General features: G+C 42.4%; 1 protein-coding gene across 3 annotated transcripts; it reads left to right on the forward strand.

The window, feature by feature from the left end:
- The first annotated feature begins 12,566 nt into the window (after positions 1–12,566).
- Stx7 (syntaxin 7) lies at positions 12,567–55,148 on the forward strand. Of its 3 annotated transcripts, none has more exons than XM_021173922.3 (10): positions 12,567–12,662; positions 19,079–19,232; positions 41,499–41,568; positions 43,469–43,562; positions 44,278–44,415; positions 45,186–45,238; positions 45,839–45,935; positions 47,097–47,169; positions 49,307–49,389; positions 53,834–55,148. In XM_021173922.3, the coding sequence occupies exons 2-10, from the start codon at positions 19,148–19,150 to the stop codon at positions 53,924–53,926; spliced, it is 786 nt and encodes a 261-aa protein (XP_021029581.1). In that variant the 5' UTR covers positions 12,567–12,662; positions 19,079–19,147; the 3' UTR covers positions 53,927–55,148. The 3 variants fall into 3 exon arrangements, with proteins under 3 accessions (XP_021029581.1, XP_021029582.1, XP_029338442.1); XM_021173923.3 differs by having other exon boundaries at positions 12,570–12,656; XM_029482582.2 differs by lacking the exon at positions 12,567–12,662 and adding an exon at positions 12,867–12,980.
- Positions 55,149–56,006: the final 858 nt, after the last annotated feature.

The following is a 56,006-nucleotide window of genomic DNA, read 5'->3' on the forward strand; positions in this document are numbered from 1 at the left end:
TTCACTCTATCAAGCAGATTCAAAACACCCGAGGGAGATCGTGATAGATCAAGAAGGGAAGCAAAGAGATTCACTTATGGCCAGAAACTTCAATACTCTTCCCTTGGTAACTGAGGAATCAAGTGTTCAGAAACTCAGTTAAATCCCCGAATAATACTAACCAAGGCCAAAGTAGGGTGGGTAGTGGGAGAAGATATGGACTCCGAATGTGGCAGCTATACTTGGAGGGACAACTCTCCAGAGAAGCCAGTTGTCATTTGTTCCTAGTGGCTGGCTGCTTTTACTCTTTTATACCTGTTTATTTTATTGGATGCAAGGGTTTTGCCTGCATTCACGTCTGTGTATGGTGTGAATGTCTCGTGGGCTCAGAGGTTGGAAGGAGGCATCAGATCCCTTGGAAGTGAAGTTACAGCTGATTCTGAGCTGCTATATGGGTGCTGAGATCTGAGCCTGGGTGTTCTTCTGTCTTACAGCTTTTGATGTAAGCATCAAAAGCTCTCAACCACTGAGCCACCTCTCCAGCCCCTTATGTTTTGTGTTTTGTTTTGTTTTTTTGATTGCTTAGTTAATTAAAAGACAGATCACAACAAATTCTGCTTTCAAGAAACCTTTGAGAAAAACTTAATTATGCAGAGAGGCAATTTTAGGCCAAACTCATTTCAATTTAATACTTCCTAGTCATTAAGGATCAGTTACCATGGTGATTAAAGGGAGTCTGGTTGTTCTAGCATTAGCAACAATTGCATGAAATGTCTTTTAGTGTCTGAGAGAGGACACAAAGTGACTGGGTCAGACTTGCAAATGTTCTCTTTCGCTTTAATGAACAAATGGTTCTGGAACCTCTGATTCATGTCCGTCTGCACATCCGTGAGGCTTCCACTGTGTCATGCCTGCACATCTGTGAAGTTTCTTCTCTTTTTGTCTTTCTCACCTGAAGGAGATGACACAATGTGCATGAAGAAAACTGAACTAGACTATAAACTTGATCTTACACAAAGAACCGAAGAAAGTAAGAAGCAGACAGTATAAAGACTGTAAAAACACTGTATAAATGTAGTATATAAAACAAGCACATTTCTCTTTAAATGACCCAAAAAGATTAATGATTTTAAAAAATTAAAAGGCATTAACTACTGAATAACTGTGACTGCTGTCGAGTGCTTCAGTATCAATTAAGTCAACTCCTGTCATCAGTTAGGGAGGTTTTTAGTTACAGTGTAATGAAAATTTCAGTTTCCATTATTTTATAATAGTTCATCTAAGACTGGCAGACTCCTTTTTTTTTTTTTTTTTTTTTTTAGGAAATTCATTTAGGATAACTTGTTGTAATATTTGTTGTCAGTCAATTCTATTAAAGGCTAATCAACAAATTACTGAAATTAGAGGCAAGTACAAATGTGAAGGAACAAATGTGTCTGTGCCACACTGAATCAATCTTAGATCTGTGTACTTAGTGGCTTTTCCTCAAGAAATTTTGATTACTTTAATGCACTTTGTTAAAGCACATTTCCCTGAATTACTTTCCTTATAGTGATTTTTAATTGATGAAACTTAGAATTTGAATATTAAAATATTTTATCTCTATTTAATAAAAATGTAAAATTAATGAAAAAATGAAAAGACATGTTGGGTTTTTGAAAGTGCAATATGTGAAAATAGCAAAGAACTAAGACTGGAGAAAGGGAGGCCATAGGGCTCTTAAGGCTCTTCATTCAAAAGAAATAAAGATAAGCTTTTTGAAATTATAAATTTTTATAAGCACATATAGTAATTTAATAGTTGAAATGAAAACAGTGTTTTGTTCTTTTTATTCTTTTACCCTTTGTGTGTGTGTGTGTGTGTGTGTTTTCTGAGACAGGGTTTCTCTGTGTAACCCTGGCTGCTTTGGAACTCACTGTGTAGACAAGTGGACTTTGAACTCAGAGATCTGCCTGTGTGTCTTCACATGCTGGAATTAAAGGCATAAACCACATGCCTGGCTTTTCACAAATTCTTAATAAAATTCAAGAAGAAAGAAAATAAGGAAAAACAAATGAAGAATAAGTGGAGCAAACAGATAAGAACCAGGAAGACGTTATAATTCAAACCCATGGGTGAATTTACCAGAGGACGGTCTGTATCTGCTAATTAAAAGATAAGGGTTAAAGACAGAAGTCAAGAAAAGACTTTATACTCTCTACAGACTGCTCACTTTAAACGGGAGAAAGGCTAATATAAAACCAACCCTCAGCTGAATGAAAGCTAAACAAGCTAAGTAAAATGAAGGGAACCTTAGGTGCACACACACACACACACACGTGCGCACGCGCGCACACGTACACGCGCACACACATACACACATGCACACGCGCACGCGCGCACACACACACACATACACACACATACACACACACACATACACACACACGCACACGCGCGCGCGCACACACACACACACACACACACACATCTCCATAGCATAATGGTAAAACAGCAATTCAACAGAAGACAGAGCTACCTGGGCATACATATATTTTCTGTTCTTAGAAACCCGTGAAGTATATTCTGACTGACACAGAAGGAAAAGTAGAGAAAATCCACAATTAGTTGGAGACTTTGACCCTTGTTTCTTAGTAATTGATGCGAGGAGTAGGTAGGAAATTCAGTGAATTCCTCAAATACTTGACCTACCTTGAGCTCACTCATGTTTGTAAACCACTCCTTTTGATGGCAATTGGTTTTTTACTTTAAAAGTTTTTTTTATGTGTGTGTGTACCATTCAATCCCTCAATCCCATTTCTAGATAATTAATCAAATTAAAAAAAAAAAAAAACCTTCTGTTGTTAAAAAAAAAAAAAAACCTGAATTCTGGTATTTATAGACATTTTATTGATAACAAGTGCAAACTACAAGTAGCCATCTGGCAATAATAATAAGCTATGTCATACCCAGACAGTCAGCCAGAAAAGAGCACAGTATTGATTCCTACAACAATGTGGAAACATCTTAAGTGCATTGTGCTAAGTAAAACACTCTAACGGTGAGATCGTGTACTCCAGCTCTGTACTGGTGCCAATGGTGAGGGGTCAGATCCACCCTCGCACCCTGGGCAGCCTCAGGAGTAGCTTTAATATCTTAGGGAACTTGACTCCGGTCAAACTTAGATTTGTGGCTTCGATACAGAAAAGCGTTTCTGGCTAGCTAGTTTTTAACTGAGCTGAGGAATTTAGGAAGAATATGAAGAAAGAAGCTTAGGGGAGGAGAAAAGTCTCGCCTGAGAGCATGCGCAGAGGTTTCTGTCAGCAATCACAGGGTAAGACATAGCCTAGTACGGGTACTCGGTCCTGTAGGAGCTTTGAGATTCACTGTCTTAGTATATCACCATTTAGGGGGTCGGGGAGCTGGTTCTCAAGCTATGTCTGAAAAGGTGCTAAGAACAAAGCCCCACCCCCTTTAACTTGTGAGATCCGTGGATCCAGAGATTCCTGGTGGAATTATAATCTGATAAACTAAACCCAGAAACCACTAGTGTTGCACAAGGTGTTAGTACCACCATCTTTCTGTACATCGTGTTTTTGGGGAGATTCCTAGAAAACAGCGCATTTACTGCTAGGAAGGGAGAGAGGCTTTGTGCAGTTGTTGATTGTGCTGGATGCTTGCTTCATTGATGCTAAATTCAACCTGGTTCCTGGGTAATGAGTGCCTTATTTTTCTCAAGTGCCCATAAAGTGCCTTGTCTTTCTATCTGCCTATCAGGAACAGAAGATATCATACCTGTCCAGGTTAGAGGAGAGAGCATATTGGTTTAAAAGGAGCAGAAGGAAATATTTAGGACAATGGAATGTTCTGAACCGTACTGAAAGATTCACTGTGTGCTTGTCAGCAATCTTTTAAATTATATATTAATATATACTCTCTCTCTCTCTCTCCATTCAAATAACAAAAAGAAAAAATCAGCCTCTTTGAAAATAAATCAATACCTCAGGAAGGAATACAAACCTACAACAAACAAACACTGCAGCAGGTAGGGGCAAAGAGCTAACCTTGATAAAATTTGGGAAGGTTGTTTTGACTTAAATTCTCTATGACCCAAAAGAATTGTCTATGGGCACAATATTACAGATTTTTACTTTTGTCACATGTGTATGAGCCAGCAACCCTGAAGCAACCTTTACATTACACAAACAAACTGTAGCTCAAGCCAGATAGGTTCCTCCTTGTTAGAGAAAGAAGCCTGCAAAATCCCAGGACAGCTCAGGTGAAGCATGGGCTGCCACCTTTCAGTAAAATAGACTGGCACAAACTCCTGTGCACAGATACAGAGAAAGGAGATGGAATTATAAATATGTGTATATAGAGAAGTTTACAGAACATATTTGTTTCCTAGCTTGATCTCCAAGAGAATCCATTACAATAACAATAGGCTCTCTGGTCTTGGTTTCTAAGTATTTTTTAATAATAAAAAAAAAGAACAGATATTTATATTAAAATGAACAGGTATAGAGTTGACCTAAAAATAAAAGTTAAACAACTGTGAAGTGAAATTAGAAGACCTGGCAAATGGACAAAGTAGCCAATAGGAGAGAGCTCGCAGTGGGCCGGGGTGATCGCAAGCTCAGGCAGTAGAGTGCTTGCCACACAAGTGGGAGGGACTGAGTTTGACTCTTCGTTACTAGCACCTGTGAAGAAAGGCAGGTGTCACAGCAGTCCATGCTTGTCCTCAGTGCTGACGAGGATTCCTGGAGCATGCTGGTCACCATCCTAGCTGGACCAAGGTGCTGTAGGCTCAATAAGAGACATTGTCTCAACGCATTAGGTGTAGAACAATCAAGAAAGATACCCAAGAATGACTTCTCTCTGCACATAAATACACATATATGGGCATGCACAAGTAGCCCCCATGAACATGTATATACAGACAAATCCAAAATGATGCAACAATGAAGAGATAACTGAATTAAAAGGACAAAGAATAAAATAAAGGTCCATAAAGCCATGCTTATATAATAGATGATTAAAAAATAAATCTGGGAGTAGTGACAAAGTCCTCCTTATGTATGCATAGACAGAAATAGAAAGCCAGCTCTAGGAAAATAATCACAAGAGTCTTGCTGGATGCTGCTCAAAATTCACTGATAAATTTTTAATGGATTTACAAAACATTAAGGAAATATAAAATACGTGTACTATCTCAAAATGTTTCTCCCCAAAAATTGGTTACTTAGTGTTATGTTTTCAGTTTAGTCCCATACACTTTTGTTACTCTTGTTCACAATGGGGTTTGAGACATTGCTTCACTATGTACTCCAGGCTGGCCTCAAACTCACCGCAATTCTCCTGCCTCACCCTCCCGGGTACTGAGATTTTATGTATATGCCCAGGCCATAAACTTAATGTTCTAAATACGGAGTTCAAATCTACTCCTCTTGTTTTTGAGAAGGCCTGGGATGCTTCTGTACTTTTACATGGAAATGAAAACAGTCTTTTGCCCTTGGGGCAGACACAACACCATAACTCAGAGACTGAAGCTGCCATCTCTAACAACAGGTCATGCCCATGTCCCCTCCATCTGAGGTGACATAACATGAAGAGAAGGCCATTTTCTCTGTGGCTTGCTTTCCAAACACCTCTGATCCTGTCCATTTGCATAACCCATCAGAGAAAGGTAAGCTGAGATATAGTATGCAGAACTCTTGACTTAAAAAGTATCAAGGTCATGACAAAGAAAAACAGAAATAGTCACAGATAGGAGGAGACAAAGGAATCACTGTAAAAACACAGTGAGGACTCCTAGGTTGGTTCCCAGAACAAGCAGACCAGACGTTAGTATAACTGTTGAACTGAAGTCAGGAGTTTAATTGATGCTACAGCACAGAGGTTCACTGCTTATTCTCAACAAATGTCATACTAGTTGGTACCTTTAAACATCTGAATGAGCTTCATATATGAAATCTGCAGAATCTTCAGGCAGCCTTCTAAATGTCTTTCTACATCATTTACTTATTGTGTGTGCATTGGGCATACATGAGTTTAGAAGGCACGGGAGTCACTTCTCTTCTTGTACCAGGTGGGGATTGAACTCACATTGCCAGGCTTGATGGCACATGCCATTACTTATAAAACCTTCTCCTTGCCTCTGGCCAATCTGTCTGTCTGTCTATCAATTGATTGCAAGTCCTCACTCTATAGCTCATTCTATAGCCTCTCTCTAGCTTTCTATGTAGGTCAATTGGGTCTCAAATTCACAGCAATCTTGCCCCAACCTCCAGAGTTCTGGGCTTTCAGGCATGGGATATCATGCTCAACTTGCCACTTTCCTATGTCTAAAATTATTCTAAAATTAAAAATAAACACAGAAATATTAAAATGAGGAAGTAGGAACAGGAGATGATAGTTAAAGATAACTCTGTGAGCCAAGGGCAGAAATAAGAAAACTGCCAGTGTGTGGCCATGCTGTTGCCAGGAGGGAGGTATGAGCAGAGACTGAAGCTCCTTAAAGCAATGCGTTATAGTACACGGAGAGCCAGGATCCAAAGCATGTGATCCTTAGGTGTAATGTGACTCAACAATGTAGTGTCTGAACTGAGGTACCTTTAAGAGTGAATGGGTTGTTCAGCAGACAGGATACTGGGATCAAAACTTAAAGTGGGACTGTCTGAAGCAAAGTAGACATGATCAACCCTGTTCTGTAAGCAAAAGAAGTTTAGAGATAATTTTGGAAGTTTACCATGATAAAAAGTTTAGATTTGAGAGCAGTGTTTTCTATAATGCACATTGAAAGGTCTTTTAAGAGTTTCTATTGTTGTGAAGATAAAACAATATTACCAAAAGCAGGTTGGCCAGATTTGGAAAGGATCTTTACCAATCCTAAATCCGATAGGGGGCTAATATCCAATATATATAAAGAACTCAAGAAGTTGGACTCCAGAAAAACCAAATAACCCTATTTGGGGTACAGAGCTAAACAAAGAATTCTCAACTGAGGAATACCGAATGGCAGAGAAGCACCTAAAAAATGTTCAACATCCTTAATCATCAGGGAAATGAAAATCAAAACAACCCTGAAATTCCACCTCACACCAGTCAGAATGGCTAAGATCAAAAATTCAGGTGACAGCAGATACTGGTGAGGATGTGGAGAAAGAGGAACACTCCTCCATTGCTGGTGGGATTGCAAGCTGGTACAGCCACTCTGGAAATCAGTTTGGCAGTTCTTCAGAAAATTGGACCTAGTTCTACCAGAAGATCCAGCAATACCACTCCTAGGCATAATATGCCCAGAAGATGCTTCAACTTGTAATAAGGACACATGTTCCACTATGTTCATAGTAGTCTTATTTATAATAGTAAGAAGCTGGAAAGAACCCAGATGTCCCTCAGCAGAGGAATGGATACAGAAAATGTGGTACATTTACACAATAGAGTACTACACAGCTATTAAAAACAATGAATTTGTGGTGCATGCCTTTAATCTTAGCACTTGGGAGGCAGAGGCAGGCGGATTTCTGAGTTCGAGGCCAGCCTGGTTTACAAAGTGAGTTCCAGGACAGCCAGGGCTATACAGAGAAACCCTGTCTCAAAAAACAAAAAAAAAAAAACAAAAAAACAAAAAAAACAAACAAACAAACAAAAAAAACCAAAAAAAAAACCAAACAAAACAAACAAACAAAAAACCCAATGAATTTATGAAATTCTTAGGCAAATGGATGGATCTGGAGGATATCATCCTAAGTGAGGTAACTCAATCACAAAAGAACACACATGATATGCACTCACTGATAAGTGGATATTAGCCCAGATGCTCAGAATACCCAAGATCCAATTTGCAAAATGTATGAAACTCAAGAAGAAGAAGACCAAAGTGTGGACACTTCAATCCTTCTTAGAAGGGGGAACAAAATACCCATGGAAGGAGTTACAGAGACAAAGTTCAGAGTAGAGACTGAAGGCATGACCATCTAGAAATTTCCCCACTTGTGAATCCATCCCATAATCAGCCACCAAACCCAGACACTATTGCAGATGCCAACAACATCTTGCTAACAGGAGCCTGATATAGCTGTCTCCTGAGAGACTCTGCCAGTGCTTGGCAAATACAGAAGTGGATGCTCACAATCATCCATAGGACAGAGCACAAGGTCTCCAATGAAGGAGCTATAGAAAATATCCAAGGAGCAGAAGGGGTTTGCAGCCCCATAGGAAGAACAACAGTATGTACTAACCAGTAACCCCAGAGCTCCCTGGGACTAAACCACCAATCAAAGAAAACACAAGGAAGGACTTGTGGCTCTAGCTGCATATGTAGCAGAGGATGGCCTAGTTGGTCATCAATGAGAGGAGAGGCCCTAGTTCCTGTGAAGGCACTATGCCCCAGTATAGGGGAATGCCAGGTCTGGGAAGCAGGAGTGGGTGGGTTGGTGAGCTGGGGGAGTGGGTAGGGGATAGGAGATTTTTGGAGAGAAAATTAGGAAAGGGGATAACATTTGAGATGTAAATAAAGAAAATACAATAATAGTAATAATAATAATAAGTAGCAGGTTGGCAGGGGAAGGGTTTACTTCATCTCATAATTTTTACTCCATTATCCAGGGAAGTAAGGGTAGGGACTCAAGGCAGGAACTTGGAGGCAGAAACTGAAGCAGAGGCCATGGAGCAATGATGTGTCCTGCCTTGCTCCTCATGGCTCACTCATCCTGCGCCCTAATACAATCCAGTATCACCAGCCCAGATGTGACACCATCCACAGTGAGCTCTGCCGTCCCCACATCAGTCACTAATCAAAGACATGCCCCACAGGCTGGCCCTCAATCCAGTCTGATGGGGGCGTTTTCTCAATTGATGTTTCCTTTCCCCAAACAACTCCAGCTTTTCTAAAGGTGACATAAAGCTAGCCAGCGTAAATGTATTCTCCAATGTTAAATGTAAAATTATTGATAATGGAATATTTTCAGAAATCTTGGATCAAATAAAGCCACACCTGTTTCTTTACTGCGCTACTCTTTGTGGTCTCTGATATATGCATGTACAATGTGCTCTTTCATCCTCAAAATATCATCTGTTGCTCAAACATTTCTCTGTAGACCAAATCCCAGCTTCTTTCATCTACTCTAGATGCTCCACCCTCTCCCTGCTGGGCATTTCCATCCTGAAGTGGCTCACTTTGGGGTTTATGGCAATCAGCGTCATGGAGTGTTGGTTTTGGGGTCAGGCTTCCAGTGCGTGAGTAGCTGCTATGGTGGTAAGAAAATGGAGCAGAACTGAATTGATCACTTTCATTGCTACTGAAGCAGACAGGGAATAGACAATGAGACAAAAAGAAGAGGCCCGTGGAAACTGTTTAAAAAGTAATGACAAAAAAACCAAAAAACAAAAAAACAGGTAGCTATGTTTGCTGTGTCTCCTAAGGTTTATGTGTTAAAGATGGAATTCCCAGTTCATACAAGCCATGGCTAATCTCAACTATCGATTTAGTGAAATTTAGAGTCACCTTGTAATAGGCCTTTGGGCATGCCTGTGGGAAACTGTCTTGATTTGATTAAGGGAGGTGGGAAGACCTGTCCACTGAGGGTGAAACCATTCCCCAAGCTGAAATCCTGGACTAGAGAGGTGAAAAAGAGGAGGGCACAGACACTACTGCCACTAGACATAATGTGGCCAGCTGCTTCATGTTCCTGTTGCTGCTGCTGCTACTTCTTTGTCATGATAGATTGTAACTCAAAAATGTGAGTCAAAATAAAATCCCTCTTTTAATTTGCTTTTGCCACAGTATTCATAGAGTCACAGGAAAAATAACTAAGATAATATGCTAATGTTACTTAAAGGAGACCTAGGGAGTTACCTGGGATTAGGAACAATCATGATGACATTAGCAGCTTTGAAGATTGCTGTCTTGTTATATGCTTCTTTAAACCTCAAAATGTCGTATGTTTCATATTAAGTATAAAAACAGTCATAATGAAATATATTCAGAAATGTTGGATCAAATTAAGTCATGCTCATTTCTTTACTGAGCCATTAAATAGCCACTAAATAATAAAATGTAGTACTTCAGTTGTCAGGCATTTCTTTGGGATCCATTTACTCTCTGAGCCTCTACGTTTAGCCGAGTATTATACTTAATTTTTCTCTTTGAATTAAAATGACTAGGAAGGAATCCAATTATTATACTTTTTTTAAAAAAATGACAACTTGGAGCAATCTCAGAATTTGATTTGGAATGCCCAGCTTTGGTCCCAGTATAGCCAGTGACTAGTAGGACAACCTAGAGGTCTCTGAGTTCCAGGGCCCTCTCTACCCAGTCCAAGATTCCAGCAAAAGTGGTAGGGAAGGGTGTATGGAAAGCATGCTAGATATCAGGTCCATGCCACAAATCTTCTCTTTAGCTCTCCATACCCAGTTGTTGTACAAGTCTTCTTAAATATTTGTCACATTAACCTCACCCCTTCTCCATCTTATTTGCCTTAGAGTGCCCTTCAACCTCTCCAGCCCTGATGAAGTTCTTTATGGAGGCCTGCTATTGTTACATTATGGGCATGATATTGTTACATCATTGCCTTTCTTCTCGGTAGTATTTCCCTTTAATTTTCTTCTTCCAGACTTTCCTATGTGGCAGGGAGTAAGAGCACTTAGTACCTTTCCTTAAAATCTTGTAGTAGCTCAACTCTCATCAGTCATTTAACGTGGGACAGAGGCTATTTGCTTTAAGAATCTCATTTGCATTTCTAGGGTCTTGACTTTTGAGTTCATGCAACATGCTTTATCCAAGTAAAGTAAAAATTTACACATTATAAATTATATTATACACATTAAAATAAACATGCACACTCCTTCTTTGGCCGAGATGTTCCTTTCCATGTTGTCTTCCAGCGAAACTTTTATATAACTTTCAAAAATTTCGTTTCTGTTTTCACTTCAAAAACCACTACAGTGAGGCGCTCATCTTTTGGGTTACCGCTAGGCTCTGTATAAATCTCCATCCCAGCATGTGGTGTCATGTGGAGGGTGCCACTGCCAGATAGGAAAACACCATATTCTACTCAATTTGAAATCTGTAGTACAAGTCTTGATAGTTGCTTCAGAACAGACTCTCAGCAGATATTAGTGTCTGGATCCGGTGGCAGGAAGGATTCCAGAGTCTGGACAGGACACTTAAGGCTTTGCTGTTCCTAATTACCTGTGTGACTCAGAAGTGTTTGGTGTTTCAGGTTCCTTAATCTGTGTTATGAGGAAACAGAACCAGATTTTCTAAAAGGGACTCTGTAGCTTGAACAGCAAACATGACTTTCTATTAGAGGTTATTGCCTTGTCAAAGAATGATTTTTAAAAATAAAACAATTTTGAGAAAGGGAGAGATTTCAAAGAAAAACTTGAATTTCCTCTGTATCTTGGGAAACAGACAATGTCACTATGATGGCCTAATACTTCTAAAAGTTCACAGTGGAGATGATGGGTAGAACTCAAGGGTAGATCAACTACCTGAAATGTGAGGCCTTGGGTTTGATCCCTCATTCCTCAAAACAAAACCACAAACAACCCGGGACAATGATACAGGTCTGTACTCTGAACGTTGAGGCAGGTTGCAAGTTCAAGGTCTACCTGGGTTACAGAGTGAGTTCAAGGTTAATATCTGGGTTTCAAAAACAAAAAAACACTGGAGATAGAGGACAGGGTGAAGGCTTCTCATGTCCAAGGACCTTGGTTCAATTTCCAGTGCTGGACAAAACAGCAAACCCCAACAGTTCACCATGGCCCTAGCTGAATCACATGACTTTAAATGAGTACATGTTCTTTGATCCACTGGGTGGATCCTACTGAGAAGACGCTGTGTTTGAGTCTGACCTAAGTCATCTACGTATGCTTGCAGGTGTAAAACCAACCAACATACAGTTTGCTCTGTGGTTCTGATTCACAATAGTCTGGATTCCCCCCCTCCCCCACTTGAAGTCTATCACATTTTTGGTATCATGTGTTTTCATGCTCTTTCCAGAAATAACACCATCTTAATTATAGGCAAAACCAAGGCAATCTATTTTAATTAATTTGGCAAAGTATTTCTTTCACATGAACAACTGATGTTTCTCACCCGAGAGGTCACATGTTCGAAGAGTTATTGTTGGAACAGTGTGTGCTCTTAAAGCCTGGGAAAACCACATCCTGTATTTCAAGGATGCGATACCAACTATGAGCCAGGAAAACATCTTTATCAAGTGGGCATTGGGAGATGATCTTTCATTTATCCTTCCGGGGCTTTAGCTAGGATTGCCTTGACATTTTTGCAGTGACATTTTAAAAATGGAGTTGTCAAGTCTACCACAGAGCTGAGGGTTAGGAAACAGAACCTTTAAAAGCTGATAGTGCTCCCTCAGTCCAGGGAGTCTGGCGCCTCCGAATAAAGAACCCAGCTCTTCTCTATTGTATTGTTTCCTCTTCTGTTGCCCATAGACATCACTTTGTCACCCATCAGAGCTTGGCTCCCCAGCAATTTTGCCAGTCCCTCCAAGCTTCAGCGGTCACTGACCAATGGGAGAGACGCAAGCCCCGCCTCCTCCTTCCTGGGGCTGTGCCCCGAGCATGCGCAGTGGGCGTGCTTGTGCCGCCGCCCATCAGCTGAGACCGGCTGCGCCTGGCAGTGGGCCCCCGGGTGACAGCGGCTGGAGGTGGCGGAGGAAGCCGGCGAGGTCAGGGTAAGAGGAGACTGCAGAGGCGGGGGAGAGGGGGGCGGGAGGGACACCCCAGAACTGCAGCTCGCTAGTGGTTGGTTTGGGGTGCGCAGAGCGGGGCTCCCCAGGGCGCAGGGCCGGCGCCTCCCTCTCGGGCTCCCACGCCCCGCTACGGACTCGGGGACGCGACGTGCGAGCACCGGGGCGCGCGGCAATGGAGCCTCAGGGACCGGATCCTACCGCCAGATCCTGGCAGGCGACGACTGTGTTCCCATTCTCTGTCAACTTCCCCTCCGAAGGACAGAAAGGGAAACGCGATGGGCCCTGGTCATCTGGCCACAGGTTCGTTCCGCGGCCCAGGGCGTTTGCTTGGCTGTTGGCCTTACACAAGCTAACTTTCTTTGACCTACCTTGTGCACGTTTCAATTGATTTATGCAAGACACATAACAAGGTAACAAGGTATTTCGAGAATTTGCATATGTGTTTTCTAGGTTAAATTCAGACAAAAAAAAAAAAGCTTGGACGAGGGTGGGGAGAGGAAGCTTTACAGTCAAATGCTAATTTTTCTTTATAGCTTTTAAAAATATGCTTGCATTTTATATGCATATATCAATTTTTGATTGCTTCAGATCTTGTATCTTGTCACGAATTATTATTTACAAGTTTTCCACAATCAGGAAAATAAAAGGAGTTAACTGTGAAACACCGGTTTGGTCCTGTTGGAGGTAGGCATTTCTTTTAGGTGTACTCTGAGCCACAGTGAGCAGAGATTGATAACACTGTTAAATTGTGCCTTGTGGTGCTGATGGGCCTTCGGCTTTGCAAGCTGCTTTCGAAGTTGGCCCCCAGGCTTGTGACTAGTTACGAATGAGGCTGTAGTTTCCCAGTGTCTGGGGAAGTTAATAGAACACAGTATTAACTCACTGACCTCTGGGTTCTTTTCCTTCAGCTAGATCACTTCTTATGCTGCTCCCGATTCTAATTCTGATTTTTATCCCAAGTTCATACATATGCTGCTGGTGGAAAATTATGAATAATTATGTTGAGCTGTATGCCACTAAATGGTGTGTGCACAAGGCCCTGGTTCAGTCCCCAGTACTGCAGTGAAATATTACCTCTATGTCTACTAGTACTGCTAGATAAAACTCCCACAGTTAAGTCTGTGTGGATTTTTCTCTGGTTTAGTGTAACTTGAAATATTAATGTGTGAAACTGTGGAGAAAAAAAAATCTTGGTTAATTAAGCTGAAACCAAACAGTGTAGCATTTGGATTGATGAAGGAGCTGGGCAAAGATGCACTTGTGGACCGAATACTCATATGGAAGATTGAGCACCCTCATGCCCATTGATTGTCTCCTATGGCTCCTTTCCTGTTTGTTTTAGGAACTGAAAACAAAGAGTGTGAATATTCCCATCTTCTAAGTATGATGCATCTCTTGAAGTAGAAGTTACATTGATAGAGACTTCTCATTTCAGACCTGGCATCTCTAGTGTGTGATAACACCTTACTGAGACAAAGAGCTAGTCCTCAAAGGGGGTGGGCGTGTATCATGGAAAGGGCCATCTACAGATAGAAAGGGACACTGAGAAAAGCCCAGGTAGCAATAAGCCTGAAACAGTGTTTCAGAAATGTTAATATTTACTCTTAGGCTGGGCATGTGTTCATAGGAAATCGGTACACTTGTTCATTCAGACTTACAACATTTATTCAGGACCTACTTTGTAGCCAAGTACTTAGAGAATCGACTAAGTCCAAGATTTACACTCCCCCACACACCACACATACACACACACACAAACACACACATACACACAGCACACACACACACCATACACACCCCACACACACACACCCACACCACACACACATACATTGTACACACATACCATACACAGTCACACACCACACACACACACACACCACACACACATACACACACACAATACACACACACCACACATACACACCACACCACCCACACATATACACCACACACACAATACACTGCACACACATACACACACCACACACACATACACACACATAATACACACACACCACACCCCCCACACATATACACCACACACACAATACACTGCACACACATACCACACACACATACACACAGCACACACACACACACACCATACACACACCCCACACACACCACACACACATACACTGCACACACATACCACACACACATACACACAGCACACACACACACACACACAAACACACACATACACACACCACACACACATACACACACCACACACACATATACACACATAATACACACACCACACCCCCCACACATATACACCACACACACAATACACTACACACACATACCACACACACATACACACAGCACACACACACACACACACCATACACACACACCACACATACACACCACCACCCCCACACATATACACCACACACCCAATACACTGCACACACATACCACACACACTCACACACCACACACCATACACACACACCATACACACCACACACACACACACACACACACACACACACACAAATTAAAACCCTGGGGAACAAAGGAGGAGGAAGCTCATATTTTATGCTGGGCTTCATGATTAAGAAAGTGAAACTGATTGTTTGATTTGAGCAGGCTAAATTTTAAGCCAGTGTCTGCTCAGAGGAAGTCTTGAAGATTCTACAGTATGTCCATTAGTAACTACAGGGTAGTGTTTTACATCCAAGACTCTGTATCAAAATCCCCTTTGTTCATTTTTAAATTGTCCTTCCACACAGTCTTGAGACAGCGCTCACTGTGGGTGTTACTGTTGGACTCTCCCATCTCCTCTTTCACCTTAGTGTTTATATATCTTCATAAAAAGATAATTACTGAGCTGTTGAGTTGAACCCTGCCCAATAGAACTTTCCGTGGGGGATAGAAGTGAATATGCGAGCTGTCCCAGCTGCTGGCCACTGGCCACATACAGTTTCTGAGCACTTGAAAGGTGGCCGAGGTGGCCTTCATCTACCTTAGTTCATTTTGATAGTTGTGTGTCAGTTCATTTTGATAGTTGTTTGCAGGCAGTGCAGGTGCACGTGAGGAGCGATGTAATTATTTTGAGCAAAGACACTAGAACACAAATGCTTTGTGTATTGCAGCTCAAGCTAGACACTGCAGATGGTTATAGAGCACAAACATTTTATAAGCATAAAGTTAATTAGCTCACGTGTAAAAACAGACTTCAGAGCCATTTGTCAATAGCTGTCTATGAACATGTGTGTTTATTTCTTTCCAGCAAAGGTAGCCACTGTCCTGGTTGTTCCTTGTTTTATCTGAAGAGCCAACTCTTATCTTTTAAACGTCATCATAGTCGAACAGGACAGAAAGGGAGAGTGCCACTCAGTAGTGTTACCTTCATCCAGGCTTGTTTCCTTGATGTGAAGAAATTACCCCTGGGCCTGCAGCAAGGTGGCAAGTTTGGTTGTGTAGTTGTCCAGGTCCACCTGTGCTAAGTTCTTCTACAGAAGCAATAGGGTTTAGTCTAGTGTTTGTGACAATGTGAGCTCCCAGATTTACTTTCAGAGTTTAAATCCTCTGTTCATCTCAGCAATGCCTCCATTTATCTGTGAAAAACTACAGTAGCAGTCATGCCTCCTGCAGAGCCTTTCGACATTGAGGGACACAGCCATAAAAGTCACCACATGCAGGAAATATTCAGCCCTTTCTCAGATTCCTGTTCACACACCACTCGAGACAGAACTGGGGTGGTCATCTCCATACCCCTTCTCTGGTAAACTACACAGAGATGAAAAGGGGAAGCTCTTAGAATGGGTGAAGACCACGTGTCTCACCAACAGCCGCATCCTCTAGTTTGCTTGGGTACAGGGATGAGAACAGCTGGCTGTGCATGTGACTGTCTGACTTAAATTATGGGAAGAAAAAAAATCCTTTAAAGGAAAACACTGAAAAGCTTTGGACTATATGTGTATGAATTTTGAGAAGAAAAAGCTGGAATCCTTTGCAAGAATTAACAGTATTCTGACATTAGTCTCTGTGTGAGGGGTGTAGGTTCAGGGCAGTTTATGGCTGCATGCCTCTGATGAGCGTCCACAGGTGCAGGGGCACATCAGACCTGTCCTCTATGTACAGTAGCAAAGCACTTGGTCCTATTATCTTATTTTGATCTTGGCAGGAGGCCCAGATGCTAAGGATCTTGCCCAAGGTAGATATTTCTGGTTGCCAGTTATCCTGGCAACTGAACAGTCAAGTGATGAGTTCTAGTAACTTCAAAGATATAGGAGAGAGGGAGGGAGGAAGGGAGGGAGAGGGGGAGGGGGAGGGGGAGAGAGAGAGAGAGAGAGAGACAGAGACAGAGAGAGAGAGAGAGAGAACATTAAAGGTGTCTTTTGTAGGTAGAGATGTGAAACTTATTCGTGCCCATGGTTACAGGAGAAGTTATTCACAGGGTGTTGGTGTAAACTGAGAGCACTTTTAGAAGCCTGATGATGCCACTGATCCCAGAGAAAATTGTCTTTATCCATTTAGTATATTTTTTGCCAATAAAAGGCATTGAGGTACTCACAGATCCTACAAGGATCTTGAAAATACATAGAAGACAAACAAGTCAGTTACAGAGAAAACACACACACACACACACACACACACACACACGTATATATAAAACATTCCACTCATGTGAAACATCTAGAATAGAAAAACATACCAAGTAGATTAATGGTTCTAATGGCTGAAAGGTTGGGCGCAAACAGGAGATAAAAAATGATGGGAAAGAACTTTCTTCTCAGAGTAATATGCACTATAAAAGTCACACATTGATTATCCCAGACCTTTGTTATCACAGTAAAAACCATTGGATTATATGATTCGAATGGTTGCAGTTGTATATGAATTATATCTTAATAAAGATCTGTTTTAAAAGGATGGGGCTAGCAAAATGGCTCAGCAGGTAAGGGCACTTGTTCCTCAGCCCGATGACCTGCGGTTAGTCTCCAGGGCACACATGGTGGGAGGGGAGAGACAGTTCTGGAAAGTTGTTCTTTGGATGTGATAGGGTGTTTCCTGGAGGGAGGGAAACTGGGATAACATTTGAAATGTAAATAAAGAAAATAGCCAAAAAAAAAAAAAAAAAGAAAAGAAATTGTTCTTTGGTCTTGATGCACTCACAGTAGCATGTGTTTGTCTCTCTCTCTCTCACACACACACATACACTGAATGTTCAAAAATTTAAAGGTATAATTGGTTTGTAGACTGCAGAAAATGTCGTCAGGGAAGTTGAATCTCCAGGCTGAAGCTGATCTTGAACTCTAGGTCCTTATGCAAAGGCGACTCCTGTGCTGGGATTGCAGGCATAGAATGTGATGTGATGTCTAGCTTTTCAGAACTGCCCTACTCAGTCTGGCCCAGCTCTTTCCATGGCTGCAGTCCTAACTCAGTGCTTCCCGGAAGGCAGCTTATTCCTGCTACATTGCCAATGGGGGCCAGCTGTTAGTTACATTTTTGACTTTGCTTTTAAGTTGGTTGAGTCTATATCCTCGACCTGGTTTGTGTAGAGCAAGGACAGAGGGTGGAGAAGACACCAGAGCTCCTGAGACTGTCTGATGTCCAGGGATATCCCACAATACTCACAGCCTGCTGTATCAGCTCAACTGCTCCGTTTCCTCCCAGCACTGTCCCCCTGTGCCTTCCCTTTACTTGGGTTCTTTGTAGATTCAACCCAGCATTGCATCAAAAATGTCATTTAATTGTATCATGGTAGAACATTCATACATGTTTCTCTTTTTAGCATATTCCCTACACAGTGCATTGTAACAACTATGTACATAGCCTGAGACTTGAGCATAGTCAGAGGTTAGTGACCCTGTACCCTTATCTGTTGGAAATCTCAGTGGTTTGGTTTTTTTTTTTTTATTGGATTATGGTCAGGCTAGACCTGGAAACCTAGACATGTGCTGGAGGTGTTTATTCCCAGTGTTAGGCAGCATGGGTAACTTGGGCATCTGAACCCTGGGCTGAGACCTCACTTGCATCAATGCATGGTTTTCTTCCTGGGGATCAGGTACTTCATCATTGTAAGCCACAGTCCGCTCAAAAGAACAGAAGAGGGGGACTTTAAAGAGGAGGTTGTGATGTTACGTTAGACAGCCAGTGTGAAGTATTTCCATTTCACTTCCGCTTCCTTTGATAAATAATATTTACCTTCTCCACATGGTCTAGATCTGTCGGATTTGTCTTCCCATCTAAGCCTTTGTTCTCCATCTTAATCATACCTAAATATACAATGTATATGTTTGTTTTATAAATGCTTTTTAGAAAATAGCAGTAATAATTTTCCTTTTTCAACCCTATAATATCCCAGGTGTATACTTTGGGAAATGTACACGAATAACTTTTAAGAATGTAATTGTACAACATTTATGTTCTTTTAGGTGACTGACTCCTAGAAATCCAGATAGCCTACCTGCATCTGATGAAATCAGCCAGCCAGCCAACAAGCCATGTCTTACACTCCGGGGATTGGTGGGGACTCTGCCCAGCTGGCACAACGCATCTCCTCTAACATCCAAAAGATCACACAATGCTGTGAGTTCAGTTTCAAATTGACTTCATTGCTGTTCTCAATTCTTACTCTGAAGTTGGTGGTATTTGCTAAACCACGAGCAATTAAGGGAAGAGGGAGGGGGGAACATTATAAGAACACAATTGAAGTAGCTAGAAGGCATCAGAGTAAATATGGAGGGAGTTTAATAGAGGGGCAGAGTGCTACCAGGGCCTGTGTTGCACTGTTTTTTAGTGAGATAAAGATTACAGGTCGATGTTTACATTTCCTTTAAGGCCATCTGGATATTGACGGTGAGGTCTGCTGGCTCATTCTCATAGCTTAAGATGCACTGAGCACTGCTCAGAGCTCAAAAGATTAATATTTGTTAGGAATAAAATCGGAATAGATTGTGCTCAGATTAATTTTGTACTTATGAATATACAGTATGAAATTAAAAGAGGCAAGAAAGATAGAAGCAGGTGTTTAAGGTTTTGGTTGTTACTGTTGTTGCTGTAACAAAATACACACAGATGGATGGGCTATAAAGGAATATGTTATTTAGCCACAGTTTTGGAGACAGGAGCACAGCTCAGCATCTTGGCTTCCGGTGATGACGTCTGGACACGAAATATCACCTCCTGGGAAGGGAAGCTGGTGAGGAGAGGTAGCAACACTCACCATAATGACTGTCACCTTCATGAAGACCAGTCTAGTTCCAAGACCTAGAAATGTACTGATGACCTCTCAGTGGCATCCTAACACCCTGACCCTGACCCTGACCCTGACCAACTCTAACCCTAACGCACTTGGGAATCAAGCCTCAGCATAACATTCAAACTGTGGCAGGATGAGACACTTTAATCTGTCGAGAGACATATTCTAGAAGATGGTGTAGCTTCCCCAAGAGATGGTGTAGATTCCCCAAGAGTTTCCCTTATTACAGAGACAACAAACCAACAGAGCCAATGTGACATTTACCCCTCAGCACATACACATGTACATGTATATTCGTATGCATACAGATTTAGGTTTTTAATTCCTGAATTACAGATAAACACACACTCTAGAATACTGTAGCCATCTTTCTGTTGGTACTTTGACTTTAAAACATTGCCAGATTCTATTTTTTTTTTTTCTTTTGGAGACAGGGTCTCACTAAGTATAACTGGCCCAGAACTATGCAGACCGGGCTGACCTCGAACTCACAGAGATCCACCTGTATCTGCCTCTGGAGTGCTAGGAATAAAGGCACCACTGTATGTGCCACCAGAACTTCTTGACGGCATGTTAATTCTCTTTATTCACCATCAGCCTTACCAAAATGCAGAATGTTTTCAAATGATCTTACCATATTTTTTTTAATATTTTTATTAGGTATTTTCCTCATTTACATTTCCAATGCTATCCCAAAAGTCCCCCATACCCTCCCCCCCCACTCCCCTACCCACCCACTCCTACTTTTTGGCACTGGCATTCCCCTGTACTGGGGCATATAAAGTTTGCAAGTCCAATGGGCCTCTCTTTCAAGTGATGGCTGACTAGGCCATCTTTTGATACATATGCAGCTAGAGTCACGAGCTCTGGGGTACTGGTTAGTTCATAATGTTGTTCCACCTATAGGGTTGCAGATCCCTTTAGCTCCTTGGGTACTTTCTCTAGCTCCTCCATTGGGGGCCCTGTGATCCATCCAATAGCTGACTGTGAGCATCCACTTCTGTGTTTGCTAGGCCCCGGCATAGTCTCACAAGAGACAGCTATATCTGGGTCCTTTCAGCAAAATCTTGCTTGTGTATGCAATGGTGTCAGTGTTTGGAAGCTGATTATGGGATGGATCCCCGGATATGGCAGTCTCTAGATGGCCCATCCTTTCGTCACAGCTCCAAACTTTGTCTCTGTAACTCCTTCCATGGGTGTTTTGTTCCCAATTCTAAGAAGGGGCAAAGTGTCCACACTTTGGTCTTCGTTCTTCTTGAGTTTCATGCATTTAGCAAATTGTATCTTATATGTTGGGTATCCTAAGTTTCTGGGCTAATATCCACTTATCAGTGAGTACATATTGTGTGAGTTCCTTTGTGATTGGGTTACCTCACTCAGGATGATGCCCTCCAGGTCCATTCATTTGCCTAGGAATTTCATAAATTCATTCTTTTTAGTTGCTGAGTAGTACTCCATTGTGTAAATGTACCACATTTTCTGTATCCATTCCTCTGTTGAGGGGCATCTGGGTTCTTTCCAGCTTCTGGCTATTATAAATAAGGCTGCTATGAACATAGTGGAGCATGTGTCCTTCTTAACAGTTGGAACATCTTCTGGATATATGCCCAGGAGAGGTATTGTGGGATCCTCCAGTATTACTATGTCCAATTTTCTGAGGAACCGCCAGACTGATTTCCAGAGTGGCTGTACAAGCTTGCAATCCCACAAACAATGAAGGAGTGTTCCTCTTTCTCCACATCCTCGCCAGCATCTGCTGTCACCTGAATTTTTGATCTTAGCCATTCTGACTGGTGTGAGGATCTTACCATATTTTAAATTTAATCATTGGCCTCAATGATAGTCTACCCAAGTGATTTAAATGAGATGCCACTGTACATACGTTGAAGGTAAAGGAAATAAAACTACAATATAAATGGTTCTAGAAGGTGCTGGTGTCTACTCTGATTTGGAGTAGTATTTTCTCTGGCTTCCGTCTGGAGAGCCCGGAAAGGGTAGCATTGAGCTTCATGCTGTTCATGGCCAACAGCTGAGAGAGCTACATGAAGACAGTGATTCCGGCATCTTGTCCTCCTGGATGCAGATTGCTCTCCTCTCTCCGTGGCTCCCTTGCTGCTGGTTGTCTGTGTGTTGCTGATTGGCCTCGGCTGAGCGTGATCACTTGTGTGGAATTTAAGGGAACTGACTGTTCAGTTTACACATGTGGAAATCCAGTTGTTTTGCAAGAAAGGATGCCAAAGTGGACCACGTCTCTTGGTTTCTATTTTTAAACAGTGCCAGGAGTTCAGGAGGCTGAGGAGTGACTGTACCACTGTGAGATTAGAGATGTGGTAAGCAGCAGACACAATAGACGAGACAGTGGCAGCGTGGAGTGGAAGGGCCAGTTTAAATCAAGCCGTGCTTACTAAGAGAGAGATCGGTTGATCCAGCCAGAAAAGACGTGATAATCTGAGCCAGGCTTCAATACTACAGTGTGGATGACAGCTAAATAAACAACCTAATAATTACCTATAGCAATATTGGATTGTGTATAGGGCTTCCCCCAATTATCCCATGTCCAGGATTCTTAAGATGGGACCAAGCTGAGCCTCATTGTTCAGGCCTTTAATTCCTGATACTCAGAAGGCTAAGGCAAGAAGATGACAAGTTCAAGGCTTGCCTGGGCTACTGAGGAACTTTAAGGCCAGCTTGTGTAACTTAGTGAGATCCGTGTCTCAAAATAAAAAGTAAAAAGAGGGCAGGCTAGAGATATAGTTCAGTAATAGGACCCTTGGCTTTCATGTGCATGACCCTAGATTCAATATAATTAAAATATTTTTTAATGAAGACTAAGGTCATTAAGGAAAGGTCCAGTCACTATCTTCAGATATGCAAACTACTGTCCATTGGGGCCACCACACAAGTTCAAAGCTACTGGGAGTTAGGCCCCAAGCTAAAGTGGGTATTGTTGACTAGCAATAGTGGTCAGCTGATTCCCAGGTCATTTATTCAGAAATTGACATATTGTGAGGATGGTTCAGATGAAGTGCCTTTTAATTGTGGTATTCTGGTGTGCCACACTCAGCGGTAGTTCTTTGTGCATGTATTACATATTAAATTCCTTTTCAGAGAATGTGAACGTAGCTGTAAATAAATCTATAGGGTCCTGTCTTCATGTGGTTTACCGTTGTAAGCAGTGTGTGGTATGACAGTTAAAAGCAACACAGCCTCCCGTGAGGAGACAGACTGAAAGTGATGCGGGAGCAGCTGGGCGCTTTGTTGCTTAGATGGGCCCTGGATACAGGAGGAGAAAGGCCTGGTAGAGAGAGCTACCAGGGCAAGTCACATGAAGGGGATCGCAGCAGTAAACACCCCAAAGCAGTGTAGAGCTTGAGTTGCTCAGAAGGGGAGAACAAAGAAGCCTCATGTCTAGTGCACAGTACTTGAGGCTAGAGTGGCCAGAGGGGAAATCAGGGGGCCCTAGAGGTTCGTCTGTGCTGTGGAGAGTTCAGATTTCACTGTACAAGGCAGTGTAAATCAGCGAAAGCTTAAGAAGAGACACAGTCAGTTCTGCACTTTGAGAGGATCACTCGGTTGCTACTTAGAGAACAGACATTAGGAGAGTGAGGGGCATATGTTGCTCTTGGCAGAGGTCTGTTGAGAGAGACTTTGTCGTGTATCAGTGGGAAAGAGAGATGTGACTAGAGCCAGAGCCAGGAGGACTTGCAGGTGCATGTGGGTGGGCCTGGAAGGGAAGGGGCGGGGCCTGTGCACACAGTGCCGGAGCAGGTGGTTGCAAGTATGAACTGGGTGAGACAGACTATGCCCAGGACTAGTTGGGGAGGATTTTGTTTCCTTCGGGTAAATGTTTTTATTTTTACAAGAGTTCCAGCGAAAGCACATCACTCCTGGATCACTTCACCTTTAGTCAAGTAAAATTTGAGATGTCTTTGGGGCATCTACATGGAGATACCAGGCAGTTGAGATACAGGGAAGTCGGGATCCATATCACAGTTTGGAATTTGGGATCATAGCACAACTGGTACTTAAAACCGTGAATCTGAGTTAAGCCCAAAAGATTAGGAGACGGGGACTGGGATATAAAAACTCTGGACATCACGAAGAAAGAAGCATGGAGAGTTGGAGTGACCAGAGAAGGAAGAACAAAATCCAGAGGGAGATAAGATACATATTTATTTTTCAAGACAGGGTTTCTTTGTATCCTGAAACTTGCTCTGTAGACTGGGTTTGAACTCACAGAGATCTTCCTCTTCTGCATCCTGAGCACCAGGATTAAAAGTGTGCGCCACCCCCACCAGCAGCAGCCCTGTCTACCTCTTTTCACTTTCAGTATCTGTCTGACCTTGGGTCCTTCCCTGGATAAACAAAACAAGTCACTTTCCCTGCCTTCTCCTGACTCATTGCCCAGGATTCAAGACGTGAGTCCCCACCACCGGCAAAAGATTATGGTATCAGCAGGAGCTGCAGTTTTCCCCTCGAAAAGGGAAAACTCTAAAATTGTATCGTTGTAAAAGAAAAGTCTTTCAAGGCCAGAGGGGACTGGAAATGTACAATTTAGAGCAGCGGTTCTCGACATGTGGCCCATGACCCTTTAAGGGGTCAAACAAACCTTTCACAGGAATTGTCTAAGAGTATTGAAAAAACGCAGATATATGGATTAGGATTCATGACAGTAGCAAAAATTCCAGCAATGAATTAGCAATGAAATAATGTTATAGTTGGGAGTTACCCCCGCGACTGCATTAAACGTTGCAGTGTTGGGGAAGTTGAGAACCACTGCTCTAGAGAACAGCTTGCCTTTCATCTACTCTGCAAGGTGAGGCAAATATGTTGTGGGGACTGGGCTGTGTGCAATCTGCTTCTGAGTATGTCTGCCTTTAAGTGCAATGTGAAAGAAAAGCATCAGATAAGGAAAGGGGGGGAAGAGACTCGTGGGTATGGCTTGAACAGCTGATATAGCAATGTGCCATCCAGGAGGAGGTTTAGTTGGTTGATTCAGGCTTGACTTTGTGACCAGCAGTGCTGTGTATGTTTCCTGACTCTAGCGTTCAGTGTCTGAATGAAAAGAGGTTTAGAGAGAAACCAAGTGGCTGGTAGAAATGTAGCCTACCACTCTGATATGAGCTGCATCGAAACCTGTGGAAATGAAAGACAGAAGTGTGAAATCTCACTTCTCCTTTCCCGGTCTGAAGACGCTATTAATATAGAAGGGTGGACAGAATAGGGCTCTGCACCGTAGGTAAGTCCTTCCTTTGAAGTCTAGCAGAAGACCTGGTTTATAAATGGGTCTAGGGAGGGTAAGTAAGGTAGCTAGGTGGCAAGGTCTTGATCAAGCAGAACTCAAGGCTTCCTGGGACTGCAAGGAGAAAGGTTTACATTCCTGCTACTCTGGATCAGATAAATAAAGGCCTGCATGAATATTAACTCTTGCAGTTCATTTTGTGCCAAAACAGAAAACAACAGTTTTTTTTTTTTTTTTCTATTAGAGGAAGTCAAGAATAACCAATAGCAAGAATATAAATTTGTCTTCTTTTACCAGTATTCTGACCCTTCTATTTTGCAAAGCCTAAGAGAGATGAACCTTTTGTCTCCTGAGGTAGTGGGTGTTGAATGGAGGACCTCATACTAGTGAGGCAAGTGCCCTGCCACTGAACTGTGTCTCCAGAACCCTCGGCTCTGAAACAGTAGTTTAAATTTCAGTGGACTTGCTGTTAAATCACATCTTACTGAAGGGGATCTACACTGTTATAAATCTGCTTCAATAGTAACTATTGTCAAGTATACTATGACAGTTATAGACTATTTAGGTAAGTGTTTACATACGTGTAACAGGTATGTGCTGCATATTGTAGATGCTTACTTAACATCGAAGCAGCAATCTCACAAGTCAAGATGGAGCAAACTAGAACTTGATGGATCTCCTTGTGAATCCAATACGGAACGTTAAAACGACGTAGCCGATCTTTTCATCCCTTGGTGTAAGCTGCTGGTTGTTAGCAGGGCTGGTAAGACATCTGTGCTGCCAGCCCTCCTTCCTGTGCCTGTGTGCTAAGGCCATGCTTTCTGTCCCAGGCCTGATAGCCTGATAGTGTCTAGTCCTTCTTAGCTCAAGCTTTCTGACTGCTGTTCCCAGAAGGTCTCTTAGGACTAGGTCTCAGCATGCATCTCAGAAATAATATTTTCTCAAAGCTTGAGTTCATGTTCAAAAGTAGCATTTTTATTAAAATATCTGGAATTGGGCTATCCAGCCATTACGTCCTGCCGTCCTTAGTCAGGTCTCAGTGAGTGTTTGTGGGCTGACTAGAGAAGGACATTTTTACATGCATCCAGTGTGCATGCATGCACACACCCACACACACACACACATACACACACACACACACACACACACACAGAACTTGTATTTTTGAAGAGCAGAAGAAACATACTGAGATCTTCAGCGTAACATTTTGTATCCTTAAAAGCTGGCTTACGTTTATTACTAAGGAGTGCATGTGAGGAGTGTGCAGCCCAGCCACAGTCTGCCAGATACTGTGCAGGTCACAGAGCACATTCTGAGCCCAGAGCCCTTCACCAGCTTAGGCTTCCTCCATGCCCATCACTGTGCGTTTTCAGTACCACTAATCAATTTACCTGATTCTTAAGCCTCATCTGATCGAGTCAATAATGTGTTTTTGTGTGTGTGTTGAGCTATACTCTCCACTCTGTGGACTCACCTGTGTGGAAATGGTGGTTCATTTTCCTCTGTAGTAAGTAGTCCTTATTCAGACATTCATACCAGTTTACTTTAACACTGTTGGCAAACACTCAAAGTCTTTTCCAGTCTTTTGTTTTGTTTTGTTTTGTTTTGTTTCTGTGCTTTCCTGTTGATGCTGCTTCTGTTCCTGGGTTGGTGGATCTTAGAATTTGTGAGTGGTTGGCATTGGTAGAAACAAGAAGAGCTTCCTGAAGTGCTTGCTTCCTCCAGCCAGAGCTGACATAGCTCCAAATCCTTGCCAACAAGAACAGCCTAAAGCTTAATCCATTTCAGCAACATTCTTATCTCATATTGGCTTAATTTGCATTTCTAACTTGAGTTGGGTTTTTGTGAACATAGCTGTTAGGAAATTCAGTGAACATAGAACATTCTGTAATTCAGCAAGCTCTGTGTGTATGTGTGTGTGTGTGTGTGCGTGCGTGCGTGTGCGTGCGCATGCACACCAGATTAATCTCTTCCAACATTATAAAGTCAAATCTCAGCCAGAGTTTCAAGGACTCCTGAAAACTCTCCTATCATGTGCAGGTTTTAGTGTTAAGAGGCCATTTGTCATGGGACTTATGCATTATTTACAGAGTCTCATAATGGAAGCAGCCATTTGTAAGAGCTACTAGAGCAGTGATCGTCAACCTTCCGAACACTGTGACCCTTTAATACAGTTCCTCTTGTTGTGGTGACCCGCCCCCCCCCAGCCATAAAACTACTTCACTGCTATTTGATAACTAATTTTGCTACTGTTATGAATCATAATGTAAATATCTGATATACAGGATATCTGATCTGTCACCCCACACGGCGGTGACACTCGCAGGTTGAGAAGCACTGGGCTAGAGTACCACCAGGATTATGAGGTATTTTCTGATAGTAGAAGATGGGAGTTATTGACATAAATGTTTCAAGAGTGAGCCATGCCGTGAATTAACTGAATTAAGAACTGAAGAAAATTGATAAATAGAATTTAGAACAGTTAACTGTGAAACAGTATTTGACAAAAAAAAAAAAAAATCCATACATAGTTGTTCTAGTTAACTCTCTGCCATTAATGGGTAGTTACAAACCCAGGGTCAAACAGATGGGCCTAGTTACATTCTGTGGGACCAAACAAAAAGGAATGGGTGTGGGAAGGAGATTTGTAAAGAAGTGTGGCTGGCAAGGCAGAGGGAAGGGGAAGGGGAAGAGAAGAGAAGCCATAGTCATTACATACATGTGTGAGATTGCCAAAGAATAACATTTCCAATAAGAAAACTCTGGCATTTAAGAATTCTTTGGTTTTATGGAGACTGTAAGGTGGCTAAGAACTTTGTGTAAACAAACTAATCAAATACATTGGTAACAAAGTCTTCTTGTTGTGGGACTGGAGAGGTTGCTTGCAGAGAGTGCGATTTTAGTCCCCAGCATCTACAAGGCGACGTACAAACATCTGTAACTCCAGTCCCAAGGGATGTGATACCCTCATCTGCCCACCCTCTGGGCACATGGTACACATACATACATACATCATACATACATACATACATAGACATACACATATAGGCTAAACATTCATGCACACAAAATAAACAGCAAATAAATGGAAAAAGAAAAAAAAATCTTCCCATCAGAATTTGAGTATAGACATTTCTGCTAAAGCTTGTATAATAATATTAAATGTGCTTTTCTGTGTATGTGTTTTCTGGAGCTTTCTGGGAAGATACTCTGTAAAAGCTTGAGCCCTTGCTATAAATGTTAGAAGAAGATAACAGAAGCATGTTTTATGTTGAATCATCTGTCTGTCTGTGTGTCTGTCTCTCTCTCTCATCATGTATCTCCTATAGATTCTACTATCGCAGTAAATGTAATCTTGATGGAATTTTAAAAGACCCACATTGTCTCCATGCAGTGCAGTAACTGTTCTTACTTCACACTCACTGTCCCTGTTTGTTAATAAGAATCTCTGTTTAGCTCAGGGCCTGTAAGGTTCTGAGGAGGCTCTTAAGTTGGAGTGGTTCTGGGAGGAACTGAGGGACTAAGTCTAGTCAAAATTTATTGTCTGAAATCCTCAAAGAATCAATAAAATTAGTTTTTAAACTATAGGTCATCTTGTTGTTCTGGGAGGAAGTGCGTTCTGGTCTAGTGAAGAGACACCCATTTTTGCCTCTGAACACATGAGTGCACAAAGGGGAAGCGAGTATTTTGACTTTTCTCTTTGGCATCACAGCAGGCTTTTCTGTAAAAAGGACTTCAGTCCCAAGAAGTGAGCAGATCTGCTGTCACATTTGAAAATAGATGGCTGACATCATTTACCCCCTTGAGTACCCACAGTTCTGGTATTATAATTTTCTCATGTCCAACTGTTGACGCAGTCCAGATACAGGTAGGAGAGTATTTCTCCTGGAAGAATCTCAGTGAGAAGGGCAGCTCTGATTTTCTATGGTGACTTGTCCTATGGGGTAGAGTGCCTGCTCTTGGAGGTGGGAGTATACTCTTCTCACTTCATACACCATTCTTAATCAGTGGCTAAGGTGCTTCCTGGAACTCTCTCTCTTCCCTCTGTGTGAATCATCTGTTGGCTCATGCCCTGAGCGTGAACTCTCTTCCCTTTGGTTCCTGTCCTACCTTGTGATCTGGGAAACTTCCCTGCCTGGATCCAGTCGAAGTGCACAGAAGTACACAGCCCGCTGGTCCCTACTCTCCTTTTGTGGCCACCAGGTCCACACTGTTCTTACTACTTCAGATGACAGCAGCCTCCACATTGTCCTCTCTGCCCCCTTTCTTGCTCTCTTATCTTCTCCACAGTGACAAGGCAGATTTTTAATACATGAGCACATGTCACACTCAGATTTAAACTCATCTGTGACTCTCTTGGCCCTTGCAAGGAAGTGTGAGCCTTGTGCTGTTCACACCCCCATCCAACCTGCCTCCCCCATTGCCCACCTAAGGTTCTTCCTGAAGCCTCTTGGGCTGAGCCTTTCACACCTCAGGGCCTTTGAACCGGCTTCTCTTTCACGTAGCCCCTTTTGCATATTCAGGTGACCTCAGTACATTTATCTAAGTGATGTCTTATTTGGCTATTCTTTATAATCATTTCCTCATCATCTTGCTTTCATTTTATAATGCCTTTTATCAGAAAAATCAAAGTTTAATTACTATTTTCCCCCTGTGTTCCCCCATTAAAATGTTAATCTTTGAGAGAAAGGTTTGAATACCTCAGTCGCCAAAGTATTTAAAAAAAAATTAAGAACATGAGGTTATAATATACAAAGGGTATTTTTTATGATTTACCTTTTCTCCTGCATCTGCTAGCTTCATGTATTTCATTAGTGGGTGTTACATCAATATATTAACCACCCTTTATTCCTGAAATTTTTATCTGAAGACTGAATGTTTGTTTATGAGCCGGGGATCTTGGCACCTATCCTGTTTCCAGAATGCATGTTTAGAGATCTACATGGATAGAGTGGTGCAGTCCATATGCCAGCATCCCCATGAGAACACAACAGGCTACTTTCACATAAATAATCACAGTTACTTTTAGCCTTATTTACCATGAACAAAATCTATGCACAGTGATTGGTTGGATCACAGTGTTGCTTCCCTTTTATGAAATTACAGTTTGTGGTTAGTTGGGCAATGGTCCTACATGTATTTGGTTGCTTGAAGCTGACTAGTTTTTGTTTCCTGGAATTAATTATTTTGACAATACATCTCTTTGAGTCCTTTATGAAATCCCTTGCCTGGTTGTTCTGTAGCCATTCCTGAGCAGCACTTTTCATTACAGAGTAACCGCCCTGCCTGTGTATACCAGAGTTCCGTTTTTACAAGTAGTTGATACTTTTAGTTACTTTGGAAGAATTCACATAGGACATGAACTGTGTTCTGCTTTGGTGTGTTTATTGTCTATAGTCTTCCCTCAATATTACAGTTACCAAGATCAGTGAAGAAACCACTGAGGTAGTAATGTGTTTGTGATCAGAGTTGTGACCATTTAACTTCTGCGGGGGAGGGTTGTCTTCATCCCCTTTGAAGTCAAAGAGAACACCCACAGACATCACGAAGGGCTGGCTGGCTGCGGCTGCTTGTAGCCCATGAACCATTGTTCTCCCGCTTAGGAGTGTGATAGCCATTAGGAAAGTCCTACTGAGCCTGTTTACTGAGAACTCAGTGTTACCTTTCTGCAGGCACAGGTGGGAAGCAGCTCTGCAGGAAACATCCAGTGATCTTAATTACATTGTCTTTCTCGAAGGTACCTAAACTCTTTTGGTGTTTGTTGTTTTTGAGAATGATTCCTGCTGTATGGCCTTTGTTGGTCTTGAATTTGTAATCTATCAGCCTCCAGAATGCTAAGAGCACATGCAATTATAGCACATGCAATTGTGACTGCTGTCTTAATCGAGTATTTTATTTTTAATTTTTAAAATTTTGTATGTGCATGGTATGTATATGATTGTGTGTGTCTTTATTTAAGTATGTATGTACAGTCATATGTCTCATAGCGTAGAGGTCAAAGGACAACAACCTCAGAAACCAGTCCTTGCCTTCCAGCTAGTTCACTTAGGACAGTGTTTATGCTGTGTTATGTAGACCAGGCTAGCTGCCCAGTGAACTTGTGTGGAGCCTCCTGTCTCAGCCTCCCACCCTGGCATGGGAGCACCGGGGAATATAGATGCATGATACATACTGTGCTTGCTGTGCATACATGTGTTCTAGCGATCTGAATTCAGGGTCTCAAGCCTGTGTGGCAAACATTTTACCCACCGAGCCATCTCCCTAAAGTTAACCTAGAAGGTTGAAGCTCTCTCTTTAAAACTGAATATTCTGGTTCTGTAGGAGGACTAGCAGTCTCAATTAATCTGGACCCCCGAGATCTCTCAAACAGTAGACCACCAAACACACAGCATACACCAGCTGATATGAGGCCCCCCAACACACATACAGTAGAGAACTGCAGGGTCTGTGTCCATTCAGAGATGATACACCTAACCCTCAAGAGAAAGGAGGCCCCAGGGAGTTTAGAGGTCAGGAGGGATGGGGGTTGGGAGCATCCACGTGGAGATGGGGTGGGGTTGGGAGGAGGTGTGGGATGTGGAGCAGTCAGTGTGGATGGGACGGGGCGGGGAATGGAATATGGAGTGTAAAAAATGAATTACACATAAAATTAAATTAAAATAAATAAATATAGAAAAACAAAAATAAATAAAATTGTATATTCTCTACCTAAAATTAACTATTGTGTATTTTTAAAATGTTCTTATCAGATTTTGTCATCGAGTCTATCAGATGAAAATTTAGTTTTGGAATGCTTAAGTCACTTGCCCAAGTTTATACAGTTGGGTGAGGTTTGTGTCAGATTTCCGAAGACTCTGGTTCATAAAATAGTATGCATTTAGATTATGTCATATTGTATGAGAGTGTAACTTGTGTGTCCGTGCAACTTGCCCCGATTTATGAAGTATCTGTGGTGTGCTAGGGAGTCTGCATCCTGCCGGTGAGCACAGCGGCGACGTTTGCATCTGTAGAGTGAACCTTAGAGAGAAAAGGATATGGTGAAGAAGTGACTTAAAAGGAAAGATCGAGTTGAACAACAGCAATAACAAAAGCATACTGTGAGCTGGAGAGGGACGGCCCATATAAGGGGGTACCTGAGGGCCAGGGAGGAACGCTGAGGACTTCATGGCTGAGATGATACTTGAACTCATCACTGAAACAATTTGTAGAATGAGCCTTGCAGTATCTGGGAATGTTTTGAATGGGAAAAGCCATAGGGTGAGCTGTTCAGATGGCAGCTCCCTTGAGTTATTAGAGATGAGGAGGGGGCCAGTCCCAGTGTAGACAGCCCTTTACCATGGTTAGAACAAGGTTTGGGGCAGAGGTTCACAGTGGCAGTGCAGAGGCAGAGGGAGCATGGTTGGAGATGTGTCAGAGACAGTTAAGCTGGAGGATGTGTGCAAAAGAGAGCAGATACAGTGATAGACGGTGGAGTGTGCATTCCATCAGATGGTCACGGAAGAGGAAGGTGAGAAGAGGCAGGGCTGACGCCGAGGAGGCACATGAAGTCAGCATGCTAGGGGGAGGTGGACACACAGGATGGCTGTAAGTGAGGAGCCTGGCACAGCACTGGAGCTGTGGAGGAGTCACAGTGGCACGCTTGTGTGTTGAAATCAACAGGAATTAAGACAGGAGTCTGGGCAAGCAAGATAAGAATCAGCCAAGAACTACGGCTATCAAAAGAGGCGAGTGTGGCAGAGACACCAGAATATGTCAAGCCACCCTGGATGGAGGAGAGGACTTTGGCACTTCCTGCACATTGGTTCTTTCTGGTACCCTACCCACCCCCAGACCTCATTTTAGAATTTGCCGCTTCCCTTGTTCCCCCAGTGGCTATCACTTTAACCTTTTTAGTGTTTATTATTTGGCTAGCTCTCCTAGTTCTCTTGTGACCTTCCTTTTCATGTTTTAGGATCTTATGTATAATCAAAGTGCTTCTTCGACATTCTGTGGGATGACTTTGATTTTCCAGCGAGCAGGTTGGCCTGTGGAAAAGAAAGTGACCATGTCCCCACCCTGCTCAAGAACTTTGTTCTAGTTTGTGCCTATGTCCCGGATGCTTAAGTCCCTCATCCTTTGTTCTCAGGATTAGAGGATTTTCCTCAGTCTTGATCACTCTGTCATATATAAGGGTCCCAAGATACTAGACAGCTCTTTCCAAGCTGCCTCTCTCCCTTTAGAGAATACTTTGCCATCCATTTATGTTCAGATCTCCTCTACCCTCCTGCCTTGGCCGCTTGCCCAGGACTTTAACTGCCCAGCAAGATCCAGCAAGTCTGGATCTCCCTCTTTCTTCCTCTTCCTCTTTCAGGTTGAAACTTAATTGTGTTGCATGTCTACCTTGAACCTGTGGGCTGAAGACAGTGTAACAATGGTTCCAGAGTGACTTTGTACAGGAAAAAATTCATAGCATGCAGCTTTCTGCCATGCCACTATGTAGATGCTCAAAAGTTTTCAATTTGGAACATTTTTTGTTTTGGATTATGGATTACGAGTGCTCCATTCATAGCAAAGTTCTGTGAGTGACATTTCACAGCTCTGCTTCCCTTACCTGACTGGGCATTATCTGTGGTTGCCTGCCTGGCTTATTCCTGTTCCTTTCATTCATGGCTACCCAATCTTACAGGATTTTTTAAATAGCTCTGAAAATATAATTTATACAAACTCTCCAAGTCTCAGCCCCATGCCCCGGTTCTGTGCATCACACATGTGGAGGGGAGGGAGGAAAGGACTCCAAGTCAAGCTTCTGCTGCCTACTTAAAGGAACCACACGTCTATCGTCAGTGACTCCATGAGTGGTGCTTTGTCAGTGAGCACAGATCAGAAGTTGGAACAGAGGTAAGGGAGGGTTTGGAAACCATTGCCATAAATACTTGAGTTGATATGGCTTGTCCCCTGCTACCTTCAAGCAGAATGACTGGTGTATTTGTGTGTGTGTTTGTGTGTGTGTGTACTTATGTGTGTGTTTGTGTGTGTGTTGTGGCTGGGGGAGGTAAAAAGGAGAGAGAAGCTGGAGATATGATACGATATCATGAGCAATCAGATATCAGGAGCTCTGGGCTACTTCAAGGTGTAGGACACCCCCGCCCCACTCCAGCCCAGTCCAACTCTGTGGATTTGAAGTTCCACTCTGCAGAGACCAAGACCTCACAGAACAACTCAGCAGTCCACCCAAGAACAGAGCAGCCCAGCAGTCCATGTATTAAAGTGGGGACACAGAGTGTCTTAGTCAGGGTTTCTATTCCTGCACAAACATCATGACCAAAAAGCAAGTTGGGGAGGAAAGGGTTTATTCAGCTTACACTTCCATACCACTGTTCATCACCAAGGAAGTCAGGACTGGAACTCAAGCAGGTCAGGAAGCAGGAGCTGATGCAGAGGCCATGGAGGGATGTTCTTTACTGGCTTGCCTCCTCTGGCTTGCTCTGCCTGCTCTCTTATAGAACTCAAGACTACCAGCCCAGGGATGGTCCCACCCACAAGGGGCCTTTCCCCCTTGATCACTAATTGAGAAAATGCCTTACAGTTGGATCTCAGGGAGGTATTTCCTAGACTGAAGCTCCTTTCTCTGTGATAACTCCAGCTGTGTCAAGTTGACACAAATCTAGCCAGTACAATTGACCCCTTGTCAACTTGACACACAAACACATCACTATTAAGCCTCAACCCCTAATTTCTTATTCACCTCCAAGATCTAAACAACTTTAAAAGTCCCATAGTCTTTACATATTAAAAGTCAATCCCTTTAAAATGTCTAATATCTTTTAAAATCCAAAGTCTTTTTACAATTAAAAGTCTTTTAACTGTGGGCTCCACTAAAATAGTTTCTTCCTTCAAGAGGAAAAATATCAGGGCACAGTCACAATCAAAAGCAAAAATCAATCTCTAACCATCCAATGTCTGGGATCCAACTCACGATCTTCTGGGCTCCTCCAAGGGCTTGGGTCACTTCTCCAGCCATGCCCTTTGTAGCACATGTGTCGTCCTCTAGGCTCCAGATGCCTGTACTCCACTGCTGCTGCTCTTGGTGGTCATCTCATGGTACTGGCATCTCCAAAACACTGCATGACCCCTTCAGTCCTGGGCCATCAATTGCAACTGAAGCTGCACCTTCACCAATGACCTTCCATGGCCTCTCACAGTGCCGAGCCTCAGCTGCTCTGTGTGACCCCCTTCATGCCTTCAAAACCAGTACCACCTGGGTGACCCTTACACATTACCAAGTCCCACTGCAGCAGGAGTACAACCTTGCCTATCTCTGGAACACAGCCTCTTTGTGCTTTCAGAAAACACTTCCCAGAAGATGTCACCTCAATGATGCTGGTCTCTTCTTAATCACTGCTAATTTCTTAGCTCCAGCTAATAAGCATCAATAGTCCCAGTAATGCAAAGTTTTTGCTTTAGTAGTTCTGGTATCTTGTTAATCACAGCTGATTCTTCAGCCCCAGCTAACCAAAACCACAGAATCTTCCCAATCAGAATATCAATGGCCCTGAAAAGAGTCTTTAATTTTCCCTCTGAAATTTCACAAGCCAGACCTCCATCTTCTGCACTGTTCTCAACATTATCTTCCAAGCTCCTACACAACATCTGACAGAGGCTCTTAACAACGAATGGATCTTCAAGCCCAAAGTTCCAAAGTCCTTCCAAGGTCCTCCCCAAAACATGGTCAGGTTGTCTCAGGAATACCCCACTGTGCTGGTACCAATTTGTCTTAGGGTTTCTATTCCTGCACAAACATCATGACCAAAAAGCAAGTTGGGGAGGAAAGGGTTTATTCAGCTTACACTTCCATACTGCTGTTCATCACCAAAGGAATTCAGGACTGGAACTCAAGCAGGTCAGAAAGCAGGAGCTGATGCAGAGGCCATGGAGGGATGTTCCTTACTGGCTTGCCTCCTCTGGCTTGCTCAGCCTGCTCTCTTATAGAACCCAAGACTACCAGCCCAGAGATGGTCCCACCCACAAGGGGCCTTTCCCCCTTGATCACTAATTGAGAAAATGCCTTACAGTTGGGTCTCAGGGAGACATTTCCTCACCTGAAGCTCCTTTCTCTGTGATAACTCCAGCTGTGTCAAGTTGACACAAAACCAGCCAGTACACAGAGCATCCTTGATAAGAGGTACAGTCTGTCTTGTTCCGCTCACCTGGAAATCCAGTCGAAGAGAGCACTTTTCTGTGCATTATGGTTAAGAACAGAGCTACCCTCTATTATTCTAGTGTAGCAGTAAACTGCTACTTTTAATGCTGATGAGAAACCTAGACATTTTCTAGACCCAATTGCTTTACAGACAAAGAGTGATCTGTCTGGGCAGCAGAGTGCTGGCAGCTAGGGACTGGGCCATCTCTCTCCACTCCCCCAGAAAATGGCCTCTATAGTGTACTCAGGGCTTGAACTGTCCCAGAAGATAAACTCCTTTCTGCTGAAGTCACAAGACAGGACAAGAGATAAAACTTCAAAAAGAGGCCACTGTTTTCAGCAGCTGGTTTTGTGGTCTCCAGAAGACTTTTGTATTTGAAGCCAGAGTACAGTTTTATTGATATGAAATAGGCCAAGCTCACGTGACTTTTCCCTTAATACTAACAGGACTTTAAGTGAGCATTCCCTGTTCTCTGCACCTCATGCTCCACACGGAGCCTGCTTTCAGCTCCCAAACTTACTAGTTCTTGTTATGCATCATTCTAGAGGACCCAGGCCACTTCCAGAGTCCTTTCTTTCAAATATTCTAAACTACTCCATAACTCAGAAAGGAGCTGAGAGGTGAGGGAAGATTCAAGTCTTTAAACATTCAACCTCTGTCTCCTCCTGTTTCAATCTTGTCTCTAGTATGCAGCTGCAGCGCCTGTGCCACTGGCAGGCACTAGCTCACTCTTGGCTCTTCTAATTAAGATGTAACTCTCATATCATTATCATTACCACCGACTCAGGCAGTGCATTGTAGACTGTTGTCTTAGTTAAGGTAAGCATTGCTGTGACAAAACACCATGACCAAAGGCAGCTTGGAGAAGAAAGGATGTATTGATTTACGTGTCCTGGGTCACAGTCCATTGAGGAAAGCCAAGGTAGAAACTCAAACCAGGCAGGAACCCGCAGGCCGGAGCTGATGGAGAGGCCGTGGAGGAGCGCTGCTTACTGGCTTTCTCCTCATGACTTGTTCAGCCTGCTTTCATATGGAGCACAGGACCAACTAGCACATTAAATACTGTTGCACCATGTGCTTGCATACAGCCTGAGCTTATGAAGGCATTTTCTCAATCGAGAGTCCCTCTTTCCAAGTCCTTCTAGGATGTGTCAAATTGATATGAAACTAGCGAGGACATTGCTACTACTGAATTCTCCTTAAACATGAGTCACAACAGTTAATAAGGATATTCTTACTGTTTACTCATAAGAGAAAAAAATAAACTGCTTGCTTCTGTTTGCCCATTTGATGGCTTACACTGTCCCCAGTACAAGCTGCTTCCTGCTAAGTTAATGACAACTGGGAATTAGGTGGTTGCTGGAGCAGTGTGGTAAATGCAGAGTAAGCAGCAGGAAGTGGAATCGAGTTTCCAAGCCTGGCTGACTCAGTGCCCTTGCTGGCGTCCTTTCCTGGTAGGCACCTACTTGCTTGTCCTCTGGGAGTGAAGCCTGAGTCCGAGCACCGGCATCGCACCAGGGTCTCACCTGTCGTTTTATCTCTGACACACTGCGACTCTGTTATTGCAGATTCAGTGACAGAAAATTCTTCTGCTAAAAGATGGTAGTGAATTCTTCCGTTGGCTGTTGGGGAAGTTAATTGAAGGTGCTTTATGTGGGTTAGGGCCGGTTCTGTGCTCCCCAACGCCTGATGCACTCACTTGTCAAACGTTTGCAAGAATTCCACAGTCCCTGAGCTGCAACTCTACACAGGGCCCATCCAGTGTACCTGCAATCCAATGACTAAAAAGTACATACACGTATTCATGCCCCAGTCCACTAGAGGGCAGCACACACACACTTACTTAGCAGGAAAAGACTGCAAAAACTAACTTTTTGATGGAACAGAAAGCCCTTTGGGGTGGATGTGTTGAAAGTACTGTCATATTTTTGTTAAAAAATTATATTTCATAAATCCCCATCCTTGAAGTTAATGATGCAACAGTACAAGTTGGCCAATGATAGCAAAAGCAGCTTATGTATTTCATTCTCATAGAAGCCTTGACTTACGCTTTCCTCTGTGTAGTAAATTAGAAATTTCTAGAATTCCTTTTGAAAGTTGAAAAGTATTAGTTAATATTTATGTATCATATTTTTCTTTAGTTGAAGTTCTTCCAGTTGAAATAGAGTATGACTGTCCCGTGAGCTCAGAACACCTTCTAGACTATAAACTGAAATGGAGCCCAGTAGGGGTGGGGCAGATTACCAAAGAGTGACTGTAATCCAGCTCCTAGTTTACAGTAAGGACTTAGAATAACCTGCTCAAGCCTGACTTCTCAAGCACTGGTAACACACACCTTCTGAAACTACAGGACCCCAGCTTGGCGCTCAGGCAGCATTTGTGGAAAGGCAGCAGCACTGTTGAGCATTTATTCCAAGCAGACATAGTTACATAGGAGTTCTTAGCACCTCAGGGCTGAGTGGGCTTTCCAATTCAGAGTTTAGTAATATTTAATAATTCACAGCAGGGATAAGTCAGCTTTTTCATTAAAGCCTCAAATAGCAAATACTTTGGAGGCAGTGCAGGCTCCTGCAAACCCCTCACCTTGTGGTTTGTGTTTAATCTCTGTATTTAATACCCGTAACGGTACAGCTCCAGATCCTGGCCTTATCAGGCCATGGATGGCCTTGGTACAGGGCGGTGGTGATGGTGATACATAAAGTCATGTCTCTAGAAGTTTGTTAGGTTCACAGCACCTCAGGGAACAAAAGCAGGCCACTTTCACCTGCATGGAGCGGGCTTCAGCACCCTGTACTGGGAGTGCTGGGTGCACATGGCCTCCGCCTAGCCTCTTTCCATAGCTTCTTGAAGTCTTAGTTAGGTACATTTGACTTTTGTCCCCGTTGGCCACACACTCAAAACATGAAATCACCTTTTTCAGTGTGCTACCACACTGAAAGAATAACTGTTTTGAAAGCCAGGAAATCACTCTTTTAGTCCTAGCACCTTTATTAAATAGAGTTTCTTAGACTTCAGTTACTCCCCGTGGCTGTCAACATCTTTGTAAAATGGGGTTGACTCAATTTCGATAGATGGATGGGGAGGTGGATGGATGGATAGATAGATAGATAGATAGATAGATAGAAATGGACTTGGTAATTTCAGATTTATGTATCCCTAGCCCTTTATCCAGTGCTCAGTGATTTATCTGATCTTCAAGTACACACCTACTCGAGTAAAAGAACATTGCAGAAATAATATTCATGTCCAAAACCTCCTACTGTGTCTGGCCCTCAGTAGATGGCCAGTAACTACTGAATGGGTGAATTAATTACAATTGAGCACTTAGCTACTTTGAACTCACCTCCTGCTTTGGCCTTATGTTTTATCAATGCATGCAATTTCTTATATAAGTGTTTTATCTCTCTAGGGCTTTTAAAAAAATAGTTGTGCTATAGAGAGATCTACTGAATGTCAACAATAACAGTATGGTAAATCCTGTGTGCACAACAATGGATACAGAATAGTTCTGGTCCTTGGCTGTGAAGGGCTTACTTTCTGCTTGTGGTGTCTAGTGGGTAAACTAGTCATTTAACTCTGTTTCTAAGTATGGAATTAGAAATCTGAGTCTCCAAAGTGACAGCACACAGCCAGGCAAGGCCCATAGCTTAGCAAAGCATAAATGAGAGATGGCCAGAGGGGACTCCAGTATCTCCAGGTGGGTAGCCAACGGACAGGGTGTGGTCATTAATCTGGTTAGGCCAGGGGACACGCATAGTGTGTTTTGGCTCTCAGTCGCTATTGATAGCCTCGAGAAGTTACCAGTCTTAACAGGTACCCCAGCCTTTGTGCACTCTCCCATAGCCACGTAAAAACTCTAGAAAAGGAGGCTCAAAGGCCTCCTCCTCTCTCCGAAGCCTCTCTTGCTTTCTCCTTAATTTCTTACTTGTCTGTTTTCTCTTTAATAAAGTGAGTTTCCATTTCACATACTCCCAGGAGTGTATATCTTCAGTCTACATCAGAATAAGACAAGGAGCAGTCTTTGGTGACCACAGTGTCTGAACACCTAGGTCCTTGGTCCCACTGGGCTGTGGAAGGTCTCATTACGTGAAATCAGTGCATCACTGCCAGTTTTACAAGTCCAGACTGGTTGTCTTGTAGATAATCCCACTGTCTAGATTGGTCCAGTTTCTTCCTCATGATTTTAAACTCAGGTGAAACATTTTGGAAGTAAACTATGTAAGGACTGTATGGACTTTTCATCCACACCGTGCCATACACCTTCTAATGCCACTTTGTCCCATGTTGGCATAGACTTTGAGTTTTTAATCAATGGAAACGTTGTCTCTTAAACATTGTCTCCCAGGAATATCTTGAGATTTTGACATATTTTAATTAACTGTCCCTTGCAAATTGAATCGGGGTTAATAACAGAGGCGGAAAGTAAATCCTCGAACTTGGAGGGAAGGTTCTAACAGCTTACTTATTCATAACAGCAATAACCAAGTAAATGGCGAAATGGGACCACACTCGTACACACACACACACACACACACACACACACACACGCACACACACACACACGCAACATGCTTTCTATGGCTTGGTGTTCATAGTTATCCGGGGCTGTGGGCACGGTCTGGGGCTGTGGGCATGGTCCGGGTCCGCAGCAGCAGGTAGCTTTGCAGCGCCAGGGAAATGCCTTCTGGGGCCATGTGTTCCTTACACCGTCTCTGTGCCAGTTGTTTCACAGATGACTGAACATAAGTTTTCTAATTCTGATATGCATTTCTCATTTAAAGCTGTATCATGTGCTTTATATTAAAACAAAGTACATGATTTCCACAGCTATTTATTGTTCAGTAACTTTTATGCCAGTAGACTCAAGTAAATTTTATATGTATTACTTACATCACAGTCCTTGTAGCATAGGAAAGAGGCGGCCATTTTGGGCCATGAGCACAGTTTCACAGGTCAACTTTCCACACGGTTTGCTCTTGGAAAATCAGTCTGTCAATTAGACATTAATAAACCATTTACTTTTTCTTTCTTTTTTTTCCAGATATTGTTATTATCCCCACAGTTTTGTTTTTCTTTCTTTTACTCATGTAATTACCTGATTGCTTCTAGTGTAACATTTTATGCGGCTATAACTTTTATAACAGTTATTCATTAATTTCTTATTATGATAGCCGTGGAAATACAAAGGACTCTGAATCAACTTGGAACACCTCAAGACTCTCCGGAACTGAGGCAACAGCTGTAAGTGGTTTTTTTTTTCCTAAGACAGAGAGAAGAGCAGCTATGCAGACTTCTCTGCTGCTGCATCCGTAGTGGCTTTTTATTGGAAACATTGATGGGAATGTAGTGAGCTTTCTCTGGTACCAGTGCCCTGCTATATGAAACTTGGCTGATCTAGTGTAGATGGGTGGTGGGTTTCTCCTTTAAGGATCTCGCTCACTCTATCAAGGCAAAATTATTTACTTATTTATTCTACATTCCTATTAGTTTTAAAATAGATTTTCGGTGGCTTTTGAAGATTTGGACTTAGAGCTTCATTCATATATATATATATATACATATATATATATATATATGATTTATTTCTTGCTTTTTTTGTTGGTTTCAATCCAGTATATGTTCAATGTTATGAACTATCCTCCTCAAACAAAACAAAACTAAACCAGAAAATGTGCACAGTGAGAACTTCAGAAAGCAAGTAGCAGCTGCTTAGCATGTGTGCAAAGGGAAGCAGTGCACATATGGCGGCTCACGACGGCAACTCCAGGGCCCTGGCTGAGAGGTGGAGTAAGTTCCAGACCAGCCTGTGCTACTCGGCAAGACTTTGTCTCACAATTTCCAGTCATGCATGCATGGTCACATACACATGTACACACTCATGCATACACACACTAAACATCATGAACATATTGCAATTCACTAAAACAAAAGTACAAAAAGACATGAAAAGTTATGCCAAAACTCACGGTTTTTAGAAGTGCCATTTGAAGTATTTGTAGTTACCTGTAGTTTATATTTTATTTTTCTATAATAAAAGAGATGCTTATAAATCATAGTTACTACACCATCACTCATTGAAATACAGTTCAATGCAAGTATGTAATAAGTAGCGACATTATTTTGGTAGAATTAATGCTGGAAGATCTGAATTGGCAGACATGATCACGCAGGCTCCCTTTTGAGAACTTTGAGAGTTAGGAAAGCCTGTCTAAGCAGGGGCACGTGCTGTGTACAGCTGTGAGCTGTTTCTTAGTTTCCTCGCTAGCCCTGTATAGACATCTCCATCCGAGCACTTTGTTACTGTGAGTCCCACTGGCTGTCCACGTGTGCAGGAAGAAGTGTACAGGGGAGGCCTGGTGTCATTTCTAAGCATTCCTCTAATTCAAGATTATATTGTTGAATATTCAGTTTTTTATTGAAATTTGTATATTTTTCCCTGTATCTAGGAAAACTCAGGTATAGGTTTAATTTACCCCCTTTTTTTGTATTCAGATCTATTTATAAGGAAGTCCTATTAGGTTTCGCACTTCACGTTTAATTACTGGTCAGTCTGTACTACGGCCTTCCCTTCCATATTTGTAAGTGTTTGTAGAGTGTAAGTGTTCACATAAGGAAATACGGCCTGCATATATACCTCAGGCCTGAGAACTGGACAAAGACAAATAGTCTTTCCTTCTCGGATGTCCTCCCAGGGGAGACACAGATAACAGCTGTCCATACTTTCAGTCCCTTGGATATAAAGGACCAGTCAGCCAGCCAGCGCTATCCTGAGCACAGCCCTTCTCACTCCAGCCCTCTACATGTATCGGTGATGACGTTGACTGATAGGCAACACCAATTCGTATTCATTTCTCTAGGCTTGGGTACTCTGGGTGAATGAAGACCCTCCTATGTCATGTTTCTTAGCATCTCCCAAAACCCAGAACCTAAAGATTTGGTTTAGCAGAAGAAATTGACAGCCAGTTCAAAAAACTATGAGTACTTTTACAGTGTGTTGTTGAAATAACTACTTCGGCGAAACTAGCTTTTCTGCAACCATTTACCAGGGTTGGTACAGGTGGTGTAGAGCTTTTCTTTGGCTATACACACCTGTGCTTTCTGATTTTTGCTTTATTATTTTTATTTTCCCTTTTCACTTTAGGCAGCAGAAGCAGCAGTATACTAACCAACTTGCGAAAGAAACCGATAAGTACATTAAAGAGTTTGGCTCTCTGCCCACCACCCCCAGTGAGCAGGTAGGCAGCTTCAGGTGTGAGTTTTGATGTACTGGATGTGAGAGAAATTAAATGCATGGTGGGATCTTTGAACTGGGATTCTACAAAGGAAGTTAGGCAGCCAAAAAAATGATTGTATTTGAGATTAGTTACAGTACACAAAACTATATTTAGTGGTTCAGGTAGTATCATGCGCTTCCATAAAGCAGAAATTATTTCCATGTCGTTGCCCTGACCCATAATTAAGTGTACGCTGAGAAAATGCCTCCTGTGTAATTGCTTCCTGGCTTTGCAGGACTGCTCCCCCACTCTCCTACCCCTCACCCCCACCTTCCCCACCCCCACCCCCACCCAAGCATGCACACACTCACGATGCTCCTGGGAACACAGTTATCTGCTTGCTTGCTTGCTTACTACAAGCTATGAGGTATAGGTTTTATTTTCCTAAAAAAGGGGATTACTTAAAATTAACCTTAACACCACAACTGACTTATCAGCAGCTAGGAAAGCCTAAGGCAGAGGTCCTGCAGAGTTGGCCTTCTGTCTTACGATCAAAATACAAGTGCCAGGCCCCACTGGAAATGTGTGTGAGAGGCCATCCGAGGGTTTCTGTGGCTGGAGAGTGAATGACAGTTTTCAGGGCCCAATGGAGTCAGACAGTGAAGCGAGCCCTGTGGGTCCTAGCAAGCTTCTCAGGCTGGTTTACTTACTCCACGCTTCTCTCTCGTCCATCTAGCGTCAGAGAAAGATACAGAAAGACCGATTAGTGGCAGAGTTCACTACATCGCTGACAAACTTCCAGAAGGCCCAGAGGCAGGCTGCTGAGAGAGAGAAAGAGTTCGTTGCTCGAGTGCGAGCCAGCTCCAGGGTATCGGTAGGTACTGAGGACGGCTGAAAGCACGGTTCTTGAAGCATCCCGATGTGTGACATTGTAGAGCCCGGTAGCACTCTTAAATCTGTGACTGTTTTTAATGATCTCTCCTTGGGTTTTAAGAAGCCTATTGTTGTATATTGCTGTCGTTACCCCTCATAGAACAGTAGCAGAGCACAGACTCCATAAACACAGAAAACCCTGGAACGGATCAGGGAATCAATGCTCTGATGTGGATTTGAGTTAATCCAGTTTTAAGTCTCTCAGGAGTTGCCACTAGTTGATGTTTCTTTAATGCTCAGGTCCCACAATGACATTAAGTATGAGCTGAATGATAATTATTATTTGGGCCTTGTAACTAGTGAATCAGTGAATTCCCTCCTTGTCAGCCTAAGATATTATTTTGACATTGCATTCGCAGTTGACCTTGAAAATTAGAACAAGGACTTAGCTTCCCCTGCTCCCATTGCACATGCGTGCATACACCCATGTGTATGCACACACACATGTATACCCATATATGCATACACATGCACACACCCATACATAGGCTCAAATACACACACCCACATATATGTACATGTACATACACATGCTCACATGCACACATATACACCCAAATGTATGCACATGCACATATGTATGCACACACTTGTATGCACACACACCTGAACACATATACAAAACACAACTAGGCTGTCTTCGGGGGAAAATGTGTTTTGTTACATTTTCTTATTCTTGCTTTCTTTCTGTCCTCCAACTAAATTATTCAGGGTGGTTTTCCCGAAGACAGCTCAAAAGAAAAGAATCTTGTATCCTGGGAAAGGTAAGAAATAAGAAAACTGCTTTGCAAATCAAAGATAACTTTTGAGGTTTTACATATTATGATCCATGATGCAGAATGAAACCTTTTATTATAGCATGAGTAGCCTGTTATTTATAACTTAAATAGTAGATTTGTGGAAATGTAAATATTTATAAACTATTTATTATGTAATATATAAATAGATCCTGCTAATAAACTTATTTTCTTACTTTTAAGAACAAAATATTCTTACATGAATTTACCAAGTATGACTTTTAATAAGTAAATCAAAAACTATATAAGCTGAAACCATGAGTAGAATGAAAACAGGGTAAATTTGGATAAAATGTCTATTTATACCTAGAAGTTTTTCTTTATTTATTGAGGCATTTGGAGACAGGATCTCACTGTGTTATCCAGGCTAGCCTGGGATTCCCCATGTAGCCAGGACTGGTGTTAAGTTCCTTACCCAATCAGAACTGGGATTATCGGCATGTATCACCATGGCTACTTATTTTAGCACCTTTATAAATAAACAATATTCTGATCTTAAAGATCAAAATATCCGGTTTCATAAGAGTGTCTTTAGTAAGTAAGTTTTATTTCTGTTTGTTTTTATAGCCAAACACAGCCTCAAGTGCAGGTCCAAGATGAAGAAATCACAGAGGACGACCTCCGACTCATTCATGAGAGAGAGTCTTCAATCAGGCAGCTGGAAGTAAGCCTTAGAAGGCCATGCCAGTTCACACACCTGGAGAACGCTAGACAAGAAAACTCGATAAACATCTGGCAGTTTGGTGAAGTCTCTAGTGTAGAATTTAGAATAACTCCTGTGTAAGAAATGATGCTGTTGGTACTAGAATGAGAAGAAGCCATAGTCCTCCCACATTGTTAATCACCCAGAGTTCTCTTTAGTGTTGAGAAAACTCCACTCTAGGAATAAATGCCCTCCTATAGAACCTGGGCAGCATCCTGAAATATATCCACACCATCCCTCCACGAGTGGGACTTGGGCAGTAGCATTAAAAGAACTGTAATTTTCTTAGTGTGTCTACCACATCACAGAGATGAAGAAGGATTTGTTAAATTGTAGTTCTGTTGAACTGACCCTGCTCCTAAAAGTGGGCTAGTAATAGCTACCAGTGACTATAGTTGACCGATGATGGTCTTCCACGTGACAAGGCACTGTGATAACTGAATTTTTTTTATTTCTTCCTCACAAAAGCTCTTTAAACTTACTAAATATGTCATTATCATTGACATTTTACAGATGGGGAAGCTAAGGCCATGATAGATAGACAAACATCCTTACACACTTACAAAAAAGGAGTCTTTAGTCAGGGAATAGGTATATATTGAGGAAAATAAAGTTACAATTTCTTTATCCAGTAAATTTGTAATCTGTTTACACATTAATGATATTTATAGTTTCAATATGATCTACTAGATATTCAAATTTATTAATACAAGGCTTTAAATTTATACAGGTTTTATTCATCGAAATTGTCAAGCTGATGGGTAGATTTTTTTTGAAATACAGGAATATACATATTCTTCTAGTCAAGTATTGATTATGACAAGAGAAATTGTCAGGTTGACCTTAGCACTCCATGGCCTTCCTCAGTTTCTGTCACTTGAGGTAGTGGATGTCACAAATTTACTTTGGGCAACTAGAAGCCATCCAGAGGATGTTAGGTTAGAATTGATTACAGTAGTGTATTTTTCTGTTATTCCTAAAATTTATATATTACTTCTAAATGCATGCTTATATATCTGTGAGGGTGTTAATTTGTTTATTTCTTTTCTTTTGAATTTCCCCATTGGAGGAATGGGGGCCATGTTTCTAACAATACATAATAATGTTTTTTTTTTTCCTTAGGCTGATATTATGGACATTAATGAAATATTTAAAGACTTGGGGATGATGATTCATGAACAAGGCGATGTGATTGGTATGTACTGCTGCTGTGGCCTGTGAGGTGGGAGTCAGCGTCCTGCAGTTCACCTGCAGCAGCTTTCTCCATCAGGAGTACCCTCTTGCTTTCCATTTCTGTAGTCTACAGCTGGCAGGCTGCTGCCCTTGCCTCTGTTCGCATCCCTGCTGATGGAAGGAAGCTCCGCTTGCTTCAGAGGCTCCGAGTGTAGTCAGTGGCTCCTCATGGTGGGACATAAGGCCCCACCCGGCATCGCAACCTACTTCCAGGGCTTGCTTTTCATTTTTATCCAAATAGGACTGGAGGATCTCATGATATTTGCAATTGTGTGTGCACTGTCTTGTTTTGTGGGAAATAGCTATTTTCCTGGTCATTTGTTCTACCAATTACCAAATGGTTTTTGATAGATTAATATAGCTCATTTAGGTGCTAGAGGACTGAGACCTGTAGCATTAAAGCTTTAGGTTTGGAATGTGACTGTGGAAGTGTGTAATAGATGAGATCATTAAAAAGTAAAAGTATGGGAGCTGGAGGGAGAGTGCAGTGGGTAAGAGCTCTTGTTGTGTAAGCTGAGGCTGAGATCAGACACCTGGGAAAAGAGAGCTGGCCGTGGCAACACATGTTTCTAACCCCAGAACTATCAAGTGCAAAGACTAGATCTTTGTGGTTTGTTCCTTGCCTGGCATCAGGTCCAGAGAGACCATGTCTCAAAGGAATAAAGTAGACAGTAGTGAATCAGGACACCTGGCATCCTCCTGTGACCTCTGTGCACACAGATGCAGGTACCCAAATAACACATGTGCACATACACCACACATACATATGCCATAGTCATACATATTCGCACTTCCACAGTGCATACATGTGCATGTACACAACTCGCATACACACACACACACACACACACACACACACACACACACACACACACTATGGTAGGGCTGGAGAGATGCCTCAGTTAATAAAACAGGTTGATACACAAGCTATGAGGACCTGAGTTCCGATCTCTAGCATCTACATAAAAAGACTGAGTGTGGGCACATGCTACCCTCATCCTAATCGGAGAACTGAAGAGGCAGAAACACAGGTATCCCTGGAGCTCACTAGCCCATTAGTCTTGATGAATTAATGAGCTCTAGATTCAGTGAGAAGCTCAGTGTCAAAAAGTAGTGAGGAAGACATCTAAGGAAGACACGTGATGTCAACTTCTACCTCCACACCCGTGTTTACACATATGTGCACATCAGACATGTGTGGTCAATTTATAGAAAGACCAAGGTGAAGTTAGAAGGTTCTGCCATTGCAGAATGCAGACACCAGCTCTGACACCTAGAGAAGTGCAGAAAAGACCATCGCTGCATCAGGAGCCAAGATAGCCAAGAAATGAAGAAGGCACGAGATCTTTGAGTGTCTGCTGCAGAGGAAGGATTGATTGGCAAATGTGACACAGTGGCCTTTGAGCGTCTGCAGGGAGGAGGAAGAGATGAGATCTCTGGTCCTGTCAACCAGTGTCAGTTCTACCCTCAGGTTAGAACAGAGTGGAAAGGAGGGCTGCAAAGGCCTGTGGGCCCTGGGTGAGGTTTACACCTCTCTGTAGCTAGAAGGAAGAAACCAGAATGTTACCAGATTCTTACAGTGAAATTACCACTGCACCATGCAAAGTAGGTAGCACATTGCATGTATGTGAATGACTGGAGGAAAGCTGCCCTTACAGAAATACACACAAAGCCAACAGACCCCCAGAACTGGCAGGACACTTTGATTAAATCAACATAGGAAGGACCAAGGTTGAGTGGGCTCTTCCATTGCTCTTGGGGAGACTCATGTTTTGAGAAGCTGAGGTGGGTTTTTTCCTATGTGATGATGAAAGCCTTTGGGGCTGGGCAGAAGGGGGTCAGTTTGTTTTGCACTTTGATCTTGAGACAGTGAAACCTCTGTGGTTAGAAAGCGGCAGGTGCTTGTGCTGCCGCTGATGCAATAGCTGCAAAATGACAGGACTGTGTTGTGTCCAGGTAGAACTGGAGAAGGTCTATATATTCGTATGTTGGTTGGGTTGTGTCTTTTCCTTAAATGTCTGCTGCATGAAGTTTAGTGATTTATTACCAGAGCATCAAATGTGTTTAACAGTGCTGTGTCTGTGCATTTTATTTTAAAGACAGCATAGAAGCCAATGTAGAAAGTGCGGAGGTTCACGTTCAACAGGCAAACCAGCAGCTGTCAAGAGCGGCAGATTATCAGGTAACATGAACTGTAATACAGTTCCGTATCACTTGAAGTTTTGACTTAAGATACAAGTATGTAACCAGTTTGAAGTAGCTGTGTATACTACTGTTAGAATTATGTGGAAAGTGGTGGCAGTGGTCAGAAATAAGCCAGTAAATTTGAAATGCCAGTCGGTTGGCTTGGGCATCTGTTTTTTCATGGTGATCCACAGAGATAGGAAGTCATGATGCTTGCAAGAAATTACGACTCCAGGCTTTTCCTATTGTGGGGGTTCCTGCAAAAATCATAGCTGGTAAGGAACCCATATGGGTAAGCTAAAAGTGAAACGTGGGTCAGCACAACATGGCCATGGCCGATGCTGGGTCAAAAACTTCTGCAGTCTGACACCAAGCAATGTGTTCTTCATATATTTAAATACAGTAAAAGTGGACATCATTTGAATTAAAATGATTCCTTAGACAGTTATCACAACGGAGCTTTAGGCATGGCTACACTGAAGAGCATCTCTTTAGCAAAGCACGTGGGACATTTACATGAATAAGCAGGGGTTCTCTTGACAGATGAGCAGAGCTCAGAACAAGGGCCTAGGGAGGGAGGGTTTAATGAACATAAAGATGGGTTCTATGGACTGAGGAACAACGCTCGGGATTCTGGGGGATTCAACGAGGGCTGGCTTTACAGAATAGCAGAGATCACTAGGTATTGACACATATGATCCCAGATGTATGGATGACAAACAGTGCCCGTGTCTTTCATTGGAAAACAAATCCATGTGTCTAAGAATTCTAGTGTTCCTCTGCATCCATGATGGTTTATGATGTGACAGCACATGGAGAGACCTCTTGGGTGGTCTGTTCCCCTCCATTACCCTTCCTTCCCTGTTACTTTTCTTTTTTTAAATAGTTTTTCAAAACAGTCTCTACACAACCCTGGCTCTCCTGGAACTCACCATGTAGACCATGCTAGCCTCAAACTCAGAAACCTACCTGCCCCGGTTGCCCAAGTGCAGGCATTAAAGGGGTGCCTCACCATCACCCAGCCCACTTTTTCTTTCCTCTTGTCAGTGGCACTCCAGGCTGACGTGACAAAGGTCCTCACACTAGAAATGTCTCTTCAAAGTCTCTGAAACTATATTATCCGGGAGTGTCATTAATCACTGCATAGTATGTCAACATGTAGCAGACCCTTCAGTCGATACCAATTTATTTCTCAAGGGAATGTCATTAATGTGTGGAGACTCTGTATATCTGTGAAGTGTGAGTCATGCGTCAGGTACTATACAGATATCACAGCTGTGAATTACTAATGATTGCACAGTGTGCAGACCTTCGCTCAGTAAGAGCAAGGTTAGACTCTTTTGAAGATTCTGAACATCATAACATATCATTTGATTCCCCTGTAAAAACATCGGGTTTTGTTGTTCTTCATAATTACCGCTTTCTTGAATCTTGACTACAATCCTGCAACTTCTTAGATATTTTTCAACTGCTTTTTATTTTCATGTTAGCGCCATTCTTCATCAGGTGAGCCACTGTGCACTTGGCAGCTTGTAACACTGACACTTTATGGGGCTATTCTTTGTCCTCATTTCTAGTTATTCTCAGTCTATCACATAGTTGGCAACTTATATCTTTCTATCTTCCTTTGCATTATTGGGGGTTGAGGGAGGACAGGGAATCTAACCAGGACCTTGCATACCAAGCAAATGCTTTGCCACTGAACAATATATATATACATTAGGTATATATGTATATATATATATATATATACCTAACACAGTTTCTTCTTTCTTTTCTAAACATTTTTATTTACTTATTTTATGTGTGTGTCTGCTCCAAAGGTAGTCAGACCTGGGAGAATAGAGCCTAAACATGAGACAGACTCATAAAATCTCATGCAGTAGCCAACTTTATTCAGAGCATCAGACAATGTATACTCAGGGTTAAGAAGAGTCACATGAGTAAAGTGTGCAATCTCAAGGAGAAGCCAAATGCAAACATGTGTTTTTACCTAGTAGCACACAAACAAATAACAATACCTAGTTGTAATGAATAATCTAAGGTAAACTCAATTCTATCCACTCTACCTGGGAAGGGCACAGAAACACATTCCAAGAACAACTAATTGCATGTTTTTGAAGCAACTGAGGTCCTTGTTTTTTTGGCGTTTTCTCGAAAGCACTCCGAGTTCCCCTGACATGGCTCCATTCCTGCACCATGTCCCGACAGTGTGCATTGGCGTTTGTCTGTGTACCACATGCTTGAGTTACAGACAGGTGTGAGCTGCCATTCGGGTACAGGGAATTGAGCCTGGGCCCTCTGGAAGAGTGTAGTCAGTGCCTTCAACCACCAAGCCATCTCTCCAGCCACTGATTTCTTCTTTCTTAAGTTCAACCATATTCCCAGGAAACTACCAGCAATTAGAAAATTGCCCCTTGAATTATAGCATTATTTCAAGAAAAATATTTTTTTGAGAAAAACACCACCATGTGTGTTGTAAAGGTTTTTTTTTAATTTTTAATATTTTTATTACATATTTTCCTCAATTACATTTCCAATGCTATCCCAAAAGCCCCCCATAGCGCCCCCCACTTCCCTACCCACCCATTCCCATTCTTTTGGCCCTGGCATTCCCCTATATTGGGGCATATAAAGTTTGCAAGTCCAATGGGCCTCTCTTTCCATTGATGGCCGACTAGGTCATCTTTCGATACATATGCAGCTAGAGACAAGAGCTCCGGGGTTCTGGTTAGTACATCATGTTGTTCCAACAATAGGGTTGCAGATCCCTTTAGCTCCTTGGGTACTTTCTCTAGCTTCTCCATTGGGAGCCCTGTGATACATCCAATAGCTGACTGTGAACATCCACTCCTGTGTTTGCTAGGCCCCGGCATCGTCTCACAAGAGACAGCTATATTTGGGTCCTTTCAGCAAAATCTTGCTAGTGTATGCAATGGTGTCAGCGTTTAGAAGCTGATTATGGGATGGATCGCTGGATACGGCAGTCTCTAAATGGTCCATCCTTTCATCACAGCTACGAACTTTGTCTCTGTAACTCCTTCCCTGGGTGTTTTGTTCCCAATTCTAAGAAGGTGCACAGTGTCCACACTTTGGTCTTCATTCTTCTTGAGTTTCATGCGTTTAGCAAATTGTATCTTATATCTTGGGTTTCCTAAGTTTTGGGCTAATATCCACTTATCAGTGAATACATATTGTGTGAGTTCTTTTGTGATTGTGTTACTTCACTCAAGATGATGTCCTCCAGGTCCATCCATTTGGCTAGGAATTTCATAAATTCATTCTTTTTAATAGCTGAGTAGTACTCCATTGTGTAAATGTACCACATTTTCTGTATCCATTCCTCTGTTGAGGGACATCTGGGTTCTTTCCAGCTTCTGGCTATTATAAATAGGGCTGCTATGAACATAGTGGAGCATGTGTCCTTTTTACCGGTTGGGACATCTTCTGGATATATGCCCAGGAGAGGTATTGCTGGATCCTCCGGTAGTACTATGTCCAATTTTCTGAGGAACCGCCAGACTGATTTCCAGAGTGGTTGTACAAGCTTGCAATCCCACCAACAATGAAGGAGTGTTCCTCTTTCTCCACATCCTCGCCAGCATCTGCTGTCACCTGAATTTTGGATCTTAGCCATTCTGACTGGTGTGAGGTGGAATCTCAGGGTTGTTTTGATTTGCATTTCCCTGATGATTAAGGATGTTGAACATTTTTTCAGGTGCTTCTCTGCCATTCGGTATTCCTCAGGTGAGAATTCTTTGTTCAGTTCTGAGCCCCATTTTTTAATGGGGTTATTTGACTTTCTGGAGTCCACCTTCTTGAGTTCTTTATATATATTGGATATTAGTCCCTTATCTGATTTAGGATAGGTGAAGATCCTTTCCCAATCTGTTGGTGGTTTTTTTGTCTTATTGATGGTGTCTTTAGCCTTGCAGAAGCTTTGTAGTTTCATGAGGTCCCACTTGTCAATTCTCGATCTTACAGCGCAAGCCATTACTTTTCTATTCAGGAATTTTTCCCCTGTGCCCATATCTTCAAGGCTTTCCCCCACTTTCTCCTCTATAAGTTTCAGTGTCTCTGGTTTTATGTGAAGTTCCTTGATCCACTTAGACTTGACCTTAGTACAAGGAGATAGGAATGGATTGATTCGCATTCTTCTACATGTTAACAACCAGTTGTGCCAGCACCATTTGTTGAAAATGCTGTCTTTCTTCCACTGGATGTTTTTAGCTCCCTTGTCGAAGATCAAGTGACCGTAGGTGTGTGGGTTCATTTCTGGCTCTTCAATTCTATTCCATTGGTCGTAAAGGTTTTTTTAGAAGAAGAATCTCAGCCCCAAATATGAGGTCTCCAAATTGTTCCCCAAGTACACTGGGTGGTGTTCAGCTGCTGTGGCATCCCCTCACTGATGTACTCACCGTGTCGTCTTCTTGCTTCCACAGCGTAAATCCAGGAAAACCCTCTGCATCATCATTTTTATCCTTGTGGTTGGAATCGTGATCATCTGTCTCATCGTATGGGGACTGAAAGGCTGAGCTCCGAGGGCGTGGATGACTGCATGATGCTGTCTGAGCGATGCAGGCAGATTTTTGCGATCACTTTCTCTTATTGTTATTTTGAGGCTGTTGTGTAAAGCGATGGTTCCATACTTTGTCATTTTTACTAGGGTGGGGGGATTCTTTTGGATTCAGTCTGATATTTTCTAATACCCAAGGCTTTTCTAAACACCCTTACTGGCACAGCTTCCCTGCTTTTTAGTTCAACAACTGTTGGGTTTGGCTCACGTTGTATATGCCTTTCATTTATAATTTATTTATATTGTTTGACTGAGTTTTGGGAATTATTTGATTGGCCTGTATACTCTGCCTGCACCTCTGTAACTGTGTACCATGTGTAACATGATTGCGCTATCTTATTTAAAAAGAAAGCCCAAGTTTAAATGTCATTTGTCCAGTAAATGTTCTCAGTAGGAAACCCTTAACATAACTGTTTGTGGGATGTTTTATCCGCTGTGGTCCACTGCACTGCAGATCATTATTGCTCTTTCATTATTGGATTGTTCTTATCGTCTCTGAATAAAATCAGTGAATCTTTTCCTGATGTGTATATATGCATTTGCTGTGGATTACCTAGTAAAGACAGTAAGGATAGGTTGTTTTTAACATATGGACTATTTAATCCAATGCATACTAAAGAAAGCTTAGTTACTGTATTGTTCAGTGAAAGTTGGAGGAAGTGGCTGAAAGGTCCATACCTGCATCTATTCTGTTCAGATGCTAAAGATTCCATTCTCTTACTGCACTGAAACACTTTCTCCATATGGTCTGGCTTTGTGGCCATCATACCTTCCCTCGTGCGCCATGGAACACTTCTTAGACCTGTATCTTTGGGTCCTGTCTTCACAAAGTAATGTTCCCACAGTTACAGATTTGGGATTTCATTTTTATATTTTGTTTTTTGACTCTTAAGTTTTAGAGTTTATTTAGATGCCATTTTTTATTAGTCTTCATTCAAATAGGAATCAGATGTCTGCCAATGAACACACTTGTCTTTTTTGAATCAATGTTTTAATGCACTAATATGAATGCTGTAAGAGGGGTTATCTTGGTTTATCATTTGTGTTTTATAATGTTCTTACACAGCAGTTTGCTAATGATGGCACTGTTTAATGTGGCTCTGAAACCTTTAAATGGGAACAAGTGAAATATTAACAAAATAATTGTATCTTTGCAAGCAGAATAAAGATGATTCTGGAGATGTCTGCTAATTCTGAGTCCCAAGAACTCTTTCCCTGGAGCCTGGGCTTCCCAGACATTTGCTGCTGACTATGCACCGTGGTGGGACATTCCACATATTTCTGCGGGGAGTTTTTTTTTTTTTTTTTTTAATGTTATTTTTTAGAGTTGTTCCTCCTCCTCCTCTTCCTCCTCTTCCTCCTCCTCATCTATATACATATACACATCTTCAGACCAGAAGAGGGCACTAGAACCCATTACAGATGGTTGTGAGCCACCATGTGGTTGCTGGGAATTGAACTCAGAACCTCTGGAAGAGTAGTCGGTGCTCTTGACCGCCGAGCCATCTCTCTAGCCCCCACATATTTCTGTATCACTGGTTAACATGTTTAATTTTAGAGTGACGAATGGGTTCTTCTCACAGAAACCATTTTTGTGGGGGTCTGGAACACTGAAGTTTTCTGGTGCCCGGCTCTGACTGTTTTCATGGGTGGTCAGGAGCAATGTATGCATATGCTGTCAGATGAGTGCCAGCCTGCCAGGCCGGCTCCCACAAGGTCTTCTCTTCCACCTGCCCCTGTAGCTTGTGTGTCAAACAGTGTGCTGCCATCTCCTAGCTGCAGGAGAGTCTCAGTGGCATCTGTAAAATGGCTCTGTACTCCCAAGGCAGTTAATCCTCATGTTACCACACCCATTTGTTCCTGTTCTCTCCATAGTGGATGCCCCACAACAGCAGAGCTCTTTCAAAAATCGGGGCATAACTTAGCAACTTTTCTTAAAATTGGAACTTAAATTATTATTTTGCCTGGTCCACTGGCCATTGATGTATGACAGGAACTTTAGTTGCTGTATTCTTTTAAAAAGCATTAATTTGAGGAAA

Source organism: Mus caroli, unplaced genomic scaffold (assembly GCF_978045245.1).
Source record: "Mus caroli unplaced genomic scaffold, Mus_caroli_1 scaffold_9, whole genome shotgun sequence".
NCBI classification, from domain to species: Eukaryota; Metazoa; Chordata; class Mammalia; order Rodentia; family Muridae; genus Mus; species Mus caroli.

Bases quoted from the DNA above. Each gene is read 5' to 3' on its own strand.
- Stx7 (XM_021173922.3), top strand. From the start codon at position 19,148: ATGTCTTACACTCCGGGGATTGGTGGGGACTCTGCCCAGCTGGCACAA. The intron at 44,416-45,185 runs GTAGGTACTGAG...TAAATTATTCAG, and splicing joins GAGCCAGCTCCAGGGTATCG to GGTGGTTTTCCCGAAGACAG. The intron at 47,170-49,306 runs GTATGTACTGCT...TTTATTTTAAAG, and splicing joins TGAACAAGGCGATGTGATTG to ACAGCATAGAAGCCAATGTA.